This window comes from Stegostoma tigrinum, chromosome 21 (genome assembly GCF_030684315.1).
Source record: "Stegostoma tigrinum isolate sSteTig4 chromosome 21, sSteTig4.hap1, whole genome shotgun sequence".
Taxonomy (NCBI): Eukaryota; Metazoa; Chordata; class Chondrichthyes; order Orectolobiformes; family Stegostomatidae; genus Stegostoma; species Stegostoma tigrinum.
In genome coordinates, this window is record NC_081374.1 from 15,893,835 (window position 1) to 15,965,923 (window position 72,089).

Consider the following 72,089-nt stretch of genomic DNA (forward strand, 5'->3'; position numbering starts at 1 on the left):
GTTCAGCACCATTTCTCCAGTGATTGTAATTTCATCAATTTCTCTCTCTTCTAACTTTGGATTTCCAGACATTACTGTCAATTTTTGTCTAACATCTATGGAAAACTATATTAGTAAAGTCTAACTGCTGTTAACTATTCACTCAGCAGAGAATTGATGCTTAATTTACTTACTCTCTTCATTTTCAACTACCTGTAAAAACAGTTACTTTTTCACCTGATTAATCTTTTACTTATTCACTGACATTCTTTAGATTCTCTACAATCATCATACCTCCCAGTCATCTTTGTGCAGTTATATGCTTTTCCTTTAAGTTTGATTCATTTCTTAATTCCTTTAGTTTTCTCAGTATGCTGGGTCCTTCACTTAGAAATTTCTTTACTGTGGGAATATTCTTACTCTGAATATTCTGAAAATTACCCCTAAATATCTACCACTGCTTCTCAATTGATTTATCCCCCACTCTAGTATCTCAGTTCATTCTAGTTAACTCAGCTAAGTTCAACTTGGTTCATGCCAACATAACTGCTCTTACTGAGGTTTAAAATTACAATCTTACCTCCAGCTTCAACCTTTGAAAATGAATGTAAAATTCACTCATTTTATAATCACTGGTGGTAAGAAGTGTCTTTATCCTGGGGTGATTAATTAATTCAGTCATTTTATATGATACTAAGTCTTGTATAACTTACTGTCTGGTTGATTCCTGAACATGCTGATTCTGGCAAATAACTTGCAAACAGGCTACAAACTCTCATCCAGGCTTCTTTCACCAATCTGATTTTTCCAGTTTACATGTAAAGTAAATCCTCCATGATTATTGCTGTACCTTTTATGTACCTAATATTTCTTCTTGTATATTTCTACCTGCTTAATGATTACTCTTAAGGGGTCTATAAAACACTCCTACCAGAGTCTTCTTTCTCCTACTGTTCTTCATCATCAAATTGATTATACATCCTGATCTCCTGAACCAAGGTCATCTCTAGTTCTTGCACAAATGCCATCCTTGATTAATAAAGGTATGCATCCACCTTTGCTTAGTCTCCTCTACTACTTGAACTTCTTCATGGACAGGATATTTAATATTGAAGACTCAACCCTTGTTATCATGTCTTTGTAATGGCTGCCAGGCTGTATTTATTTATTTTGCCGTATACTATCAATTTGTTTACTCAGCTATAAATGCAATGCATCTTAAGATGTGCTAACTTTATACTGAATTCTTATTGTCTTTGTATTTTCCTGTCTTTTGGTGTATTCTTGTGTTTAATCTCCCTCCTGCCATTGTTTGAGTTTCTTTTCCAATATTATGTTAAACAAGGCATCTGGTTTCCACACAACAAGCAACAGAGAAGTGATTAGTTAAGTTGATTTTGGTTGCATTGGGCGACAGATTTTGGGAGGACTTCATCACTCTTCTTTTAAGTAGTGTGGTGAGGTCTCTTACATGCCCCCCTTACATGATTTTGCCTTCTCCCAGGCTCTTGGAAGGCAAATTGGATGAAATTGCTCTGTTTTATGAATCTAGCAAGTCTTAATATTCCACAGAAGGATGATATGAGTGAAGAAGAATTTTGTATTAATAATCCAATTGGTAATAGCTAGAATCTTTCCTGCAGACGTGTTTAAATGTTTTACAAGCCAAGAAGAATTCTTCATTCAATATTCATTTTGGATTCTTTATGATTTACTATATGGGCTCTGATAGACTTTGTGTGATATATCTGCTTAAGGATAGTTGATCCAATGTTTAAGATTTTATTAATAACTTGCGTAGAGCTATTTGGAACCAAAACTGCCGTCTATAAATACTACCAGTAAATATTTTAGAAATATTCTTTGCACTAGCCTTTTGATTTCATCTCAGCTTTGGGGTTTTAATATAACTATTGTAGTAAAGTCTGTTTATCATGGAGAATTCATTTTTGAGAAACTGTTTTCCAATGTTTCTATCCTGCATATTTAAAAGACTCCATAAAATTCAATGTTTGATCTTTTATTAAATCAACACAAAAAATGCTTTAAAGATCATTTATTGCATTTAAAAAAATCTCTCAGTGTCCTTTTTGCTGAAGAACTGTAATTCCATTTATTTATTTTGTATGAAATGTGAAGTAAGCAATGCTGACAATATTTGCTTTTTTGCAAGAAATGCATTAAACTGCACTGCAGTAAATTACAGATCTCTGCAAGTAAAAGGATAAAACAAAGCAAATGAAAACAATTTGCATATCAGATTCTATGGGGGGGCTTAAAGCTGCAATTTGTTATAGTAAAATATGTTGGCTATAATTAATGTTCAAAATTTTGCTTAATAAAATACGCATGCAAGAAATGTGATTGGCTTACAAAAGTTATTATATAATTAATATTTGACAGAGAAATTTTAAAATAACCAAGCTTTAAAAAGATAATAGCAGCAATTTATCACTGTATAAAGCGAAGTTCTGAAAATGGATATATGTGAACAGAAGACTTATTAGGAATTTAACAATATTTTGCTAGCACTTATTAGTTTTGAAAACATTTTTGTTTTTTTTTAGGATTAATATTCTATATATTTGTTAATTGATTTAAAGGCAAGACAGAAATGTGTGCCACCATTAAAATAAACCCTTATCTGCTATAAAATATTGCAGCTTTAAAGACCTTTGTAATATGTTGATCTGGGATGAATGGATTTCCATGTGAATTCCTTAGAGTTAACATCACTGAACTGCTCGCCATCAACTTTCTTAGGGTCATCATTGACTAGAAATTAAACTTGACAACCTCATAAATACCGTGGGTACTGCATTATGTCAAAAGCTGCATAGTTTGCCAAAAATGATTCATCTCCTGATTCCCTAAACCTTCTCTACCATACGTAGGGTAGAATCAGGATTGATGCAAAAGAATTCTTCTTACCAGTCTTAATGGCTGCAGAAACAATACCATCACCCAAGGTGCCCAACAGCATCCAGGACAAAGCAGAACTGACTGGCACACCAACTCCCAATTTAAAGCTCATTTCCACCAGTGGCATTTTTTCTTGATTCTTCCATTGAATGTGGGAGTCACTGGCGAAGCTATCATTTATTGCCTGTCCCTATCTGGCCTTCCCCTGAGTGGCTTGCCAGGTAATTTCAAAAGGCAGTCAAGTGTCAACCACTTTCTGTGTGTCGGGATTCACTTGTAAGGCAGACCACATAAGCACAACAGATTTCCTTCCCTAAATATCATAAGTGAACCAGACTGCTTTTTAATGGCAATATTTTCATCACATCATTACTGAGATTTATATTCCAGATTTGTTAATTGAATAAAAATGCCATCAACTGGTGATTTGGAGTTTTCATTGTATCCTCATTGTATTATTCTAGGCTTCTGGGTTGCTAGCCTCATGACATAATCATTGTGCCACCCTCTGCATTCTGCAAGGGCACTAGTGCAACAATTCACTGAGGCTGCTTTGGAAGCACTTCCCAAATGCTTAACATTGTCAGCTAGAATCATCGAGCCTCTACTCTGTGGAAGCAGGCCATTCACAGCATTAGGCTCGTGCTGCCCCTCCAAAGAGCATCCGTCCCAATTCCCCCTAGCCCTGAATTTTCCGTGACCAATCCTCCTAGCCTGCACATCTTCGGACTGTTGGATGATCCCACACAGAAACAAACACAATGTTCAAGCTCCACACAGGGATGAACCCAGGCCCCTGGTGCTGTGAGGTAGCAGTGGTAACCACTGAGCTACCATAATGTCCAGAAGGATAGGACACTACTTCATCAGGAATATTGCAGCATTTAAGATCTACTTCAAATCAGATGTCATCTCAACATGGATATAAATTGCCGATCCTTCATCAATATTGATGTTAAATCTTGGAACTCGTTGTCTAAAAGCATTTTGGACATCTCTCCAACTAATCAACAGCTAAGGTTCAATAAGATTGCACACCACAACCTACTCTAGGGCAATCATCTTAGCCAATAAATAGTGACCTTGCTACCAAAACTGATCTCTCAAGAATGACTCTTTTTTAGCAAACTGAATCGGAACGAGTTATAGAGCAAGCAGAATTCATCAAGTGTGGTTGTGGATATAAACTTTAAGACAACTGAAATTAAAGTTAATTTATTTAAGAAACATATTACTCTTAATGGAAGGTGTGCATTTTCTACTTTAAAGAAGACATGTTTGCAAGCTGAAACAAACATAAATTCTGTATTCTAGGCACAGAGCTCATATCCTGATATTTCCTGATGCACATGTTGATATCCCTTAGTCCAGGATAAATGCAGGATTGTTCATTCTTGGATATGAATACTTGAAAAGATAGATCCAAATACAAAGCTATTTTCTGTTCCATCTTTTAGGATACATTTTAGTATGTATTTTGGTATATTTCTTGTCCTGAATCTAAAGATGTTTGAGTTTATGAAAAACATATAAGGCACAAGCTAAGAGAGTAGTGAAACAACCTTATTAATAGCCAGGTGATACACTCTACAGAATCTAAGCCTCTCAATGTGAAGACTGCAATGTATTTGTGATGATCATGTTAAAGCTAGAGAACATTGCTCACTCTAATGCTTATGGCATCTCTGTTTTTCCTCTAGAAGCTGACAGAAGAAGCCACATGAGGACAGACAGACTTTAAATAAATTGGTGCAATCGAGTGGAATGCAAAATAGATCCAATTTAACATGTTTGAATTACTACAAACACTAATTTCCTCCTTCCTCTCTGGATCTCATACTAATGAATTTTGGAAGTGATAATTACATCTGCTATTATCTTGTCTGTTAGTTCTACATCAATGGCACCAGCTGCTGGAAAGGGACAAAATGATTATTTAATCATTTCAAAGTCAGCTCAAATTCAACTGCAAGTAGTCTGACGGACATTAAGTGACTGTGCATGAAATGATAAGATAGTGTGTAGGACAAAGCTACACTGTGTAAACAATTAACAATGAGAGAAAGGCTATAGGAGGATGAAAGAATTACCAAGAGCAATTGCTAATGATGCATATAGATGCTGCCTTTGTTATCTTTCCTTGCATTAATGTGTAGTTGATGATAGATTTACAGGAGAGATAGCTCACATTGGTATTGCACAGATCTTGTTTGGTTGAAATCACATGGAAGTCCATTGATCCCTGAATGTCTTAAATTGAGAAGGATATATAGCAACAAATTAGAAAGAGAAAGGGAGTATATCTTAAGATTTCCAGCAGATATTACCAAACCATGCTACAGTGACTTCACATAACAAGTGGCATATTAGCTTTCACTAGTTTGGACAAAAAGGTGATTCTGCATTCTTCTGATCTGCACCACAACTGGGGCAAATATCAATGTCATTGTTTGCTCATTGTCTTAATACCACAAATGGAGTATTTGAGAATCAGAGAGGGATTCACAAGATGTGTTCTGTGGGTACAAGGCTCACTACAGTTTCAAGTTTATTTCTTTCTAAATATTTACTAACATTTTTAAAATCTGTTTTTTGTCCCTTGTTCCTTCCAGGATAGGTTGACTTGCATGGAGGCTAAACCATATTTATATGCGACATACTGAACTTATCAGCTGGTCTTGTCTTTCCTCTTCATATGATACTTCTTCTGTGAAGCAAAAGTTTGCACATACTATTGAGGGTTTAATACAAATGTAGTGGCCCCATTTATTAGATTACTTTTGTGTCCAAATTGAAACAATAATAATCTGAAAGGGAAGAAACCGTGTCTGCAGTATTTTGTGCCTGATCATTTAACACAACCATAGCAATAATCTGACAGAAAGAAAGTTGGACTAATAGCCCTGTGAGAAAATTGGCTCTGTTTCAAGAGTGGAAAGGGGACTTGCAGGGGACTAGCTTTCAAACCACTATTGCCTGCAGGAGTCTGAAACACATCCTTATTTCCATTGGTATCGGGGGCGCCAGCGCATTCCCATCCAATCGTAGATATCGAAGGCGTGGTATCACATCCAGATCATGGGCATGTAAAGCAATGTTATCGATGGGACATGGGCAGATTTCAGTTCCATTGATTTCTGTGAGGAAGAGAAAAGTAACTATAAGTTGGTAGATGTTCAGGAACCAAAACGTCCTGCATTAACCTTTTCCACAAATCCCTATATCCGATTTGACAGTGGCAAATGCCTATGGACATGAGCACACTGTCATTACATCCACTTGGCAATAGTGAGTTATGTACCTCCCAGCTCCTTTTCCTGTACTGCAGTGAAAAGTTACAGCTAACTGTACTTTGCTGCTTCAAAAATTGCTTTAAATTTTGTGAAATTATCACATCAAAATAAGGGAGAATCCAAGGCATTAAAATGCTTGAATTACCTCTGACCTTTCATATTTAGAGACTAACCTTGGCATTCATTCGTTGTGCAAAGTGATTATAAGGGTGACCATCTCTCGAGGCCTCAAATATAAAATGCCTGGGGGAATGAAGCCATCATGTATTAAGATGGCATCATTGTGTGCATGATGACATTGTCACTTATTTGGATGGCATCATCGCCTGTGGGGAACCATGACAAGAATCATGGTGGAGGGAGATGGAAAAAATATATATGTCAATTTGACGTGCATCCAATCTCTTTGACGGTGCTGTAGATGGGGAAAGGTCCCTATTAGTTTTACATGCAGATAGTTATGGCATTGTGAGAGTGCCCTTATCTCTACACCAGAAGGCCTAGTTTTAAGTCACACCTCATCCAGAGGTATTTCTAAACAGGTTGAGTTTTGGCTGATCTCTGTGTAAATAAGGGTTTGCTCTTTTTCACATGGCTCTCGTGACACAGTGGCAGGGTCTCTGCCTCTGATCCAGGAGACCCCAGTTCATGACCCACCTGCTCCAGAGCTGTGTAAAAATATCTCTGAGCAGGTTGACTAGGAACATACTTACATGTGCACCTAGTGAATATTGGGCAGTGGCTAGATTTTCAAAGAAACTGAGCCGTCCGGTATAAAACTGAACGGATGGTGAGCATAGTAATGCAGGAGATTTGCATATTTATTATTTTGCATTGTATACATAATTTACAAATAATTCAGATTCAAATTTTCAAATATGAATTGATTATTTTATACAGATCCCTGGCTTCTTAAACAATATTTTAGGGGATCAATGCAGAAGAGTTTTAGATTAAAGTTAAGTACAAGATTTGAGTAATCCATTAGCAGGATATTGTAATTAGTGGTGTCACTAATCAACACTGTAGGTATGAATGATAATGTCAAACTTTATAACACTTGTTCAATAATGAATCAATATCTACTCTTAACTAAAGTAGACAACATTATTGATTTTTTTCTGTCTAGCCAATTACTAATAGATCCATTAACTTGTATTAAAATAATTGTCTTTTAAGTGTAAATCAGACAGTAGTTTAGTGGTAAAACATCTCTACTGATCCAACAATTTGAATGAAAAGCTAAAAGAGAGTCTCACTGATAATCTAAATAATTAAAAGATCGTCAATAGTTTACAGGTACTTCAAAGTAAATTACTTATAATTCTGAATAGTTTACCATATTGTGTAGAATTGGAACAATCAGATTGGAACACAAAACACACAAAAACTTACTTCCAATATTGTTGTGGCTGAGATGCAGGTGTTCCAGCTTTGTATTAAAGGTTGGTATTGAATTGAGTTTGTTGTTGGACAGGTGGAGATCTAGGAGAGTTGATAGATTAAAAAGACCATTGGGAATACCTTGGTCTGTCAACTGGTTAAAATTCAGCCTTAAAAATGCCAAATGGTGTAAATTCTTGAAATAGTCGCCAGGTATTTCCTTGATTTGATTTTTATCCAAGAAGAGTTGGAAGACATCCTGAGGTATGGTTGGAGGCATCTTCTTCAAGGAATTGTGAGCCAAGTTGAGCTGCATTAGGCTTTTGAGACCTTTGAACGTATTCTTATTGAACATACTATCAGATAGCTTATTGTGGTGGAGGTCAAGTAAAGTGAGATTTTCCATCTTGCTGAAGCTGCCAGCTGGGATTTTGGAGATTTGATTCCTAGATAGTCGAAGTTGCTCCAGACTGGATGGAAGATTTGCGGGAACTACACTTAATTTATTTCTATCCATGTACAAGAAAAGAAGTTTATTCAGAATGTTGAAAACCTCCTTATCAACCTTTTGGCTCGAAATCCTGTTGTTGTCCAAATTGATCCATTTGAGTTCTGTTGCATTCCTGAAAGCCCGTTCTGGAAGACCATCAATGAAATTATTTTGGAGATAGAGATAATGGATCCTAGGTGGAATGATGGGGACCATTCTTAGATTGCGGCTGTCACAATAAAGTGCATTAGGATAGTCAGGGGGGCAGTTACATTCTCTTGGGCAGTCGGGGTACACAGATGCTGGACCTGGGGGTAGAGGTGGTGGAAGTGTTGTAACATGACTTGGCTCTGTAGGCTCAATGACAATCACTTTTCCAGGCTTTGGAGTTTTTGGAGCCTTGGGAAGCTTGGGAGGCTTTGGAGGCTTTGGAGGCTTGGGAGGTTTGGTTTTCGGTTGACGACGTTGGCAATGGACCACTGTGGTCAGAATAAGACAAATGGAGAGTATGTATCCAAAATGGGTCATGATCCAGATGAACCTTTACTTGAAAAAAAAAGTTGCCAAAATTTTTTATTAATATGCAATGAATAAATAAATGAAAAGAAGTAACTGAAACTGAAGCTTGGTTAATTATATCTCATAAAACAAACTTGTATACTAACAGCAGATAATTTTAGGAGAGGGTTCAGATAGCAATTTAGCTTCTGAGCTTGAAGGCCATGGGTTCAAGTCTCACTCTAAGACCTGATGACCATGGATTGATTCAGCACAGTATAGCCTAGGAGGTTATTAGTCAGCCAACAAACCCTTCCATGTGGCTGTCCAAAGAGAAGCAAGTATACAATATGATAGACAAGCTTATGAAGTTTCTCCTACATAAAGCTTTGCGTGATGCAGCCTAATTTGTTGTGATATGTACAGTATTATTTTAATATTAGCATTAGCCCATTACTTTTAATGCAAAAGTTAATCAACACAGAAAAATTGCCACACATGCCTTTTTATAGGAGCAGCTGGTCACACTACAGTGGTGGAAGTATGACATCAAAGCAGGTATTGTACAATATAAAATTTTGTTTTACTTTTGCAGGAAACAATTCCTGGAAATGTGTTGAGCTTTGTTGAGGCAGCACCTGGAGTATTATGCACAGTTTGGTCTCCTTACCTAAAGAAGGATAAACTTGCCAAAGAAAGAGTTCAACAGATAGATTCCTGGGATGGTGGGATTGACCTATAAGAAGCGTTTGGGAGTCTGGGCCTGTATTCTGTGGAGTTTAGAAGAATGAGAGGCAATCTTATGGAAATATACAAAATTCTGACATAGCTCAACTGTATTGATGTAGGAACAATGTTTTTTCCGGCTGGGGATTTAGAAATAGGGGAAAGAGTCTCGTAATAAATGATAAGCCATTTAAGTCTGCGAAAAGGCAGAGATTCTTCACTAAGAGAGTGGTGAATGTTAGAATTTTCTGTCCCAGAAAGCTGTGGAGGCTTTAGCTGTTCAACATGTTCAAACCAGAGACTGATACATTGCATAGAATCCCTACAGTGTGGAAGGAGGCCATTGAGCGTGCACTGACCCTGCAAAGAGCATCCCATCCAGACCCAGAATCTCACGGCATCCCATAACCCACATTTACTGTGACTAATCCATTTAGTCCAACATATCTCTGAACACTATGAACAACTTCAGCATGCCAATCCACCTAATCTGCTCCTCATTGGACTGTGGGAGGAAACTGAGCACTGGGAGGAAACCCTTGCAGACACTGGGACAATGTGCAAACTCCATACAAACAGTCACCCAAGGCTGAAATTGAACCTGTGAGGCAGCAATATTAGCCACTGTGCTGCCCAAATTCCTAGATATTGAAAGATATGAAGGGACAGGGGAATTGTGTAGGAAAATAGCATTGCAATCAACCAAGATCTTGTAGAATGTTGAAACAGGATAATTGGACGGAATAATTTACTCTTGCTTCTGTTTCCTGCGTTCTTAAGAATCAATTGCTCCTTGTTCAGTGTACCATAGTTGTAGGTCCTACTACAGGAATCAAAACATCTTGATTCATAATAGAGCACTGCTCAACTAATCAATAGCCTAACTGTAGTATCACAGGATGGGACTCCTTTTAAGCTAAATAATTACTCTGTGATGTTTCAATCAAAAATTAAAAGTTTTTTTCAAATGAAACTTTCCCTCTGGGATTTTAACATAGGTTTTTGGCTCCGTTGAAATGAGTAATTTATTATAAATGGTGGATAGAAGAGCCTAACCAAACATATGGTGCAATCATACAATAATATTATGTGATATATTATATAGGGCAGCATGGAGGCACAATGGTTAGCACTGCTGCCCCACAGCACCAAGGACCTGGGTTCAATTCCACCCTTGGGCAACTGTCTGTGTGGAGTTTGCACATTCTCCCCATGTCAGCGTAGGTTTCCTTCGGATGCTCTGGTTCCCTCTAACAGTCCAAAGATGTGCAGGTTAGGTGGATTGACCATGCTAAATTGCTGATAGTGTTCAGGGATGCGTAGATTAGGTGGGTTATAGGAGGATGGGTTTGGGTAGGTGTTCTGAGCGTTGGTGTAGACTGGTTGGGCCAAAGGGCCTGTTTCCACACTGGAGAGATTCTACGAATGAACTATGAAATGAACAACTCCACATAGGGCGGAATCCTGTCACCTTGTCACCCTTTATTTACAAGTGGAGAGTCTTTGACACAGCTTCAGCTCCCTCAGATCCAACTCTTAGAATGAACAGGATGTCTGACACTTGTGTTCTTATCTGTCAGCCAGGGTTCCCTGATTAGACCAGATTAACAGGCCCAATTAGGAAATTCATTTTCTATGAGGTCCACCTGGCTGATCTTAAAACAATTACTACATTATGCACTATTATATCTAAGCTCTACTTCTAAACAGTTGCAAAAAAATGCAAAAATAAAGATCAGAATCATTGAAAAAATGTGCAGCATGAACATCTCCCATACATAAAACAAATGCAGTCGAAATTTAGATAACAAGGTGTAGAGCTGGATGAACACAGCAAGTCAAGCAGCATCAGAGGAGCAGGAAGGCTGATGTTTCGGGCCTAGACCCTTCTTCATCTCTGCAGTAGAAAGTGTCCCTTTTCCAAATTCAAATTACTGAGCACAGTTCAAAACTTGTAGCATTATGACAGACTACTAAGAAAAATTACTTCCAAATGATCTCACTGTTTTGCTGCGTTAGGCCAATTAATTCCTCCTGGTTACTCTGAAAGTCTTAGTGAGTTCACACTGAAGGATTCTATTTTGAACTGAATCAGTCTTGCTCAAAGAAAAAAAAAGCATATGGTGTATCACTTAGAATCACTTAGAAGCTGCTGAAGTAATTGTATACACAGAATGAAAATGAGAATTATAATAACATGGAGTACTCTCTGTCACCCCTTTGGCAGTGCATTGCTGGCATCATTTGCATTTTACTATTAGTGGAGATAAGGTTACCAAAGGTGGAACAGTGCTACTAAATAATATCTACGAGATATTGTAGGTGCTGGATATCTGAAGCTAAAAACGAAAATACTGTCAACACAGTAAAGCTTCAAACACATTTGGTGGTGCCTCTACCCATTACATAAACAAAGAAGGCAAAATGTCTGTTTCCATTGTCTCCTGTTCATCTCTCAGGAGTGAGTTATGAAGAAAACATTGTATATGTCACTAAGAGAACTAATAGGAGCTGAAATAAAACTCCTTTGTTTATTCTTTTACCATAATTATGTTGGTGGCGCATAAAGGCCAGGCAGTAGAATAGACGCAACAGGAGTGTGTTGATGTCACAGTCCAGTGTGTCTGGTTCAACAGTATGCTTCTTGTTACATTTTTGTTCAATCTTTATAATTTGGTGTTAGGTTAATTAGAGAGGAATGGGCTGCCTAAAGTGTACTGGGCTGTGGCCATTATTGTCATCATTGGAAAATTTCTTAGCATGTTCTACGGAGGGGGAAATAGCAACAGTTGCCTCTCAACCAACACTGTAAAGAGATTAGCTGGCCATTAATTTCCTTACTGTTGGTGGGGGTTGCTGTGCATGCATTGACTACTGCATTCGCAAACACTCAAAAACTGCTTCATTGATTGTAAAGCACTTTGAGACACCTAAAAACCATCAATGACTCCGTCAAAATGCAAATCCTTCTTATTTATTCACTACATCGTTCCAGTTATACTTTTGTGCCTGTACAGTAAATCTTTCAATTACGTTAGACATTTCTATTAACCTCATGTTTTGGAAGGGAAAAACAATCAAGTGTGAGAAAGCCTGGTGTATCCTGATTTTTGTTCCTGATTTGTTGGAGTGAATATTATGAACCTCCAATATAGCACCCAGACATTATTATCACATTACTGTCTGACAGAAACGCATAGGCAGTAATTCTTTATCAATAGTAATCCCATCTTTTATAGGTTACTTATTCTGAAGTTTCTTTTAATGGATATTTTCTTCAGTTGAATTAATGGGCTTGGGTGAAATTAGAACATTCATTTTGTTGCCAAATATGAGTATCTAACATGGAAATGTTATTGACATATATTGAATGTTATTTAATAATCAAAGTTAGAAAGTTGATTTTAACAAGAACAGTGGAAAAATTATATCATGCATATGATAATGTAATGTTTAAGTTGCTAAAACTACATTGGTTTGTGGACAGTAGGGCAAAGTGCTTTGAATGAAAGATCAATCAATCAATTATTTACATATCAATGTACTTCAACATTTGAAGACAGAAGAAAATAATCACATTACAAGCCATCTTTAAATACGTTTCATCTTTTTGAACATTTACATATCAATGCTTAGAGATATTCCTTAATAATTTGAAATGCTTTAACACTCAATTTCACAGAATTACAGAACGATACAGCAAAGAAAGAGACCATTCAACACACCACACACATGCTGCCTCTTTGAAGGAGCTATCCATTTTTATAGCTAATTTCTACTGCCTTGCTAAAGGTATCCCCTTGTGTCTAATTTTTTTTGGATTAAAGTGACTTAGAAGGTTTAGATTTTGTTTACAGAATGTTATTTTTAACCTAAGGCTCAACTGAATCTAAAGGCATTGGGTGGGAGTGACATCAAAGTTAATTTCAGCAATCAGAGTAATTGGAAAACATAAACAAACACTGAATGTGAGTTCACCAACACTTCACCAACACCTTCCACCCCAACCTTCAGTTACACTTCACCAACACCTTCCACCCCAACCTTCAGTTCACCTGGGCCATCTCCAGCACATCCCTCACCTTCCTGGACCTCTCAGTCTCCATCTCAGGCAACCAGCTTGTAACTGATGTCCATTTCAAGCCCACCGACTCCCACAGCTACCTAGAATACACCTCCTCCCACCCACCCTCCTGCAAAAATTCCATCCCCTATTCCCAATTCCTCCGCCTCCGCCGCATCTGCTCCCACGACAAGACATTCCACTCCCGCACATCCCAGATGTCCAAGTTCTTTAAGGACCGCAACTTTCCCCCCACGGTGATCGAGAACGCCCTTGACCGCGTCTCCCGCATTTCCCGCAACACATCCCTCACACCCCGCCCCCGCCACAACCGCCCCAAGAGGATCCCCCTCGTTCTCACACACCACCCTACCAACCTCCGGATACAACGCATTATCCTCCGACACTTCCGCCATTTACAATCCGACCCCACCACCCAAGACATTTTTCCATCCCCTCCCCTGTCTGCTTTCCGGAGAGACCACTCTCTCCGTGACTCCCTTGTTCGCTCCACACTGCCCTCCAACCCCACCACACCCGGCACCTTCCCCTGCAACCGCAGGAAATGCTACACTTGTCCCCACACCTCCTCCCTCACCCCCATCCCAGGCCCCAAGATGACATTCCACATCAAGCAGAGGTTCACCTGCACATCTGCCAATGTGGTATACTGCATCCACTGTACCCGGTGCGGCTTCCTCTACATTGGGGAAACCAAGCGGAGGCTTGGGGACCGCTTTGCAGAACACCTCCGCTCAGTTCGCAAAAAACAACTGCACCTCCCAGTCGCAAACCATTTCCACTCCCCCTCCCATTCTCTTGATGACATGTCCATCATGGGCCTCCTGCACTGCCACAATGATGCCACCCGAAGGTTGCAGGAACAGCAACTCATATTCCGCCTGGGAACCCTGCAGCCATATGGTATCAATGTGGACTTCACCAGTTTCAAAATCTCCCCTTCCCCTACTGCATCCCTCAACCACCCCAGTTCGTCCCCTCCCCCCACTGCACCACACAACCAGCCCAGCTCTTCCCCCCCACCCACTGCATCCCAAAACCAGTCCAACCTGTCTCTGCCTCCCTAACCTGTTCTTCCTCTCATCCATCCCTTCCTCCCACCCCAAGCCGCACCCCCCGCTACCTACTAACCTCATCCCACCTCCTTGACCTGTCCGTCTTCCCTGGACTGACCTATCCCCTCCCTACCTCCCCACCTACACTCTCTCCACCTATCTTCTTTACTCTCCATCTTCGGTCCGCCTCCCCCTCTCTCCCTATTTATTCCAGTTCCCTCCCCCCATCCCCCTCTCTGATGAAGGGTCTAGGCCCGAAACGTCAGTTTTTGTGCTCCTGAGATGCTGCTTGGCCTGCTGTGTTCGTCCAGCCTCACATTTTATTATACTGGATGTGAGTTTGCTCGCTGAGCTGGAAGGATAGTTTCAGACGTTTTGTCACCGTTCGAGGTAACATCATCAGTGAGCCTCCGACGGAGCGCTGGTGTTATGTTCCACTTTCTATTTATCTGGTTAGGTTTCCTTGGGTTGGTGATGTCATTTCCTGCGTTGGTGATGTCATTTCCTGTTCTTTTTCTCAGGGGATGGTAGATTGGCTCCAAATCAATGTGTTTGTTGATGGAGTTCCGGTTGGAATGCCATGCTTCTAGGAATTCTCGTGTGTGTCTCTGTTTGGCTTGTCCTAGGATGGATGTGTTGTCCCAATCAAAGCGGTGTCCTTCCTCATCTGTATGTAAGGATACGAGTGATAGTGGGTCATGTCGTTTTGTGGCTAGTTGATGTTCATGTATCCTGGTGGCTAGCTTTCTGCCAGTTTGTCCAATGTAATGTTTGTCACAGTTCTTGCAAGGTATTTTGTAGATGACGTTCGTTTTGTTTGTTGTCTGTATAGGGTCTTTTAAGTTCATTAGCTACTGTTTTAGTGTGTTGGTGGGTTTGTGGGCTACTCTGATGCCAAGAGGTCCGAGTAGTCTGGCAGTCATTTCGGAAATGTCTTTGGTGTAGGGGAGAGTGGTTATGGTTTCTGAGCCCGTTTTGTCTGTTTGTTTGGGTTGATTGCTGAGAAATCGGCGGACTGTGTTCATAGGGTACCCATTCTTTTTGAATACGCTGTACAGGTGATTTTCCTCTGCTCTGCGTAGTTCCCCTGTGCTGCAGTGTGTGGTGGCTCGTTGGAATAATGTTCTAATGCAGCTTTGTTTGTGGGTGTTGAGATGGTTGCTCCTGTAGTTCAGTATTTGGTCCGTGTGTGTTGTTTTCCTGTAGACGCTGGTTTGAAGTTCCCCATTGGCTGTTCGCTCTACTGTGACATCTAGGAATGGCTGTTTGTTGTTGTTTTCCTCCTCTTTTGTGAACGTTATGCCAGTTAAGGGTATTATTGATGGTCTTGAAGGTTTCCTCTAATTTGTTTTGTTTAGTGATGACAAAGGTGTCATCCACGTAGCGGCCCCAAAGTTTGGGTTGGATGATTGGCAGAGCTGTTTGTTCGAGTCTCTGCATTACTGCCTCTGCTAAGAACCCTGATATCGGAGATCCCATGGGTGTACCGTTGGTTTGTCTGTAGGTTTTGTTATTGAAAGTGAAGTGGGTGGTGAGGCATAGGTCCACTAGCTTGATGATGTTGTCCTTGCTGATGAGGTTGGTGGTGTCTGGTGTATGTGTCTTTGGTTCTTCTATTAGTGTAGTCAGTGTTTCTTTGGCCAGGTTGATGTTGATGGATATGAACAGGGCTGTTACATCAAAGGAGACCATTATTTCATCCTCTTCTATCTTGGTGTCTTTGATGGTGTTCAGGGTAATGCAGAGACTCGAACAAACAGCTCTGCCAATCATCCAACCCAAACTTTGTGTCCGCTATGTGGATGACACCTTTGTCATCACTAAACAAAACAAATTAGAGGAAACCTTCGAGACCACCAATAATACCCTTACTGGCATAACATTCACAAAAGAGGAGGAAAACAACAAACTGCCATTCCTAGATGTCACAGTAGAGCGAACAGCCAATGGGGAACTTCAAACCAGCGTCTACAGGAAAACAACACACACGGACCAAATACTGAACTACAGGAGCAACCATCCCAACACCCACAAACAAAGCTGCATTAGAACATTATTCCAACGAGCCACCACACACTGCAGCACAGAGGAACTACACAGAGCAGAGGAAAATCACCGATACAGCGTATTCAAAAAGAATGGGTACCCTATGAACACAGTCCGCCGATTCCTCAGCAATAAACCCAAACAAACAGACAAAACGGGCCCAGAAACCATAACCACTCTCCCCTACATCAAAGACATTTCCGAAATGACTGCCAGACTACTCGGACCTCTTGGCATCAGAGTAGCCCACAAACCCACCAACACACTATAAAACAGCAGCTAATGAACTTAAAAGACCCTATACAGACAACAAATAAAACAAACGTCATCTACAAAATACCTTGCAAGAACTGTGACAAACACTACATTGGACAAACTGGCAGAAAGCTAGCCACCAGGATACATGAACATCAACTAGCCACAAAACGACATGACCCACTATCACTAGTATCCTTACATACAGATGAGGAAGGACACCGCTTTGATTGAGACAACACATCCATCCTAGGACAAGCCAAACAGAGACACGCACGAGAATTCCTAGAAGCATGGCATTCCAACCGGAACTCCATCAACAAACACATTGATTTGGAGCCAATCTACCATCCCCTGAGAAAAAGAACAGGAAATGACATCACCAACGCAGGAAATGACATCACCAACCCAAGGAAACCTAACCAGATAAATAGAAAGTGGGACATAACACCAGCGCTTCGTCGAAGGCTCACTGATGATGTTACCTAGAACGGTGACAAAACGTCTGAAAATAACCTTCCAGCTCAGCGAGCAAACTCACATCCAGATTCTCAACCTGAGCTACAAATCTTCTCAAAACTCGACAAACAAACACTGCTACAAATAAATTTGTCCCAGAGAATGAAGATTGCCTTCCTCTGTCCTCTTTCCTGTCAATTATGCCCATATTTCTATTTGTTATGTGATATAATTTCCAGATTTCCTATTCCAATTTGGCTATCAAACAGGTCAATTGGATTGTTAATCAAAATCACTGAAACCATTTTCAAACGGGCTGAAATGATAAGTGCACATTATAAAAACACTACTTGAAAATCTTATCAAATCATAATTTTGTTTTCTGTAGCCACCATGCACTCCTGTCACTCTGGAGTCTACTAGCTTCCAAGTTCTCTAAATTTATCTGCTGTGCATTCACCACAGCTGCTATCAGTTCCATTCCACTGTCTCTATTGGTGGCTTTTGCCTCTTGTGCTATGAGAAAGATTTTGTGACAAAGTACCACCCTACCCAACTTGAGTTTGGGAGGGCGGGTGTCTTCCAAAGGTTCAAATACAGTGGCTGGTCAAGGAACATGGCATTGAGAAAGCAGAGGGAATGCGTGTGAGGGCCTGTAGACCCTTACCTTTTATACTTACACCCCTGCTGTCTCACTCCCATGACGTCAGTCCTGTGACCTCCATCCTACCATCTAGTCAGATCTGGAATCTAGCGAGTTGATCCTAAGCTTTTGAGTGGAGAGCTCACCGTCAGCAGCAACTTTCTCCATGGTAGCGTTGTAGCTCCATAGAACTACTGACTTCTGATTGGCCAGTAACTCTCATAAGATCAGACTACTGTCCCCTCAGAGTCTTTTATCCTTGGAAATGTCCATCATTCTTCAGGCGTGCTTAGTTTAGACAGCATTTTCTATTAAAGGGCTCTCGCTGGCTCTCTACTTGGTGGCTGAGACCCCTGTTACTGACCTTTAATCTTGCCTTATCACACAGACAGAAGCCTCAAGGTGGCAGTACATGAATGGCTGCAGTTTGTATTGAGCACAAGATACCACAAAGATATATTATGAGACAGAAAGAACATCTATAAATCAGCTGATGCCTTCAGTTCTGCTTTTAATTGACCATTGTGTATCTCCCAGCAGCTAACTGCAGTGATCAAAGAATACTACATAAACAGAAAATTAGCATCCAAATAACATGTTTTACAACTTAGGGCATTGAAAGCCTTTACCCAAAATAAAGTATTATTGCTAAGATGTGTAGTCAATCCTGTAATATTGGGATATACAAGTGCCAATTTCTGCATAGCAATGTTCCAAAAGACTTGCAAGACTATGATTGAATAATCTCTTTTTGTGATGTTGGGTTGAATGAAAAAAGTATTGACCATGCTGTGTTTTAAATACATCAGTGGGATCGATTACATCGACCTGAAGCAAAACAAAAGTTATCATCTATTTAAAAAGTAACATAATGTTGCTCCATTGCCAAGTTTACCATAGACCAAGTGAAATGAAGATATGGAGATGGCTTGGCATTTCTATGTGTCAAATTCTTATGTCAAGCCATTAGTTATTTTACGTGACAAAATGAGATTTAAACTACATCACAGATCCAAAGCCATCCCAAATTTGTTATCATCGCACCAGCTCCACTTACTGATCAATGCTAAATTATTATACAATGGTTACAGTTCACTTGCTTTCAGACCAGATGCGAAACATGACTGAAACTGTTGGCAATGCTGATCATTTTATGATAACAGAGTGAAGATATTGGGTCTGGAGCCTACCAGTACAGCATGTTTACACTGGGATACTTCCAAATCTTAATACTAAGACATGCTGAGTCATTTTGGATGGCAAGAGTGTTGAACAAAAATGGTAGTGAATCAGGTTTTTGATATGGCAACATTGCCTATTTATTCTTTGAGTCTGATTGACGAAAGCTCGGTTTTGCTTATCATTTCTTGGACTGAAACTCATTCAAGTGACCCTGCAACATAAAAGGTTGTATTTGAATCTAAGATAATGAAATGTGAGGCTGGACGAACACAGCAAGCCCAGCAGCATCTCAGGAGCACAAAAGCTGACGTTTCGGGCCTAGACCCTTCATCTGAGAGGGGGATGGGGTGAGGGTTCTGGAATAAATAGGGAGAGAGGGGGAGGCGGACCAAAGATAGAGAGAAAAGAAGATAGGTGGAGAGGAGAGTATAGGTGGGGAGGTAGGGAGGGGATAGGTCAGTCCAGGGAAGACAGACAGGCCAAGGGGGTGGGATGAGGTTAGTAGGTAGGAGATGGAGGTGCGGCTTGGGGTGGGAGGAAGTGATGGGTGAGAGGGAGAACAGGTTAGGGAGGCAGAGACAGGTTGGACTGGTTTTGGGATGCAGTGGGTGGAGGGGAAGAGCTGGGCTGGTTGTGTGGTGCAGTGGGGGGAGGGGACGAACTGGGCTGGTTTTGGGATGCGGTAGGGGAAGGGGAGATTTTGAAGCTGGTGAAGTCCACATTGATACCATTGGGCTGCAGGGCTCCCAGGTGGAATATGAGTTGCTGTTCCTGCAACCTTCGGGTGGCATCATTGTGGCACTGCAGGAGGCCCATGATGGACATGTCATGGGCCTCCTGCAGTGCCACAATGATGCCACCCGAAGGTTGCAGGAACAGCAACTCATATTCCGCTTGGGAACCCTGCAGCCCAATGGTATCAATGTGGACTTCACCAGCTTCAAAATCTCCCCTTCCCCCACCACATCCCAAAACCAGCCCAGTTTGTCCCCTCCCCCCACTGCACCAGACAACCAGCCCAGCTCTTCCCCTCCACCCACTGCATCCCAAAACCAGTCCAACCTGTCCCTGCTTCCCTAATCTGTTCTTCCTCTCACCCATCCCTTCCTCCCACCCCAAGCCGCACCTCCATCTCCTACCTACTAACCTCATCCCACCTCCTTGACCTGTCCGCTCCCTACCTTCCCACCTACACTCTCCTCTCCACCTATCTTCTTTTCTCTCCATCTTCGGTCCGCCTCCCCCTCTCTCCCTATTTATTCCAGAACCCTCACCCCATCCCCCTCTCTGATGTAGGGTCTAGGCCCGAAATGTCAGCTTTTGTGCTCCTGAGATGCTGCTGGGCCTGCTGTGTTCATCCAGCCTCACATTTCGTTATCTTGGATTCTCCAGCATCTGCAGTTCCCATTATCACCGTATTTGAATGTAACTGGCTTTATTTCATTGTACATTTTCAAGTAATAGAACAATATACTAATATTCAGAAGAAAAATCCATGATTTGTGATTTATGGGAAGACAGACTGCAAGAAAAGTCAGATTAAAGAGGTAGATAAATTTAAGCTTATAGCCATTATGTTTCTCGAATAATGAGGAGTTGGTTAGTTCAGTTGGCTGACTGGCTGATTTACAATGCAGGTGGTACCTACAGCACAGGTTTAATTCCTGAAATGGCTGAGATTACCAGGAGGGTCTCACCTTCACAACCTTACCCCATGCTTTCAGCACAGTGAGCCCCAAGTTGAGAGGCAACCAGTCATCTTACTCTCTGATCAGAAAACAGCCCTCTAGGACTAAAATGACTTTACCTGAACATAAATTCAAATATCACTGCAGCTCCTGAATGATTTAAATTCAGAGAAATATAATTATGTTTTAAGAAATAAACAATGGTTAGTATCAGTTACTGCCAGGAATTCTGCAAAAGCAGTGTCTTAGTGGTTAGCACTGCTGTTTCACAGCACCGGGGACCCACATTTGTTTCCAGCCTCAGGTGACTGTCCTTGCGGAGTTTGCATATTTTCCCTGTGTCTTCATGGATTTCCTCCCACAGTCCAAAGATGTGCAGATTAGGCCGGATTGGCTGTGTTAAATTTCCCATAGTGTCTAGGGTGCGGAATGTAGGGATAGGGTAGGGGGTGGGTCTGGGTGGGATGCTTTTCAGAGGGGCAGCGTGGGCTCGATGGGCCAAAGAGCCTGCTTCCACACTGTAGGGATTCTATAATGCTATAACGTCCTTCGGGAAGGAAAATCTGTCATCCTTAACCAATCTAGCCTTAGAATGATTCCACTACAGTTGCAGCTGTGCTCTGATATGTTTCTCAGGTCATTCAGTTGTACAGTTACAAATTACCTTTCCAATAACATCTGCATTCACTAATTTAAAAAGAAAGGAATAAAAGAAAAACGTAGTTTAGCTTTGATCAGAATGTGTCCTGTTGATCATTTAGACTGCTAGAAAAAATGTGGACTGCACCATGAGTAGAATTTTGTTTTTGCAGATGTGAATGTAAAAGTTTCTTCATCTCCACTTCTCTGGAACATTGGAAAAATGTGAACCTGAACAATTTAAAAGTCGTGGCATAAAGGCACTGGTGCAGAACCATTAACAAGGCTTTCAGGCACACATACTGAAGGCGAAAGATTAGAAGCAGTGTCTTATATTCATAAATAATTGAATAAATGAAGGGATTAAAGGTGCAGTCATGCACATAACACAGCCTGATTAGGAAGTAAATATGCTTTATCCAGCCAGAAGTAATTTGCTGAAGTTTATTGTCAAAAGCATATTAGAACATGATATAACATTTTTCAGTTTTATGTGTGAGATTTTGTTCATGATGAAAAATACACTTCAGTTCCACATAATCCTATCATATTATATTTCAACATAGAGCCCCTACAGTGTTGAAACAGGCCCTTTGGCCCAACAAGTCCACATTGAAACTCAGAGCATCCCACCCAAATCCATCCCCCTATAACCCGCCTAATTTACACATCCCTGAACACTACAGGCAATATAGCATGGCCAATACACCTGACCTACACAATCTCTGGGCCGTGGTAGGAAACCAGAGCACCTAGAGGAAACCCACGCAGACACAGGGAGAATGTGCAAACTTGACACAGACAGTTGCCCGAGGCTGGAATCAAACCTGGGTCCCTGGTGCTGTGAGGCAGCAGTGCTAACCAATGAGCCACCGTGCCACCCTGTATCACTTTACTTCATGCTACTTTGAAAATAAAAACTCCAGATTTCAGAAAGAATTATATTGAAATTAAAAGTGGAAATGTTTTAAGCAGGGGGTGGCTGAGGGATGAATTTCAGCTTCCACACTACAGGTCGGTAGTAACTTGCTCAGAGTTTACTTCTTAGTGACACAGTTGTAAAGTTAGCAATATGAATGCACTTTTGAGAAGAGAGATTTTATGTTTACTCCCAGGGTGTGGACATTACTAGCAAGTCCAATATTTAGTGCCCATTTCTAATTGCCTTTGAGTAGGTGATGAGGAGTTGCTTTCTTGAACCTACGGCAGTCCATGAGATGCAAGTAGTACCATGGTGCAATTAGACAAAGAGTTCCACGTTTTTGACTCAATCACACTGAATGAAGGGTAATATGGCTATAAGTCAAGGAAGTGAGAGGCTTAGGTAGGAGCTTACAGGTGGCAATGTTGGCTTGTGCCTGTTCCTAATGTTCTCCGAGGTGTTAGAGGTGCCAGGTTCAGAAGGTGCTATTGAAGGGGCTTTGCTGAGTTACTGGAATGTGCCTTGTTGATGGTACATGTTGCTGCCACACTATGTTGGTGCTGGAGGGAATGGATGTCAACGATAGCTGATGGGGAGCTGATAAAGCAGGCTGTTTTGTTTTGGATGGTGCAGAGATTCTTGAACATTTTGGAGCTGCACTCATCTATACAAGTGGAGAATTTAAACTCATTATACATGATGGACAGGCTTCAGGAATTAGAAGGTAGGTTACTCAATGCAGAATTTTTCATCTCTGACCTGCTCATGTAGTTCTGCTATTTATATGGCTGGTCCAGCTCAGCTTCTGGTCAATGGGGCATAGATACATTCGCTATTGTTTGACTTAGTCATTGCCTTGCATTGCAGTAGTGTGAATATTATTTTCCAATTATCGGGCCAAGTCTGAATGTTGCCTGGTACATTGAACGTGACCATGGTACAGCTATCTGCTGAGTGATTAATGTGCTGAATATATTGAAATTACCAGTGAACATACCCACTTCTGCCATTATAATGCAAGGAGTTTAATTGATGATGCCTTGGTGGACCTGGGACGCTACGTTGAGGAACTGCTGGAGTGAATCCTTCAAAAATAACAACCTTCACAGTGGAAGTAGTGCATACTATCTGCAAGCAATCATTAATGCTTCTCTGCAAACACCTTCCAAACACACAATCTCTATCACTTATCACCCAATGAACGAGCAACGCTCCAAAAGCTTGTGATTTCAAATAAGCCTTTTGGACTATAACCTGGTGTTGTGTGACATCTGAAATTGTGCACCGCAGGCCAACACCAGCACCTTCACATTAGGCAGTTGACAACACCTTCCACCACCTTGCTAATGATTGAGAATAGTCTGATGAAGTGGTAATTAGCCAAGTTGGATTTGTCCAGATTTTTGTGTTGAGGGCAAATCTGAGCAATTTTCCATTTTTGAGCAAACGCCAATGTTGTAACTGTCCTGGAACAGCTTGACTAGGGGTATGGCATGTTAATCAGTTGAAATAGCACTTGTGATGCTGGGGACTTCTGGGGAAGGCTGAGATGGATCATTCACTTGCACTTCTAGCTGATTATTGTTGTAAATGGTTCAGCCTCATCTTTCACACTGATCTGTTGGGCATCCTCATCATTGAGGATGACAGTATCTATGGAGACGCCTCCTCCTCTGGTGAATGGTTTATTTTTCCATCATCACTCATAAATAGAAGCAGCAAGACTGCAGACTTTATCCTCCTGGACACCACCCCATGGCCTCCTACACTCGCTCTTCATTTCCAACTGCCATCGCGACATTGAACATCTTAACCTCGCCACCCCTCTCACTCACTCAAGCTCACCCTCATGGAATGTGCAGCCCTGCATTCCCTCCGCTCCAGCCCTAACCTCGCCATCAACCCCACAGATGAGAGTGATGCAGTAGTGGTATGGTGCACTGACTGTTACGTTGCCAAGACCAGGCGCCAACTCTCTGATACTTCCTCCTAATGCCCCCTCGATCATGACAACCAAACCGTTGTCTCTCAAACCATTCATTACCTCATCACCTCAGGTGACTTTCCACCCACAGCCTCCACCATCATCATTACCCAGCCCCGCACCTCCCATTTCTATCTGCTTCCCAAAATCCAAAAAACCGACTGCCCTGGCCGACCCATTCCCTCTACCTGTTCCTGCCTCACTGAACACATCTCCACTTACCGTAACTCTGTTTTCTCCCCCCCAGTCCAGGAACTCCCCACTTGCATCCGGGACTCCACCCACATCCTCTACCTGTTCCAAGACTTCCAATTCCCGGGACCCAACACTTCATCTTCACTAAGAATATTTGATCCCTGTACACTTGTATCCCCCACTCAGATGGCCTAAAAACCCTCTGCTTTTTTGTCTCCCGCAGGCCCAGCCAGACCCATCCACCAACAACCTCACCCACTTAACAGAACTTAACTTACCCTTAACAACCCCTCGTTTAACTCCTCCCGCTTGCTATATGGGTAGAACTCAGAAATAGGAAGGATGCAGTCACAATGTTGGAATGGTGCTACAGGCCTCCCAACAGTGAGCGTGAGATAGAGGTACAAATATGTAAACATATAATGGAAAGGTGTAGGAGAAACAGGGTGGTGGTGATGGGAGATTTTAATTTTCCCAACATTGACTGGGATTCACTCAGTGTTAGGGGTCAAGATGGAGCAGAATTTGTAAGGTGTGTCCAGGAGGGTTTTCTCAAGCAGTATGTATGTAGTCGAACTCGGGAAGGGGCCATACTGGACCTGGTGCTGGGGAATGAACCCGGCCAGATGGTTGATATTACAGTAGGGGACTACTTTGGAAATAGCGACCACAATTCCGTAAGTTTTACAATACTCATGGACAAGGATAGGAGTGGTCCTAAAGGAAGCGTACTAAACTGGGGGAAGGCCGACTATACCAAGATTCGGCAGGATCTGAGGAATGTAGATTGGGAGAAACTGTTTGAAGGTAAATCCACATTTGATATGTGGGAGGCTTTTAAGGAGAGGTTGATTAGCATGCAGGAGAGACATGTTCCTGTGAAAATGAGGAATAGAAAAGGCAATAAAAGGGAGCCATGGATGACAAGTGAAATTGTGAGACTAGCCAAGAGAAAAACGGAAGCATACATGAGGTCTAGGCGACTGAAGACAGATGAAGCATTGCAAGAATATCAGGAATGTAGAGCGAATCTGAAACGAGGGATTAAGAGGGCTAAGAGAGGACATGAGATATTGCTGGCAAACATGGTTAAGGAAAATCCCAAAGCCTGTTATTCATATATAAAGAGCAAGAGAAAGGTAACTAGAGAAAGGATTGGCCCACTTAAGGACAAAGAAGGAAAGTTATGCGCTGAGTCAGAGAAAATGGGTGACATTCTTAACGAGTACTTTGCATCGGTATTCACCAAGCAGAGGGGCATGATGGATGTTGAGGTTAGGGATAGATGTTTGCTTACTCTAGGTCAAGTTGACATAAGGAAGGAGGAAGTGTTAGGTACCCTAAAAGACATTAAGGTGGACAAGTCCCCAGGTCCGGATGGGATCTATCCCAGGTTACTGACGGAAGTGAGAGAGGAACTAGACGGGGCCTTAACAGATATCTTTGCAGCGTCCTTAGACATGGGTGAGGTCCCAGAGGACTGGAGGCTTTTTAATGTTGTCCCCTTGTTTAAAAAGGGCAGCAAGGATAATCCAGGTAATTATCCACCGGTGAGCCTGACGTCAGTGGTAGGGAAGCTACTGGAGAAGATGCTGAGGGATAGGATCTATTTCCATTTGGAAGAAAATGGGCTTATCAGTGATAGACAACATGGTTTTGTGCAGGGAAGGTCATGTCTTACCAACTTAATAGAATTCTTTGAGGACGTGACAAAGTTGATCGATGAGGGAAAGGCTGTAGATGTCATATACATGGACTTCAGTAAGGCATTTGATAAGGTTCCCCATGGCAGGCTGATGGAGAAAGTGAAGTCACATGGGGTCCAGGGTGTGCAAGCTAGATGGTTAAAAAACTGGCTGGGCAACAGGAGACAGACAGAGGTTAGTAGTAGAAGGGAGTTTCTCAAATTGGAGACCTGTGACCAGTGGTGTTCCACAGGGATCTGTGCTGGGACCACTGTTGTTTGTGATATATGTAAATGATCTGGAGGAAGGTGTAGGTGGTTTGATCAGCAAGTTTGCTGATGACACTAAGATTGGTGGAGTAGCTGATAGTGAAGGGGACTGTCAGAGATTACAGCAGAATATAGATAGACTGGAGAGTTGGGCAGATAAATGGCAGATGGAGTTCAATCCAGGCAAATGCGAGGTGATGCATTTTGGAAGATCAAATTCAAGGGTGAACTATACAGTAAATGGAAAAGTCCTAGGGAAAATTGATGAACAGAGAGATCTGGGTGTTCAGGTCCATTGTTCCCTGAAGGTGACAACGCAGGTCAATAGGGTGGTCAAGAAGGCATATGGCATGCTTTCCTTCATTGGACGGGGTATTGAGTACAAGAGTTGGCAGGCCATGTTACAGTTGTATAGGACTTTGGTTCGGCCATATTTTCAGTACTGTGTGCAGTTCTGGTCGCCACATTACCAAAAGGATGTGGATGCTTTGGTGAGGGTGCAGAGGAAGTTCACCAGGATGTTGCCTGGTATGGAGGGTGCTAGCTATGAAGAGAGGTTGAGTAGATTAGGATTATTTTCATTAGAAAGACAGAGATTGAGGGGGGACCTGATTAATGTCTACAAAATCATGAGGAGTATAGACAAGGTGGATAGCAAAAGGCTTTTTCCCAGAGTGGGAGACTCAATTAGTAGGGGTCATGAGTTCAAAGTGAGAGGAGGAAAGTTTAAGGGAGATATGCGTGGAAAGTTCTTTACACAGAGGATGGTGGGTGCCTGGAACGTGTTGCCAGCGGAGGTGGTAGACGCAGACACGTTAGCATCTTTTAAGATATATTTGGACAGGTACATGGATGGGTGGGGAGCAAATGGACACAGACTGTTAGAAAATAGATGGCAGGTTAGACAGAGGATCTTGATCGGCGCAGGCTTGTAGGGCCGAAGGGCCTGTTCCTGTGCTGTAGGTTTCTTTGTTTCTTTGTTTTGTTACCGACTGAGAGGGGGGTCTGGCTGTGGGAACCCACCTGGGCCCAAGCTATGCCTGCCTTTTCATAGAATACATGGAACAGTCCCTCTTCTGCAGCTACACTGGCATTATTCCCCAACTCTTCCTCCGTTACATCAATGACTGTATCGCTGCTGCCTCCTGCTCCCACGAGGAGCTTGAACAGTTCATCAATTTTACTGATACCTTTCACCCTAACCTCAAATTCACCTGAACCATCTCCATTAACCTCTAGTCCTTCCTGGACCTCTCCATCTCCATCTCTGGTAACTGCCTTGAAACACCTGTTTATTTCTTGGACACCAATTCCCACAGCTACCTAGGCTACACCTCATCTCACCCACCCTGCAAGAATTCGATCCCATTCCTCTGCTTCAGCCGCGTCTGCTCCTAAGATGGAGCATTCCACTCCCGAACGTCCCAGATATCCACATATTTCAAGGACCGCAACATCCCTCCTCTGGAGATCGAAAATGCACTCAACTGCATCTCTTGTGTGTCCACACTTGTATTGTCAAATCCCCTCCCCTCAACACAAATAAAGACAGAGCACCCCTTATCCTCAAATACCACCTACCAACCTCCGTGTCCAACGTGTCATTCTGCGGTACTTCCACCGTCTACAATCTGACCCACAACCAAAGGGATATTCCCCTCCCCGCCCTATCAGCCTTTCATAAGGACCACTCCCTCTGTGACTCCCTAATCTGCTCCACACTCCCCTCTAACCCCACCACCCCCAGCACCTTTTCCTGCAACTGTGAGAAGTGCTACACCTGCCCCTACACCTCCCCCCTCAGCTCCATTCAAGGCACAAAACAAACTTTCCACATCAGACAGGGGTTCACTATTATTTGTTGCTTATGTTGTCTGACACAGATATAGTCATGTGCAGTAGATTTGCTGCTCCTGGCATACTCTCCTGCACTCTCCATTGAACCGTGGTTCATCCTCTGGCTTGATGGAAATGGAAGAATAGGAGATATAGTCATAAGGTTGCAGACTGCATTGGAGTACAATGCTGCCGTCGTTCAGTCACAGCAACCTGTAGATAGAGTCATCGAGACATACAGCACAGAAACAGAGTCTTCAGTCCAACTTACCCATGCCAACTAGATATCCTAAATAAATAGAGCCCTATTTACCAGCATATTGCCCATATCCCTCTAAACCCTTTCTATTTATATAACCATCCAGATGCCTTTTAGATGTTATAATTGTACCAGCCTCTACCACTTCTTCTCTCAACTCATTCCACACACGCACCCCTCTCTGCATGAAAAAGTTGTTCCAAGGGTTCCTTTCAAATCTTTCTCCTCCTACCTTAATCCTATGCCCTTTAATTTTGGTCTCCCTTGTCCTGTGAAGAGACATTGGCTATTCACCATACCTTTGACCTTCATATGTTATAAACCTCTATAAGGTGACCCATTCAGCCTCTAATGTTCCAGGGAAAATAGCTCTAGCCTTTTCAGGCTCTCCCTGTCGCTCCCACTCTCTCACCCTAGCAACATCCTTGTAAATATTCTCTGAACCCTTTCAAGTTTCACAACATCTTCCTGATAGCGGGGAGGCTAGAATTGAATGCAATATTCCATCAGTGGCCTAATCAATGTCCTATTTAGCTGCAACACGATCTCTTTTTCCTCCTCTCAATGCGCTGGCCATTAAAAGCAAGCATATTAAATGCTTTCTTCACTACCTAGCTATCTGTTATTTGGATGCTAATTTTCAGTTTATAGAGTATAGTCAATTTGGGGTGGCACGGTGGCTCAGTGGTTAGCGCTGCAGCCTCACAGTGCCAGGGACCCAGGTTCAATTCCAGCCTCAGGCAACTGCCTGTGCGGAGTTTGTACAATCTCCCTGTGCCTGAATGGGTTTCCTCCAGGTGCTCCAGTTTCCTCCCACAGTCCAAAGATGTGCAGGCTAGGTGGATTGGCCATGCTAAATTACCCGTTGTGTTCAGGGGTGTGTGGGTTATAGGAGGATGGGTCTGGGTGGGATGCTTCAAGGGGCAGTCTGGACTTGTAGGGCCGAAGGGCCTGTTTCCACACTGTAGGGAATGTAATCTAAAAAACCAGAACAGAAGACATCAGCTGACATTTACACATGTCCTTTCTGTCTCATAATCTATTTTTGTGGTAAAAAAACAAAGTTGCTGGAGAAGTTCAGCAGATCTGGCAGCATCTGTGAAGGAAAAAGCAGAGTTAACACTTCGGGTCCAGTGACTCTTCCTCAGAACTGAGAACCTTTGAGCCAATTTTGTATTCAAATGGCTAGCTCACCCTGTGTCTCACATGATCTAATTTTGCTAAAGAGTCTACTGTGAAGAGCCTTGTCTAAGGCCTGACTGAAGTCCATATAGATCACGTCCATTGCTCTGCCTTCATCCACCTTCTTCTTCACTTCTTCAAAAAATCCAATGAAGTTAGTGGGACACATTTTTCCAAGCACAAAGCTAAGCCACCTTTAGTGTTTCCTCCGAGAGGTGTTCAACACAGAGCAGCAATGATCCACATGACTTCCCAACTGGGGCCTGTACCATCGTCCCTTCACATGCATTGTGTCAAATTCCTGGAACTCACTTCCTAATAACACACCCAATTCCACAAGCAAAATTTTTAAAAAATCTTCCTGTGTGCTGACTGCTGATCCCCATTGACTTTAGTTTTGCAAGGGCCCACTATGCCACACTGGTCAAATGCTATCATAATGCGAGGGGAAGTTCCTCTCACCACAGCTCTAGAATTCAGCTCATTAATCCACACATCTGACACCAGATGCTTTTGATGCCAGAATGGAAATCCAGGCCAGGGCTGCACCAAATTTCAGAAGTACTCAACAATTCACTCAATTTAATGTTCAGACACACATGAAACACTTATTAAACAACTTTCTAATTTCCAATTTCTGGGAGTGTCATATGTAGCTGTAAGAATTCTCTTCTGGATGGCAGTAAATTAAGTCCAGCTGGGGAACTAAAAGCAGAAAACTATTTGGCTGAAGCTCAATTAGCAGCTTCAGACCACAGACCATATAGAAATGGCTCTCCACTGTTGGTTCAAATGATATTGTCAAAGTATATTGTGGAACCGAGCCATGATAAACTAAGAGGAATGATTACTCATTCTGTGCTGAGTTAGCTTCTCTGGGTTAGTATTATCCTGGTGTTCCTCACTTAATGTTGGTTCTGTTAAGTTTGGGAATTGAATCATATTGGCTGCTCCTGGTTGTTATCCCAAAACTCCTGATGAAAAATACCAATGCATGTACAAATAATCAGCATTAGTGTGGATTTGGCTGTGATAACACCATGAGACCTATTAGCCAACATCAATTATTTGTGCTCAACTGCACCGCTGAATCCATATCTGTGGTCATAGATGCGCTATCAAACATGTACTCAGGTCACACATGCTCTAGTGAGCTTTAATCCCAGTCACAAAATTCACTGGTTGTCCTCTGTCAAGCTTTAGTTATGCATCTTGCATTAGGGAGGCTTGCCAAGGGTGGAAGTTTAAAGGCCCCATTGCTTTTCTGTGAGCAAGAAAGCATCAGAGGTTCAAATGACTCTGGCCTTCCAGGAGAGTATCTCATTTTAGAGGCTTGAAGTGGGAGGAACAAAAGATGGAGAGGAAATGAAAAATAAACTTGATGAAATACAAACTGGTAAATGAAGCTGTTTTTCAAAGACCGATAAGAACGATAAAGGAATTCAGTGAGTTCACTAAGCTCTCTAAAACTGACAATAGCAGCAAACTTTAGTTTCCCAGAGGAGCTGTCTAATAAAGAAATAACAATTCTCAGTGATCTCAAGACAACAGGCTTTTTTTTATAGCTGAGACTGCAGCTGTTCACAACACAAAATGAGACTAAAAGACTTGGGACTTTACAAAGATGTTACAGAATATGTTAGAGATTTAGTTACTCCCTTATTTGCAGTCTAATGATATGTCTATTTTGCACATATTTTCCTTCAGTTTTATTAACTTAAACATTTTCAGTTGCCTGAACCACTGTAAAAATCTCTCACAACATACTTTCATCTTTTTTTATGTCATTGGAAGGTTGGCTGATTACCTAAGCTGGCATGTGAAGCCAACATACTTAAAAATCTTAAAACTGGTAACTCACAGCCACAACTTATAAGTTGTAGTGAAGAGACAGTTCAGGAAAAGTAAATAAGGCACACAGTTCAACCCTACATTAGATCCAATTGCCTTGAGCACTAATTTCCAGAGAAAAACAGGAAATCTGCTTGATAATTAATTTACTGCAAGTATTTGGCAAGGGAAAAGTAACAGAGTAATTTGTCGGGTTCTCAATAAATTTTGTCTGCTCAACAAAGTTGTAACCTAGAACCAAAGCTTGATTTAAACAGTCGAAAACATGTAAATTGAACAGGAAATGTAATGTCTGAAAACACTCATATGCCTTATTGTGAAGGGTGATATACCCGAGCTTGGCCCCTACTCAAAATAAATGGCATTCTCATTAGTAACTAATTACAATAAGCCCTGCTACATGAAAAAGTCTCCACTTACAGTGATGGTTTTAAAAATACTTTTTGTAAAACCGAATGCCAAGTTCTTTATCGTTATCGCAGCAAAGTTAAACTTCAGCAAAAGTAACAACACTTACTTGAATTTGAGCAAATGCTTAAACATAATTTGAAAGTTTTGTTGTAATCTATCAAACTAAGTGCAGCAATATGTTTTGAAACAACAATGTATTCACACCAGCAAGAATTCTTTGAGAAAAGTTGTTTTTCTGAATCACTAAAGCTCTGAGGGAGGCAGCTCCAGAAATGTCTAATAGTTTCTTAACTCTTCCATCAAAACCTTCAGTAACTGTCATAAAACCACTAACATTTGATGTTAGAACTGTTTGAAGAGTTTAGATCAACACTGTAGAATGTTAAACTCACAAGCAAAATGCATGCTTACCCTGAACCTCCAGAATCTGTCTGCTTCTTTCTAAATGCAGCCTCGACTGATAGTGCCGTATGTTTTTGTTATGTTTCAGTTTGTTTCTAGTCCCTCAGACTCCATCGGAGCAACAATACATCCTTTATCTCTCAGCCAACTCCTTAAGATTGAATCCACACCCCCAAATCCTCATTCACAAGTTCCCATATTTAATAACATTTACCTCAGTGAAATAAATGCATTCTTTCATCATTACATTCCCCACATTCTTTCCAATATTTATGCATCATTTCTCCCAGAATCATTCTGGCAGTTGCCTATGTCCCCAGCGTATCTGGGTGAAGGATATGCAATTCTGCAGAGACTTGTTAAGGGAAAGTGCAGCTAACCTCCTAAGTTTTCTTTCTGGGCAGGGAGGCATTTCAGAAGTCTGAACTTCTTTATTTTACAATGTGGATGGTTTATATGCATTCCAAGTGAATGCTGGAGAGTCATAAACTGCAGAATGCCTCAGTTTCTGGACAATTCTTGATAAGTGCTTATCAACAGAACTTATCTATAGACATAGTTTAACGTTTTCTAACTGGGAACAAAACAAAGACTTGTACTTCAGCTGTTTTGACATTTTGATAATTGGCAGCAAGTTTTTTTTCTGGATTTTGTACATTGGGTTCTGCCAAGATTCAGTAAGATTCAGTTCTCCCTACATCTGGAGACAACCAATTTTAGAGTGCAAAGATCTTTGGAGCAATATACAGCGTGAAAACGATAAGGCTTTATAATTTAGTGTCAATATTTCTAAAGAAATCTATTTTCTGACTTCACTAAAAAGGCATGATCTTTAATAATAAACTGTATTTCTCCACCTTCCACATGACAATCTCTCCGGAATGAAGCCATGTTGTATCACTATTACTTAAATAATTTGGCACACAATAGTATTAAAAATAGATTTCCTATTATCTATGTATCTGTCTTCAGAAGAAAGCCAGTGACTAAAACAAACATCGTGGTATACTGCATCCACTGTACCCGGTGCGGCTTCCTCTACATTGGGGAAACCAAGCGGAGGCTTGGGGACCGCTTTGCAGAACACCTCCGCTCAGTTCGCAACAAACAACTGCACCTCCCAGTCGCAAACCATTTCCACTCCCCCTCCCATTCTCTTGATGACATGTCCATCATGGGCCTCCTGCACTGCCACAATGATGCCACCCGAAGGTTGCAGGAACAGCAACTCATATTCCGCCTGGGAACCCTGCAGCCATATGGTATCAATGTGGACTTCACCAGTTTCAAAATCTCCCCTTCCCCTACTGCATCCCAAAACCAGCCCAGTGCATCCCCTCCCCCCACTGCACCACACAACCAGCCCAGCTCTTGCCCCCCACCCACTGCATCCCAAAACCAGTCCAGCCTGTCTCTGCCTCCCTAACCGGTTCTTCCTCTCACCCATCCCTTCCTCCCACCCCAAGCCGCACCCCCCGCTACCTACTAACCTCATCCCACCTCCTTGACCTGTCCGTCTTCCCTGGATTGACCTATCCCCTCCCTACCTCCCCACCTACACCCTCTCCACCTATCTTCTTTACTCTCCATCTTCGGTCCGCCTCCCCCTCTCTCCCTATTTATTCCAGTTCCCTCCCCCCATCCCCCTCTCTGATGAAGGGTCTAGGCCCGAAACGTCAGCTTTTGTGCTCCTGAGATGCTGCTTGGCCTGCTGTGTTCATCCAGCCTCACATTTTATTATCCCAGTATGTAAACATTGCTTTCAGCATATGACTACACAGTGTCTCCAGCCTATTGCACCCTGCTCCTTTCCCACACACCTCACTGTATTGCCAATTTCAAAATGACGATGCAAATACCGACAAAAGGTGCAAACTCGATTTGAAGCTTGTTGCAACTCCAAAGATCAGTGAGTGTTTAGAAATGGTCTTAGAGACTGATTTCGCCTTTTTTTCAAGGAAAGAACAAACATTTATGCCATTAAACAGGCTCTGCTTTCTTTGGAAAATTAGGAATGGCTGGAATTTTTGATACATCAGTGTATAATGGGTAAATCCAGTCATTTTAATTAACAACAGAGCAATACATCTTTTCCCAACTGCTAAGAAACATTGTCATTGATCTAGTCCAGCAAAGTAACACATTTTCAGAGTGGATCAGTTTTCTCTGCAAGCGAAAAGTGATCCTGGCAAAGTAGGTCTATTGGGACTTATTGTGTGAGATGTGGTGATTGTGTCTCTATCTTTTGGTTAGGAGAACCCTGCTTCATAATTCTGCCTGCCTTGAAGAGGTCCCAACCCAAAATGTCAACTTTCCTATTCCTCCGATGCTGCCTGACCTGTTATATTCCTCCAGCTCCACACTGTGTTATCTCTGACTCCAGCATCTGCAGTTTTTATTATCTCTGCTCTGAAGGTGTGTTATGGCAAGTCTGAACAATTTGGTTAAGAATAATAGTAAAAAGCCTGTCAAATTTTCCGTGATGCTGTTGTGCTGCAGATGTAAACCCTTTTCACTCCCAATAACTTAATCAGGCATGTTACATTTCCATACTTTGCGCCAAATAGCCAAACAGAAAAGTTAGGCAAACCTCCAGAGCTGAATGTAACATTGTCTATATTATGGAAATAGATTTGTTGTTTCACTAACGTTACATCAGCTCGCTTGAGTTGGCTGTTCTTTTGCCTCTGAGTCAGAGAGCTGTAGATTTAAGCCTTAATTGAGGATGTGATTCTGACATTCCAGTTCCATTTGAATGCCATACTGTTGGAAGTATTTGTATTTGGATGAGAATTTAGACTTAGGATATATCTTCCTGTTCCAATGGTTCTATTTAAAAGAAAGCACTATTTTTCCTCAATTAGTCTTTCCAAAACAGTTCAACTGTTGAAAACTATTGAATTACTGAGTTCCTTCTAAATTTTTTTTTAGTTGTTTCTGAGATCTTGCTTTATGCAAAATGGCTGCTAGGATTGTCTTAACTCTATATTTCAAAATGATGTAAATAATCAAAGACCAATTAAACAGTTTGGTACATAATAAATGTTCACGTAAATATGTGTCTTCTTTCATCTGTTAGAGTCACTCTTATCTCAAAGTCCTTGTGGGCTCAAGATCCCTTCATGACTTTCCAATAAATCCAAGCAATTATCTTTCTGCAGTACTTTTGATCTTCGTTCATTCTCAGAATGGGGACATCACGAGCAAGGTCAGAACTTGTTGCTCATCCTATCTGCTCTTCAGGAAGTAGTGGTGAGTTTGTTGCTTGAACTGCTGCAGTTCTTGTGATGTAAGTGCACTCATGAAGGCATTAGAGCAAGAGCTCCAGGAATTTAACCAGCAATGGTGAAGGCACACAGTCATAGGCTCAGGTCAGATGACTGGGATGGTAACATTTCGGGTGGTGGCGCTATCACATATCTGCTGCCCTTTTTCTTCCAACTTTGAGGATTTGGGTGATTCCTATTGAAGAAGGAATGGATTAGTACAAGTTAGTCAGCCTTGTAACTGAGGATTTTATCATGGCATTACCAGAATCATCAGAGATAAGAAACTGAGAAAGAAGCAGTACATACACTCTATGTAATAATGTTGGATAATTGTTAATATGTCCAACTTCCACCATTTAAAATTATTTTCTGAGGATGCAATGGACTAATGCCGCGATTAAAAGAATAATTACTCATGTACAATGGCTACTGTGATCCCATGACCACAGATTGAGCTAAACACAGTGAGCCAGTGTGAAATATACAAAACCTGTTCACAGTGAAATTATCAATTCATCTGAAGACAACTAAGTCAACATCATGTCCTTTGCCTCCTGTTTTATTCATATTTCGTTCAATATCTGTGTCTTGGTAGATGTCTGCCAGTTAGCCAGTTTGGAAACACAATGAACACACTTGGGAATGTACAAATCGAACTGTATCAACAGCTGCTTGGGGCAGCAAAGCAGAGACAAGGCAAAATGAATGTGTAAACAAGAACTGGAAGACACTCTTTCCCTTTCTCTCTGCTGTTGTCTCTGTTTCACATCAAAAGTCAGTGTAAAAGCAACTTGAATCAGCAACAATTTGCTAAGAACTAAGGGATATCTGCAAACTTTGCCACTGTTGAAGAACTAAAACTACAAGTAAATACTTGGAATTCAAGTCATTCTCAGAACTGAAGAACTCAAAGGACTTACTGTCTGCACTAGGCATTCTCCAACTTCTTTTTCAGCTTATTACCTGTGTTTGTGTTTGATCTTGTATTAATTATTATTTTTCAATGTAGTAAGTAATAAAACGAATCGTTTTTGCTCAAGAAAACCTTTTAATTTGTCTCCTGCAGTTTGAATCCCGTTCATTATGTTTTAAGTGAAGTATGATAGCTATGTGTTAAACAGATGAAAAATATTTGTTCTAACAGACTGAGAGGAACTGATTGACCCTCCTCACCTCGGTATAACAATGTGTACAGTGTGAATAAAGGATTGGAGTTACTTTATCATATCTACATCGAGATTACTGGTACAGTACAAAAGATAAGTACAAGTAGCCAGTTCAAAACTGAGGGTCTGGGACTAACTAAGCTTTGTATTAGGGACAGACTGGAACATAGTACAGATGTTCCATCTGTGGTCAGCACCCGCCCATACCTGCTGAAGGGGGTCCTGCAACAATGGCTGCTGGCCTATGTGGATGTCAATGTCTCCATGGCACTGTTATGATGAAATTCAGGGGATTAGCCCCACTGTCCTGGTCAACAATGTTCTGTATTGAATATTTCCAATGCACATTCTCTGATGATCATTCCATTACCATTTACGAGAGTTTGTTGTGTGCAAAATTGGCCGCCAAAGTTACAAAGCTTCAATAGTCCTTCATCGGTTTTAAAACAGTTTTAATATGCATAGTTGTTCACTTGCTTATAAATGCAAGTTTTTTTTGACAAACTTTTTGTTTTGTTTCCTTTTCAAAAATAGGATGATGCGTTATGTAACAGATTATGCTTGTCAAAACTGCTAATTATCTTGTGTTGGAATGATTGACAACACCACCTCTCTTGATATTTGAACATTTTGCACATTTCTCCATATGCTCTTCGAAAATGTGCTGAACTACAAGAATTTAATATGGAAACTCTATTTTGAGGGACCTCAATGCTAAAATAAATTCCATGGAGTTATCTGTTACACGACATTTTTTGGGATAAGTTTAATGAATATCCTTCAGTGAGTTTTATATTTTTGCTCAAGATCTTTTTAAAGATACGTTTTCCTTAGTTTATGCTATTTGCACTGTTGGGTCATTGTGTTATAAATGAGTACTTTGGGCAGGATGATATAGTTGGAGGACAAGGTAACAGATACTTCTAAAGCAAGCCTTTAATAAGTAACAGATGAAATAAGCAGCACAAAAAAAATCCAATCTGCCAGAAGAACATGATATCTGACATCAAGCTGAATTATGAACTCAGAGATGTGTATTGTGGTTATAATTATCCTATGGCTTTTTCAGACTTTGAGATCAGTGGTACAGAGTAATAAAGTGTTTGATTCAGGGGTCAGCAGAGCAGTCTGCAGGTGAGGAATTCTAGAGTAAAATCTTATTTTCTGCAATGTCATTGAGTTAACTGGGCTGCAAAATGAATTCTTTGATGACTGCCAATTTTTGTTCTGCCACGAATATGGGTTTTAGTTGCAGACGCCTGATTTTTTCTTGGGAGCCTTCTAGCCCTTTCACATTAGCTCACACACCCTCTGGATGTCCCTTGCCTTCATATAGCATTTTACTGCCAATATCAGTTATACTAGATTGTAAAGCTGGGACTCATCGAACACCAATTATAGCCAACATGTGCTCAAGTTAATGTTCCCTCGTAATGATGGACTGAATCCAATGACAACAATGTTGCTCAAATGTGCAACACTCAGACATGAAAGCAGCAATGCACAGAAAGTGGAAGGATTTTCCTGAAATATCAACAAGGATAATTTAATACTATAGATCATTTAATAGTTATAGATCATTCTGAGATTGTAGGAGGAGAAAAGTCAATCCCTGTGCTAGTAAACAATAAACTTTTGCTACCTATTCACGCTATATATGTAGGTGCATGGGACTATTCTTAGACTCTTACAGGTTCAACATCAGATTCCTACAGCAACTGGTACTCTGTTGATATATATAGCATGGTAACTTGACGGTCAACACTTCTGCCTCACAGCACCAGGGACGCAGGTTTGATTCCAACTTCGGGCGATTGCCTGCATGGGTTTTCATTAGGTGCTCTGGTTTCATCCCACACTCCAAACATGTGCAGGTTAGGTGGAATAGCCACATTAAATTGCCCATAGTGTCCAGGGATGTACAAACTAGGTGGATTAGCCATGGAAAATGCAGGGTTACAAGGACAGGGTAAGGGGTTGGTCTGAGTGGGATGCTGTTTGGAAGGTTGCTATGGGCTGAATGGCCTGCTTCCACACTGTAGGATTCTACGATTCCATAGGACTTACTCATCATCCTACAATTCCCCTCCCAAACCTTTTGTTACGCTTCTTTAAATACTTGTTTTTAAAATAATAATATTTCTCTTAACAGCTCACTTCACATTTAACCATTGGGAAAAGAAAAGATTGTGCTCAATTTCCTGCATAGTTCATTAGAACAATAGCAAATCATGCAGCCAATGTCAACAGGTTGGCAAGACAAATAATGGAAATGTTCCTGGTTTTGTGTTAATTCCCAGGTTCAGAGCTGAGAAGAAAGGTATGAAAACACATGATACTGAGATGTTTCTCCTTATGTTGACCACAGATATTCTGGCCATTTCTCTGGGCAGTACAGCCTGTGTCTCAATTTTCCATTAGTTTCCTGGATCAATGAGCTCCTTTGGAGAACTGTTCAAACAAGCTCTCATGAGGTTTTTGGAACCTTTCTTGCAAAAACAGCAACGTCAGGAAGATGGAGCAACAGGGGGCTTTGACCTGCTCAAAATTTTGGACATTTGCCTGAAGACCTTTCAGTAAATCTCCAGCATTGGGTTTCAGGCATGTGGCCCTCCTTTGTCTTTGGTTTATCAGGCCTAAAACGATGATCTGAGCCTGTATTGACAGCCTGGCCACATTAAGCAGTGTACGGAAATTTATAACTGATGGCAAATATTTCTGGAGAGAGTGAAGGAATACCAAGTCTTGGGATCACTTCATTTGTGAATGTTACAATAATCAATAGAACATCCTGCTGATCATTGTGAGATTTAACCCTTCGTCTGCCCCTATAATTTTAATTTCCATCAGGAGAAAGAAAAGCAGAATATGATGATAACATAGATGTTAAAGACTGATCTATCAAACAAAGCAGACATTGCTCTGAGCCTTTTTCTGATTTACTTATATGGATATCGCTGTCAAGGCCAGTATTTATTAATTATTCACTGCCTATGAGAAAAGATGGTGATTAACCCTCTTGAACTGCTGCAGTCTTGTGGGTACAGTGATGCCACAGTGCAGAAACTAGAGACTCCAATAGTTTTGTCCCAATGAGAATGAGTGAGTAATAATTTGAATGGTCTGCAACTCAAAGTGGCAGCTCACCTCACCACCACCTACTCAAGAGCAATTAAGGAATGGCAATAAAATGCTGGCTAGCCAGCAATGTCCATGCCCAATGAGTGAATACAAAACAAAACTTGAAATGGGACTGACTTGTAAAGATAGCATAGTAGCTATATCAATGGATTTATAATGTAGAATCCAGGGCTAATGATGAGGAAATCTGTTCAAATTCATACATGGCAGCTGAAAATTTTAAACTCAGTCAACTAATTAAAATCTGGAATTCAAAAGAAGTACCTGAAGTATTGAGCATAAAACTGCTGAAATGTCATTAGAAATGAAATTTACTAACATACTTAGGGAAAAAAGATCTGTTGTCCTTATCTAATCTAGCCGATTATGACTCCAGACACATAGCAACGTGGTCGCATTTTAAACTCTTTCTAAACTGGTCCATGTGGTCTTTAATTGTATTAAACTGTGGCAGATGCCTGAAGAATAAAATTGAATAGACCACTCATCTTCTACTTAGGCCACAAAACATGTCAAAGGGCCAATCAATCTCATCACATTCTCCTAACTAAGGACTCATACGAAAGCTATGACAGCTGTCCCACAGATTAATGACACAATAGTGCAAGATAGTTAACGCTCTGAATCAAAAGTACCACCTCCTCCATCTTCAGCCTGGAAGGTTATCTGTCTTAGTCATAGATTAGATGCATACAAAGATGATGCCACAGTGGTATGCATGTGAGAAGGAGTGGCCTTAGGAGTCCTCACTGTTGTCTGGATCTCATGAAGTCTTGTAACATCAGGTCAAATATGGAAAAGAAGTCTCTTACCCATTACCACCGCCATTGATGAGTGATGGATCAGTGCTCTTCCATGTTGAACACAATTTGGAGGGTATTTTGGTAACACCACGATGGACCAAGTGTTTTAAATTCTCAAAGGCATACCTTCAAGTATGGATTGGCCTTATGCTAAGTGGTGAGGAAATCAACACTGGAGAAAAGGGTGCTTCGATGTTATTGTTACCCATTTACTGTTGCAGGTACATCGATCTATAATATTGGTTGGAATGACATCAGCACACTGATACTAGAGGCGTAGTCCCATTTTCACACTGAGGGCACCCTCCATCAATCTGCATGGTACAGTTGTGCCATTGGTTATGTAGTTCAACCACTTTATTAAATGAGATAGAACCAGAAACCATCTTTGCATTCTTTCTTTACTACTCTCCCAGGCAGTGCATTCCAAATCCTCATAACTCTCTGCAATAATTAAGTTTCCCTTCATCTCCCTCCTAGTTCTCCTGCTGACAATGTCGAAATTGTGACCCCTAAGTTACTGGCATATCAGCTGGTGGAAATAGAATATCCTTCTTTACTCTGTCAAAGTGGTGCTTAAGTTTGATTATCTCAATGCGGGCATCTATGAATCTTCTCTGCTCCTAGGCGAATAAGCCAAAGTGCTCCCATTCTGAGGAAAGGTCATCCAACTCAAAACACTGGCTCAGACTTCTCTCCACAGATGTTGCCAGATCTGCTGAGCTTTTCCAGCAATTTCTGTTTTATGTTTCTACCATCTACAAGATGCATTGCAGTACCGCACCGTTAGTTCTCTTAACTTTTGTTTTATCTGAAAGACTTCATTCCTGGTGTCATTCTAGAAAATCTCTTTTGTATTCTCTCCAGAGCTTTAGCATCTCTGAACTGAACACAATACTCCAAACGTGATTTGACCAAAGAGTTGTAAAGGTATAGCATAATTTCCTTGCTTTGATACTCTATGCCCCTATTTATGAACCTGAAGATCCCATAAGGCTGTCTCAACTTGCCTGGTCACCTTCAGAGAACCATGAGCATGAACCCCAAGGTCCCTCTGCTACTGTACACCCTTCAAAGTTGCACCACTGAGCCTGTATTGTTTCTCCATGCTTTTTTTCTACCAAAGCGCTTTTACCTCACAATTGTCTGCATTGAAATTCATCCACCAGGTGCCTGCCCATTTCACCAACTTGTCAATGTTCCTCTGAAGTCACTCAGCATCATCCTCACAATTCACTATTCTCCAAGGTTTAGTACAATCTGCAAAGTTAGAAATTATGCCTTCAACACCCAGCCCAAATTGTTTATAAAAATCAGAAAAAGCAGCAAATCTTGGGGAACACTGCTATGAACTCATTTTCAATCTGAGAAAGGCTCATCTATTAACGATCCTTTGTTTCTTACTTTTAAACCGATTTGTAATCCACGCTGTCAAGGACTCATTAGTCCCAAACATTTCTAATTTGCTAACTAGCCTGCCATGTGGAACTAGACCAAATGTTGTCTGAAATATGTATCGTTCACGGCATTAACCTCATCCACTGCCCGCGTCATTCATCAAAGAACTCAATTAAATTTGCCAACTGTGATGTGCCCTTGACAAGGCCATTTTGATTATCTAGTTTTAACTTATCTTTCTCTAAGCGTATGTTTGTCTTAACCAGTTTAATGGCGTCCCTTAGTTTTTCCGCTATCGGTGTCAAGCTGACAGTTCTGCAGTTTCCTGGCTTTTCCTTTGCCTCTTTCTTAAACAACTGTGTCATATTTGCAATCCTCCAGACTCCCAGGACTAATCCTGTGTTCAGGGACACCTGGAAAATTTCTGTCAATGGCTCCTTAATTTACTCCCTTAACTCTCTCAACAATCTGGGATGCATCCAATGTGGGCTTGGCAACATCGCTACCGAGAGTGCTGCCAGGCTTTTTAGCAGCTCTTTTTTTTATCTATTACTATAGTGGCCAGTTGCTCAACACCCGCTTTACTAACTGGATTATTGTCACAATTTTCTAATTCAGCAAAGACAGAGCAAAGTACTCAGTATTTCTGACATACCCTTTGCTTCAATGAGCAGTTTACCTTGCTTGTTGCTTATGGGCACCACTCTATCTTTCACTGATTTATTATTAATATTTTTGAGGAACATTTCATTATTTGTTTTGATGCAACCTGACATCCAATCCTTATGCTTCCTCTTAGCCTTCTTTATTCTAACTTTAGCACCTCTCCTGCATTTCAGACACTCTTTCTGATATCCTTTGCTATTATTATTCAAGTATGGCTCCTTTTTCTTCCTGAATTTCTTATAAATATACTTAGCTATGTAGGGTACTCTATCTGTGAATACCCAAAATTTAATCCTCATGTGTATAATCCTAGCTTGAATCCTATTTATCTCTGTTCTGAAAGTTTCACTTTTTTTTATTCACTGTTTTATCCACCAAAATATGTTTCCAATCAACATGCTCCAGGATTTGTCACAATCCTTACCCAGAAGGGCAGAGTTTCTCAATTCATCTTGATATCGTCTTGGGGCCTTTAGCTACACACAATCCAGTCATTTACTAATTTGATTTATTCCATGTGTTACCTAGAAAGGGCTGAGTACAATGGATGTGAAATTTATGGGCCCTGACAACATTCAGCTTAGAACTAAATATTTGTGGTCAAGAACTAGCCTTCTCTAGCTGAGCTATTCTAACATAGTCACAACATTGACAACTGTCTAAAGACATGGAGAAATATCCCAGGTATGTTATATCCACAAAAATGGACAGTAACTCCAAACTGGTCAACTATTGCCCCATCAATTTATTCTCAATTATCAGCAAAGTTGTTGTTGGCTGTGTTATCAAGTGTCATATTTGTGGCAATAACCTGCTCACTGATATTGTTCACAGCAGCTCCAGACCTCATTAAAACAGTGGTCATACCATAATCAGCATTCCACAGGTGATACTAGAGTGGTGATATGAGTTGAGCTCATGGCCCAGTGCAGTATCAAGAAGGTAGCACAAAATTGAAACCAATAGGATTCATGAGGAAAGCTCTCCCCTGGTCTAAATTATATCCCATCACAAAAGAAGGTGGTTTGGCTGTTGGAGGCCAATCATCCCAACATAAGGATTTCAATGCAAACGTTTCTCAGACTAGTGTCCAGGCCAAATGTCTTCAGTGCTTCACTGCATCATAATGTTGGAAATGGGGATGCTCACTGAAGATTGCACATTGATCAAAATTCTCAAATGTTACACATTATAGATGTATTGACAAGGCTGCACTTCCATTTAATTTTAAATGTAATATAAGACTATCTTCATAGTCTGCTTCAACAATAACTTCAACTTAACCAGAGCAACATTGGCTTAGAAGGCCTTGAGTAACAGAGATAGCATCATTACCCATGTTTGTAATCTTCAACAGGACAAATCTTATTATTCACCATTTTGGACAGCCCGCTGTAGCTATTTCACTGTCACTGGTGATCAGCTTGAAGGCAGGTGGGGCATTCCTGACACCCATCATCTTCACACCTCCGGGAGAACTAAATCCTGGGCAGAAATGTCCATTGGATACCTCCCCATGCACTGCCAATTGAAGCTGTTAGGAGCAAATTCAAATCAGATTAGGGCCTTGATAGTGCTGCATCTTAAAATGTGAACTGGTAAACACTTCGGGAGTTGGTAGTGAGTGAGGAGGGACAGGTGGTGAGTGGGCGAGATGTGTGGGGAGGAATGGGCTTGTGCATCCATCGAGAAAAGTCAGTGCCTTATTGAAGAACTTGTTGAGAAAGTGAAGATGCAAAGAGTCGCCTTCACATTGTTGTCAACCCCCTTGCACTCCTCTCCATACCTTGTTCAACCATATCCTGTAAACCTCTTTACTTGCCCACAGTCTGGGCCACCTGTGATCCTGAGCCTTCAAATGTCCTTCCTGCAACAGCCATCAGTGGAAAATCTGCCAATGAACTCCGAGCTGCTTGATTCCACTTCCAAAAGTGAATCATTACAGATTTCTATCGGCTCCACTGCCTCCTGGTGCAACAACACCGTCAGCTCTGGATTTTGCTTTAGTTTTCAATAAGGAAAATCAAACATAGAAAATCCATTGCGTGGGAGCAATGTAGAATCCCTACATTGTGGGAGCACGCCATTCAGCCCATCAAGTCTACACTAATCCTCCAATGAGCACCACGCCCAATGCCTGTAATGCTGCACTTCCCATGACTAATCCACCTGGCCTACACAGCATAAGTGGTTTAGCATGGCCAACTCATCCAACCTGCACACCTTTGGACTTTGGGAGGAAACCCCAGGCAGATACAGGGAGAATGTGCAAAATCCTCACAAACAGTTACCCAAGGGTGGAATTGAACACAGGCCACTGACATGATGCAGCATCTGTGCTAACCACTGAGCCACCATGCCAAGAGCCCATATGCAGAGAGGTCGTTATAGAGAGGTAACAGCCCATTTTAACATTATTCAGCTGAAGGTGAGCAGTTAGAGTATTCGGTGGTCTTACTTGCAATGAAGCTGATGCTTTTCCATAGATATCATTGTTAAAATACTTTACATTACAAGAGCGAAGCCCAGCAGAAGGATACAGTTTCCATATAGGGCTCTGATAAAGTTAGCCTCAAGTTCAGTTTAAACTTTGGCTTGCTGAAGTCATTATGGCTTTCCTCCCAGTCCAACCGGGCAGCAAGAAGAGCTGTGATCTGAAGAGACCTGGAAACATGCTTTGTGCATCAAAATAAAGCAAAGATCAGTAGTGCCAGAAATCAGAAACAGAATCAGATATTGCTGGAGATACTGGGGCGTCACAATGGTTCAGGGCTGGTGCTGCACCACATAATGCCAGGGACTTTAGGTTTGATTTTGGGCTCGGTGACTGTGTGGAGTTTGCGCATTCTCCCTGCATCTGGAAGAGTTTCTCCTGTTTCCTCCCATAGTCCAAAGATCTACATGTTAGGTGGATTGGCTGTGGTTAAATGTGGGGTTATGGGATACGATAAGGGTCTGAGTGGGATGGTCTTCAGATGGTCAGTGTGGAGTCAATGGACTGAATGGCCTCTTTCTGTACTGTAGATGGGGGTCTACAATTCTAAGCTCAATAGGTCTGGCAAGATCTGTGGATTAGAAACAGAGTTAATGCACAAGTTCATTGCCCCTTCCTCAGAACATTAACTGTGTTTCTCTCTCCATTGATGCTGCCAGACTTCTGAGCTTCTCCAGAAATTCCTGTGTTATGTACGTTCATCATGAGTCAGGACAATGCGTTGGTCCATCTCCAGGCTCCAATCTAGGGGATCTGGTGCTCACTCACATCGAAATCACTCTCAGGCTGTCTCTGAGCCATTTACTGGATGTTGTCAGTGGCCTCTTGCCCACTGGAAACCCCTTTCTACTCGTCAGCCTTCACTTCCTACGAATTTCAGGGAGACTGACAAGCAATGAGGACGAGGCGGTATAACCTCTCAGATCTTGCATCGTCCAGATCAGCTGGTGTTGCTGTCCTTCTCAGTTCCATCCACATCTACCTTGGTCAATTTTTTCAAAATCAGGCTTTTAGTTCAGCATAATGAAGGAGAATTTATTCCAAAAGCTTTCCGTCCCTTGGTTGCAATTTTGTACAGTAGAAATTAAATGCATCAGAGTTCTGACAGCGAAGGTCATACACATTACATCTGGAAGAATTCATGCAAGTTAAGATTTGCCACTTGGGAATTTGAATAATTTCTGCCTGGTTGATAAATATGTACTGACACACAGAAAATTGGTTTAATTTGGTATCCGATGCATTAACAAAGGATATACTGAGGGAATTTTATTCAGAGATTTGTGTTGCTACCCTGACAGCTGCGACCCTGAAGAGAAATCTGCGTTTTCCCTTTGAATTAACTGACCATTTTCTGAGAATGAAGCCAGGGAACATTCAAAACTCTCTAGAAACTGCCCGAACAGGTCAACGTTGAAAGAGTTCTGTTTCAAATCTCATGACACCTGAAAGTGTTTACAGACTCGTGGTTCTCCACGGAAAACTTTCCACTGTTCAGACGCAATTCTGTACAGCCTCAATTGTTGAGAAACTGAACTCAACCCCAGTGTGATGTAAAGCTATGCGGGCCTGGATTAGCTGCAACTTGAATCCTGTGATTGCCAGTGAGTAAACTGATACCAACCCCAACATAAATGCTGGTGATTTCATAGAATCACATCATAGAATCCCTTACAGTGTGGAAACAGGCCTTTCGGCCCAACCAGTCCACACCAACCTTCAGAGTATCTCACCTAGGCCCATTCCCCTAGAACCCAATGAGAAGTTTTGTAATTCTAGAACACCTCTTAGTCAACAGGACTGAAAGCCGACCTCTAACATATAAAGAAAAACAGGAAATGCTGGAAAAACTCTGGTAGAATTTGTGGAATGATAAACAGCTAACACTTTGAATCCAATATAATAGTTCCTCATTACTTAAAAGAAAAAGAATCAGGTTTGACTGAAAGCATTAAATCTGCCCTCTATGCACAGTTGCTGCAAGACCCGCTGGGTTTCTCCAGCACTTCCTGTTTTTATTTCCGTGCCTGTAAGCTGCATCCCATTTTGTGGGGGAGAAGACAGTCTTGGAAAGATACAAATGGAGAAATCTCAACAATTGAAGAGAATAAAGTCAGATTCCCTACAGGACAGGCAATCATGTTGGATACCAATGCCTTCATCCACTTGAGTTTATATGCAAAATTTGTAATTGGATCTGCATCTCAAGGGCTGGATTTTACACCTCCCCACCACCTAACTCCAACCAGGCATGTTGTTGGCAGTGAAAGCAAGGGATGGACACATGTAATCGAGATAGTAGGAACTGCAGATGCTGGGGAATCTGAGGTAACAAGGTGTAGATCTGGATGAACACTAAAGGCTAAACAACATCAGAGGAGTAGCAAGGCTGATGTGTCGGGCCTAGATCTCTCTGCAGAAGGGTCTAGGCCCGAAACGTCAGCCTTCCTGCTCCTCTGATGCTGCTTGGCCTGCTGTGTTCATCCAGCTCTACACTTTGTAATGGCACATGTAATATGTTGGTTGGGTAGCCCAGTGTCCTTCTGACCCTGCCCCCAATTAGGGCGCAATAAGCAAAATGCCCACCCGTCAGCCCAAACTTCGGACTATTCAAGTTCTTAAGTTGCCAGTTATCACCACTGTCATAAGCACTGGGTATTAGAAGGCAAGGGAAAGTGAGTAGACTGTTTCTCCAGTCAAGTTTGTGACTGGTGTGAAGAAAAGAGGCTGCACGATTTTTGCAAGGGTAGGTGGGTGGTGTGTGCATCAAAGCCCCATTTTGTATAAATCTGTTTGATTTTTGACCAATGTCCCCAACAGGTGTTCAAGCAGCACTTCCACCCCTAACCTGGTAAAAGCAAAGCACAAGATCTAATTTTGCATTACAAATGAGACAACAGGCAAGGTGCATTTAGCTTGCTTGCTCATTACTCATCCATCGAAGCAATGGGAAAATCCATCAAGGATGTGCTGTAAACAAGATGGCTGCCACATTTGCCAACAAAAAAGGAACACGATTTCAGCACAGTTAATTGACCGTGAAATTTGTTGAATGATTTTCAGAATATGAAATAAACACAAGTTGTTTATTTTTCTTCCCCAGCAATCTTTCTTAGAGGATGAGTGAAAATTTGCTTCCACCATTTCTAAACATGATCAGTGATAAAAAGTACCATCAAGTAGAGAAGAGATTTAAAAAATTACAGAACTAAATTGCTAGCAAGGTGGAAAATGAATGTTTCCGATGATATGTGACACACAACTTAAAATATCTAATTTTCTCTCCTCTCATTTCTATTGGAACCTTTAAACAGATAAAGATTTTGCTAAGATAGTAAACACAGGAAAAACATAGGAAATCTTTTACAAGTATTTTATTGTCTGCTAAGACACCATTTCCTGTGTTGAATCTTTTCAGAAGTATATATTTCTTTTTAAAGTCTTCTAAATATTGAACAGGTTGTTCTCACTTGAAGGCATTTAATGTTAATCACAAAATGTTTCTCTAACATGTGTTAATTGACTGCATCTCAAGATTAAGATATGTTGGACTATGTTTTACTGACAACAGAACTTTTCTTGAGAAGGGATTTCAGCGTGAGTAATTTTTAATTTGTGTGATATAATCTATGGAGAGTTCAGCATCACCTTTGTTGAGGAGTTGCTTTATTAATATACACTCAGTGATGCAAGCAAGAGGCCTGTGAAATGAGAAGAGAAAAGCATAGATCATCTACTTGTGGCGGGATGGTGTCAAGCTAAGATTACTTGGTGCTGACAAATAGATAAATCTTTTTGACATTTTGCTTGATAAATTTTGTGGATTCAGGGAACACAACACACAGAGCTTTCTTTCAAAGTGAATAGATGCAGAAGAATTCATGTGAGTGGGGAATGCACATTGTTGGGGGAAAGGTTATATTTCATGGATGATTGATTGTTCTTGGATGTGCATTTTTCTGTCCAGTTTTTGTGCTCATTTGGTGATATAAGAGTCTTTAGAAATAGCAATTTGCAGTTTGAACTGTCTTCACTGATATAAAACTTAGCTGATCAATCCTTATGGATCCACTTGCTATGAACTTGACACTTGGGGTTCTGTCCTGCTCTGGTGAGAGTTTGTTCATTCAGACTGTATTGTCTCTGCTTTGAGTTTGCTGCTTCTGGGTCTCTGCCTTACTGAAGCGAACTACTACCTGACTCTCAGGAATTCCAACTAACTCCTTTATATACACTCAATTGCAAACAATTCTGAGCTCTGTAACACAGCTCTCTATTGCAGATCAATCCATCCTCCCACTTTAGAATATCAATAACATGTAATTGTTGATGCTTGTGTTACATCATTTTATAGAAGCTGATGGCGCACTATTGCTGCAGGATTATTCCAGAAACTTAATTAATGTTCTGGGGACCTGCATTTGAATCCTGAATGGCAGATGGTGGAATTTGAATTCAATAACTATCTGGAATTAAAAATCTAATGATGACTGTAAACTATTGCTCATTGTAGAAAAATCCATTTAGTTCACTGATGTGCTTCAGAAAAAGAAATCTGTTATCCTCACCCGGTCTGGCCTACATGTGATTCCACACCCAAAGCAATGTGGTTGACCCTCAACTGCCCTCTAATTGTCTTAACAAGCCACTCGGTTATGTCAGTCACAAAAATGTTTTAAAAAAAGAAATTAAACCAGATAGACAACATAGAATCAACATAGGCAGCAGAAATGACAATGGCAAAAACAGTCCTATCGACTGTGCAAAGTCCTTCTTAATTACATCTGGGATTGGTACTAACAATGGGAGCGCTATCTCACAGATTGTCAAGCAACAGTCTGACGTGGTCAAACTCACAGAATCATACCTCACAGGCAATGTCCCATCAGAGTTGCTAGGGACTCCTCAATATTGACTCCAGACCCCATGAAGTCTCATGACATCAGGTTAAACATGGGCAATGAAACCTCCTACTGATTATTATATACTGTTCTCCCTCAGCTGATGAATCAGTATTCCTCTATATTGAACAACAATTGGAGGAAGCACTGAGAGAGCAAAATTGCTCAAACGTGGGGCATTTCATTGTCCATCACCAAGGCCGGCTCAGCAGCAGTACTACTGATCAAGCTGGTCAGGTCCTAAACAACATAGCTGCTAACTGGGTCTGTGGCAGGTGGTGAGGGAACCAACAAGAGGGAAAAAACATATTTGACATCATTCTTACCAATCTACCAGCTGCAGAGGCATCTGTCCATGACAGTATCCGTAAGAGTGACCATCGCACAGCCCTTGTTGACACAAAGTCCTACTTCCATTGTGTTGTGTGACAATATCACCATGCTAAATGGGACAGATTTCACGCAGATTTATCAATTAAGGACTGGGCATCTATGAGGCTCTTTGAGCCATCACCAGCAGTAGAATTGAATTTCAACACAATCTGTAACCGTATGGCTTGGCATATCCACCATTCGACCACTACCATCCATCCAATGGAGAGAACAGGAGTGTATTTCAGGAACAGTACCAGGCATACCTAAAAATGAAGTGCCATCCTGGTGATCCTACCATACAGAACTACTACTTGTGCTGCAAACAACATAAGCTGCAAGTGATAGATAGAGCTAAGCAATCCCACAACCAATGGATCAGAGCTGAATTCTGCAATCCTGCCAAATCCAGTCATGAATGGTGGTAGACAATTAAACAACAGCTTGGAGGAAACAGCTCCAAAAATACCACAATCCACAATGACAGCCTAACATATAAGTGCAAAATATGAGTCTGAAATCTGCAAGAATCATTAGTGAATAGTGCTGAGTGGATGATCCATCTCAACTTCCTCCAGTAGTATCCAAGGCCCAACCATGTTCAGCTGCTTCATCAATGACCTTCCCTCCATTATAAGATCAGAAGTAGGGACGCTCGCCATTGATTGCACAAAGTTCAGCACCATTCGCAACTCCTCAGATACTAAAGGAGTCCACGATCAAATGAAAGAAGGCTAGAACCATATGTGGGCTTGTGTGGGCAAGTGGCAAGTGACATTCATGCCACACATAGGGGCGGCACAGCGGCTTGGTGGTTAGCACGGTTGCCTCACAGTGTCAGGGACCTGGGTTCGATTCTACCCTCAGGCCACTGTCTGAATGGCATTTGCATGTTCTCCCCATGTCTGCGCGGGTTTCCCCTGGATGCTCTAGTTTCCTCCCACAATCCAAAGATATGCAGGCTAGGTGGATTGGCCATGCTAAATTGGCGATAGTGTTCAAGGATGTGTAGATTAGGGGTATATGTCTGGGTGGGATGCTCTAAGTGTCGGTGTGGACTTGTTGGGCTGAAGAGCCTGTTTTCACACTGTAGGGATTCTATTCTATAAACACACAAGTACTGTCAATGGTATTGTCATCACTGAATTCCCTTATTATCAATACTTTCAGAGTTAACATTGATCAGAAACTCATGTGGGTTTGCTATATAAATGTAGTAGACTCGACAAGAGTGGGTCAGAGACTAGGGATACTGACTCCCCAAATCCCATCCACCATCTACAAGGCACTAATCAGGAGTATGATAAAACACTCCCCACCTGTCTGGAATAGTGCAGCTCCAGCAAGACCTGGACAATATCCAGGCTTTTTCTGGTAAGTGGCAAATACCATTTGTCCCACATAAATGCCAGGAAATGAGCTTATCCAACCATTGACCCTTGGCATTTAATGGTGGCACCATCACTAATCTCCCACTGTCAACATTCTGGGAGTTACTATCAACCAGAAAATGAACTGGACCTGCCATATCACTACAATGGTTAAAAGAACTGGTCAGAGGCTAGAAATCCTACTGTGAATAAGGTCCTGACTCCTCAAAATCTGTCTATCAACTGAAAGACATGAGTTAGAAGTGTGATGGAATACTACCACTTGCCTGGATGGGTGTAGTTCCAACGACACCTCATACCATCCAGAACAAAGCAGCTCACTTAAATGGCACAAAACATTCACTCCCTCATAAACCAATGGTCAGTTGCAGCAGTGTGTACCATCTTGAAGATGCACTGTAGAATATCACCAAAATGCCCTGGGGAGCACCTTTCAAATGGACAACCACTTTTGTCTAGAAGAACAAGGGAGCAGGTACATGGGAATGCCTACATCTACAAGTTCCCCTCTAAGCCACTAACCATCCTGGCTTGGAAATATGCCATTGTTTCTTCACTGTCACTGGGTCAAAATCTGAGAACTCTCTCCTTAAGGGTTTTGTGGATCTCCCTGCAGCACATTAGCTGCAGCAATTCAAAAGGGCAACTCATAAGCACCTCCTCATGGCGACGAGGGATGAGCAATTAATGCTGCCATGCCAGCGACACCCATGCCCCACAAGTGAACAAAAGCAAGTCAGCATGTCAATAACATGAATTTTCATTATGCTACATTTTACTTCATTCATGAAAGCACTACATCCCATGAGACATGTATCTTTCAAAATTACAAGAATGTTTAAAACAGAAGTGTTATCACTCATTGTGAGGTAAAAAAAGAACACTGCACAGTAGCCTCAGAGGACCACTCCCACATTAGAGAGATAAGCCATGACATTTTAACATGTGGGCCACCATACCTCAGACAAACAGTGGCTGAGAAGGAGAATCCTTTGTGGTAACCTTAGCTGGTGCAGGAAGTGAACTTGTGATTCCTGTATCATTATGCATTAGAAATAAATCAACCAGCCAACTGAGCTAAACCAACCCCAACACTCACTACAGCATTATGCACTCTCAAAGGTGTAAGTAACTGAGTCGGTATAAAAAGTTAAATAAGCCTTCACCAACAGAAAGACTGGGTCATAATAAATCATAAAAATATTACATTCCCTTCTCTTTCCTCAAGAACATTTTTCACAGAAGAGAACATTTAAAGCATAAACATTATGAAGAAATATATAGAAAATGCAGCTCTTTTGGGAATCTGAAAGAAAAACAGAAAATATTGGAAATGAACAGTTGGTTTGTTGGTGGCTAGGAAAGTTTGGGGTGGGATTCTTTGTGTAAATAGTTTAAAGTCTGCAATACACAATATCCTAATTAGACAATTAGAATCGTCCCACAAAAAGGAATAGATTTAGAAGGGTGGATTTATTGCATTAATGGGCTGACATTCCGTATTTGTTTTAGCATAAAACAGATGTGATAGGAAACGATTCAGTGCCACAAATGAAATATCTGTCCAAGTTTAGTGCTACCATCAGCAGTTTCTATCCCTCCAAACTATATAAATGGGCATTTATATTGTGCTAGGGAAAAAGCGAAATTTCTGCTTGTTGAGCACATGAATGTTGAACTGGTACAGTGTTCCAGTTTATACCAGGTCAGGCCTATTATTAGTCAATATAATGAAGGCAGAGAAAGGAGTGAATCAGATGGAGGCCCACCCCCGCATCCCCAAAAGGGTTTGGGTTCATGACAGCCTAATACCTGAGGTGTGACAATGTTGACACTTTAAGAGGTTATTTTGTCCTGGCTTTCTTTTCAGAGAGGCTGTAAGGCAGAGCTACCAAACTGTCTCTAAGAAAGTGACCAATCTGTGAGGCCATAGGTTTTTTTAAAGTTGGAACAATGGAAGCTGCATGGGTGTGGCCCATTCTCACCGACCAAGCTTTCTAGGATTTTCTTTTAGTTTTTAGGTTTAGTTTTATGCAGAATCCTTTGGGGCCGCAAAAGAGTTGGAAGCTTCAGTGAATGTCTTCTAGCTGCTAGTTTCTCTGATTTTCTCTAGATGATTTTCCTCCTGGATTGGAGAACTGCATGTAAGAATCTGTGTCTGAATTTGGCTTTTTGCCAAGGGTTGTGTTTATGGGATGTTACAGTAATGGAGCAGTTAATTAGTAATGGATACTGTTTCTATAATTTAGATAAGTTTTCCAAAAGTTAAGTTATTCTAAGTTCCTCTTTATTTTGTTTGTATTTTAACTACACTGTTTAAATAAATTATGTTTTGTTGAACGATGAGTAGTTTGCATCTGGAACATGGCACTTCAGATCGACCTTTAAAATATTTTGAAGGACATCCAGTCTGATCATTAATAGAGGATCATTAATACGAGATAACAAAGTATGGAGTTGGATGAACACAGCAGGCTAAGCAGCATCTTAGGAGCACAAAAGCTGACGTTTCGGGCCTAGACCCTTCATTATGTGCTGTTACAACTACTGAATCTGCCACAGCATATACCCATCACGATCTCTACATTATTGGAGCACAATATCAATTGCAGGTATGGAACTCTTCTTTAGAAAGTGGTGGCTTGAAACTTGGGACATAGTGTACATTTATTAATCAGTGGTGTAGCAGTTCCATGAAAATGCTGGTTTACACTTGCAAAATGGGTGGTGGTTTAAATTAAAATAAACATGAGGTGTTAGTCCCATTTATCATGACTTGGGTATCTGCATTAAGAGCTTCTCCTGCTCTAGCACCAACACAGGACTAAGTGGATATAATTACCCCAGCCTATGATACTGAAAGAAGTATCAGTTGAACCACAGGCTGCTATTGAGAAGAAGTGTGTTGCTGCAACAGACATGGACGGTAGAAGATCAGGGTAGACTAAGAGTCTGGATGTTTTACATTTGTTATATGTTGAGAAGTTTAAAAATTATACAATTAACATGGCCTTCACTGGTACTTACGAAAAAATCACAATTGCCCTTGAGAAGGCAATAGTAAGTCAAGATCTTGAAGTATTGCACAGATGATGTTACTCCTACACGATAGTACAATAAAGAATCCCAAGGTTCAAACCTTGTAATGGAGAGCAGTGCAGTCTCATCAAGAAAGTGGCACTTTTAAAGTCATTCTTGAGCATGTCCCAGGATCAGCAAAGGCAACTGAGAACAATATATCCCCCAGACCCCAGCCAAAGAACCACCTGATGTCAGAACTAACAGGAATCTCTCAGTTCTGGATTGCAATGAGGAGGCAATTATTGGGCTTTCAAAAGGCATTTGAGAATATGGAAAATAAATGACTTGTTGGCGATATAAGAGCCCATGGAATTTGATGGACTGTGTATGATATAAGATTGGCTCAGTGACAGTAAAACCCATAGTCACTAATGGTGGTTTGGGCTGACAGGAAAAGGTGTGACCTAGTGGCCAGTAATACAACCACTGCATTATTTAGTTTACATTAGTGACTGGATTTGGATCCACTGGACAGAGAGCTGAAATTGATGGAGACTGTTGGAAGTAAGTTAGTAGGAGAACAGGGAAAACTGCACAGTAGTCTGTGTGTCAGACTCACAGAGGGAAAATATAAATTTAAATCAGTGGTGGGAGGTTAAACAAAAGCCGTGGGAAGCTCATTGGTATGCTTAATTGAACTCTTGAGTGTAATTTAAATCCAAATCACCAAGGTTTAATCCTGTTTCCATGATTTTGTAGGATTTCCATATCTCTTGTGCTTTCCAATCTCTTGTCAGTGGGAGCTGCCCGGACTCACTGTGAGAGTCCTTTAGATTACCAGGGGTCACAGGGCATTGAATTGATGTAGGCGACATTCTTCCTGCGTGGAACCTTTCTGAGCTGGCACTCTGAATTGGGGCAGAACACCAAGCAGGAAATTCAAAAGGAGGAGGTCCAAAAATTTAAAGGAGCAGCACAAAACTGAAATGCAGAGGTGTGATTTTTAAAGTGACATCACAGATCTGAGTTTCTAAATGAAGATTGAGCACGAATCTCTGCAGCAACCAAGTTCACACAGCAGCAACATAAGGTAATACAAGAGCAGAAAGGACACAAGTCTTCACTATACCATGGGATGACGGATGATGACAACTCAGACCTGTGTTTTTTTAAATTCTCTTGCAGAATGTAGACATCCCTGCTGGCCAGCATTTATAGCTGTCCTTGAACAGACTGGCTTGCTAGGCCATTTCAGAGGGTGTTTGAGTGTGAACGACATTGCTGTGGGTAGGGAGTCACATGTAGGCAAGACCAGCTGAGGATGGCAGATATTCTTTCCTGAAGGACATTAGTGAACCCAGACAGGTTCTTCCAACAATTGGCAATGGTTTCCTGGTCATCAGTAGATTCTAAATTCCAGGTCTTTTTTTTAAAATTGAATTCAAATTCCACAATCTACTGTAAGATAATAAAGTATGAAGTTGGATGAACACAGCAGGCCAAGCAGCATCTTAGGAGCACAAAAGCTGATGTTTCGGGCCTAGACCCTTCATCAGAGAGGGGGATGGGGAGAGGATTCTGAAATAAATAGGGAGGGAGGGGGAGGCAGACCGAAAATGGATAGAGGAGAAGATAGGTGGAGAGGAGAGTATGGGTGGGGAGGTGGGGAGGGGATAGGTCTGTCCGGGGAAGGTGGACAGGTCAAGGAGGTGGGATCAGGTTAGTAGGTAGGAAATGGAGGTGCAGCTTGAGGTGGGAGGAGGGAATGGTTGAGAGGAAGAACAGGTTAGGGAGGCGGGGGCAAGCTGGGCTGGTTTTGGGATTTAGTGGGGGGAGGGTACGAGCTGGGCTGGTTTTGAGATGCAGTGGGGGAAGGGGAGATTTTGAAGCTGGTGAAGTCCACATTGATACCATTGGGCTGTAGGTTTCCCAAGTGGGATAAGAGTTGCTGTTCCTGCAACGTCCGGGTGGCATCATTATGGCACTGCAGGAGGCCCAGGATGGACATGTCGTCTAAGGGGTGGGATGGGGAGTTGAAATGGTTCACAGCTGGGAGGTGCAGTTGTTTATTGCGAACCGAGCGGACTGTGGCAGGTTTTGAGTCCTGGTCCCTAGATTATTAGCTGAGTGTTTGGATTAGTAGTCTAACGATAATGTCACTAGGCCATCACCTCCCCGTGTCTTGCTGTTATCTAATGATCTGAATGTATGAATATCTTCTATGGCCTTTGCAATGTTTTACTGTGCTGGTGAATCAGAAATTCAGATACTTGATGTTCAAACTGCGGCATGTTCTTCAAAAGCAACCCAATTAGTTTCCAAACTCAGAGGCATGGCCCTTTAACTAAAGCACCTGCTCTTGCACGGCCACCTAATGATACAGATTCCCCAATGTCAGCGTCACCTAGTGCCAAAAGCGTTAGCGACAAGCTTGTATCACCCACACTCATTGGCCGAGCATCCAATGAAGTCCAACCAATCGCCATGGTCCTGAGTTACATCCTTGATGGTTGTTTAGGAACACTGATAGGTGCTACGATGGCAAGACTACATCTAGTCCATAATTTCAAAGATTGTATAAGAATCAAAATCCTTAGAAATTCTATAAATTATGTAGAAAATAGTAGCAGACTTCAGAATGTGGTAAAATGGATACATGCATGGCAGATGAAGTTTAAAGAGGAGGAGGGTGACAGGATTAATTTTGAAAAATGAGTAACAACAAGTACAAAATAGCACAAATTCTAATAAGGCTTAGAAACAAAAAAAAAGTGGAGATTACGTACACCCGTCTTCGAAGTGAGAAATTGAGAAGGCTGCTATAAAACTTTTGGCACCTTGGCTTAATTTTCAGAAGCATAGCATTTGTGATGTGGAATGGGTCACAATTAAGCCCTAGAGTTCAAGTTTCAGTACATTTTGCTGAACTGTCTGGTTAAAACTTTGGTTAAGCCCCAGCTGGAGTATTGCTTTTAGTTCTGGGCACAACCCTTTAGGCAGATTCTCAAGGGCTTGCAGAAGGGACAGAAATTGAATTATTGGAATGCTGCCAGAGATTGGGAATTTCAGTAACATGGAGAGACTGGGGAATCTGAGGCTGTTCCTTTTACTGCAGAGAAGAATGGAAAGAGATTTCCAAATGTGCTTGGGAGAAAATAAAGAGAAGCTGTCTCTTGTGGCAGAAGGCACAGTAACTAGTTGACACAAGTAAAAATATAAACAACGTGAGGCAAAGGAAATTATACAGTGAGGTGTTATAGTCTAGAATACGCTGCCTCAGGGTGCAGATTTAATAATGACTGAGAAGCAAATTGGAGAAAAAAGGAAAACAAAATTAGACAGGGCTATTTGGAAGGAGGCAGAAACTGGGATTAATTGGAAAGTTTGACCAAACAGCAATCACAGGCTAAATGGACGCTTCTGTTGTACCATTCTGTGGATTCTACGTGTATTGAGAGATGACAATGAGAGCAATCTCCACCCACAGTGAATATATCAGAGATTTTAAGCAGAATAGGAGCAGTTTCAAGACCATGTTGCCTGCATTTAGTTTAATTAAAATAAAACTTGGCAGTGATTAGGGAATACTGCCCACTGCTATAAGAGAGGAGCAGAGAAAGAAATAAGAAATGATTAGAGATCAAACTGCTAGCAATTCAGAAAAGTAAGCAACAGCTTCACTCTGGTTAGCTAATGAGGTTCATTTTCTGGAGTATCCAATGTCTGATGCATGCAAGGAAGAACATGAAGGATCAAGCCACTCTCATTTGTGAAACAACTGTAAAGCTATTTATCACTAACTTATTTCAGAGAATCATACAACAGAGAAGGAAGCCATTCAATCCATCATGTCACAGGTGGTTTAGTGGCTAGCACTGCTGCTTCACAGTGCTAGGGACCCGGTTTGATTTGGGTGACTGTCTGCATGGAGTTTGCACGTTCTCCCTGGGTCTGTGTGGGTTTCTGCCACATGCTCTGCTCTTCCTTCACAGTCCAAAGATGTGTAGGTTAGGTAGAATGGCCATGCTAAATTACCCATAGTGTTCAGGGATGTGCGAGTTAGATAGATTGGCCTTGCTAAATTACCAATAGTGTTCAGGGATGTATAGGTTAGGTAGATTGGCCTTGCTAAATTGTCAATTGTGTTCAGGGATTTGTACATTAGGTGGCTTGGCCATGCTAAATTACCCATAGTGCTCAGGTTTTTATTTAGAACATAGAAAAAAGTACAGCACAGTACAGGCCCTTTGCCCCACGATGTTGTGCCGTGGAATATTCCTAATCCAAAAATAAAATAACCTAACCTACATTCCCCTCAATTCACTGCTGTCCATGTGCATGTCCAGCAGTCGCTTAAATGTCACTAATGACTCCGCTTCCACGACTACCACTGGCAAACTATTCCATGCGCTCACAACTGTCTGGGTGAAGAACCTCCCTCTGACGTCTCCTCTATACCTTCCTCCTAACACATTAAAACTATGATCCCTCGTGGCAGTCAATCCTGCCCTGGGGAAAAGCCTCTGGCTATCGACTCTATCCATGCCTCTCATAACGTTGTACACCTCGATCAGGTAACCTCTCTTCCTCCTTCTCTCCAGAGAGAAAAGTCCGAGCTCAGTCAACCTCTCCTCGTAAGACAAGCCCTCCAGTCTAGGCAGCATCCTGGTAAATCTCCTTTGCACCCTCTCCAAAGCCTCCACATCTTTCCTATAATAGGGCGACCAGAACTGGACACAACATTCCAAGTGTAGTCTCAGCAGGGTTTTGTAGAGCTGCAGCATAACCTCGCGGCTCTTAAACTCGATCCCCCTGTTAATGAAAGCCAAAACACCATATGCTTTCTTAACAACGTTATCCACTTGGGTGGCAACTTTGAGGTTGTGTACATCAGGTGGATTAGCAATGGGAAAGGCAGGGATAGGGTGTGGGTTGATTCTGGATTTAATTTGCAGAGCTGGTGTGGACTTGTTGGACCAAATTGCCCTTTTTCACTGTAGGGATTCTATGATTGCCAGCTCTTTTGAATGACTATCCAATTCAGCTCACTTCCATGTTCCTTCCTAATTCCTGCCATTGTTGTTTCTGTTCTAAGTTCACTGTTAAGTCCTATTGCTGATCAGAAAAGCACCAGGGACAGTTGTTTATGCATACTTAGTTTCTAATATGCTGTTGAAGTGAGCATAGCTCATACATCATTCCAGTTGGACTGCAGGGGCATCAGATTGTGACAAATCCCAATCCCTGCACATCCCATCTAGCCTATTTGGGAGATAATGGGACTCCTAATCCCTGAGTTTCTGTCTTGAGGCCAACATTGGGCACTGAATTGTTACTTATTTATGTCAACTTTTTTTATTGAAAACACTAAACAACTGTGGCAAATAAAGTCCCTTTCAGCAGATAGACGAATTATAAAATTTTGAGCAGGGCTTCCTAAGGGACCCAATACTAAAGATGACATAGCACAAGATGGAGTAAACACAAACATTGTGATGCTCCTCAAAGTCTTTCTAATAGAATTTGCAAAATGTCCTATTAAGGAAGCAATACACTTGTGTAATTCTGATGCAAATTTTAATTAGCAATGACTGGTAAATCCTAACATGATTTTGTCTTAATTTGTTCCCCAATAACAAGTTTGAGTTTCCTTCTCAATCATTACTTTATGATGTCTGTCTAATTAGAAATCATAAGATTAGTAATAAGGAAATCTCCATATTGAAAATCAAGCCTGACTTTGACAGAGATAATGTGAACTGCAGATGGTGGAGAATCCAAGATAACAAAGTGTGGGGCTGGACTAACACAGCAGGCCAGGCAGCATCTTAGGAGCACAAAAGCTGACATTTCAGACCAAGACCCTTCATCAGAAAAGGGAGACGGGGAGAGGGTTCTGGAATAAATAGGGAGAGAGGGGGAGGTGGACTGAAGATAGATAGAGGAGAAGATAGGTGCAGAGGAGAGTATGGGTGGGGAGGCAGGGAGGGAATAGGTCAGTCCGGGGAGGACGGACAGGTCAAGGGGGCGGGATGAGTTTAGTAGGTAGGAAATGGAGGTGCGGCTTGAGGTGGGAGGAGGGGACAGGTGAGAGGAAGAACAGGTTAGGGAGGCGGGGATGAGCTGGGCTGGTTTTGGGATGCAGTGGGGGGAGGGGGAGATTTTGAAGCTTGAGAAATCCACATTGATACCATTGGGTTGCAAGGCTCCCAAGTGGAATATGAGTTGCTGTTCCTGCGACCTACGGGTGGCTTCATTGTGGCACTGCAGGAGGCCCAGGATGGACATGTCATCTAAGGAATGGGAGGGGGAGTTGAAATGGTTCGCGACTGGGAGGTGCAGTTGTTTACTGCAAACTGACCGTATGTGTTCTGCAAAGCAGTCCCTAAGCCTTCAGGCAGTGCTTTTGAAATCTTTATAATTCATTGCTTAAATGTATTCCTCCTCCACTACCCTTTGTTTTTTATTTGCCAGATATCTTCAATCTATGTTCTCACGTTGCCAATTCTCTTGCTATTGAGACTCTACACTGCTTACTGCATCAGAAAGTTTCTAAATTTCTAAACTTATTAAATGTCTCTTTAATGTTTTCTCAGGATAATCCTAGACTCTCTAGTTCTCCATCTGACCAGTTTTTCTTTGGCAATTTTCTTCAGAACTTCAGAATTTCTTCAGAAGAAGGATCACTGCATCTGCAATATCCACTCTGAGTTCTCTCTACATATGCTGCTAGACCTGCTGGGATTTTTTCCAACAACTTCTGTTTTTGTCTCTGATTTCCAGCATGTGCAGTTCTTTTGGTTTTTTTTGTTTAAAACTTTCCAATCTCTCAATATTTAAGACTTTTTTTAACAGAATGGTACCTCATACATATTCATACTTCATTCTATCTGCCATACTATTGCCCATTCTCTCAGCCTGTCTAATTTTCATTATAGATTCTTTGCATCCTTCTCCCACTTCAAAATTCTACCAAGTTTCGTATAATCTGTAAACTTGGAAGTTTATAACTGGCCTCCACATCATTAACATTGATTGTAAGCCACCAGGCTCCTAGCTTTGACCCTTGTGATACCCTACTGATATTAACCTTCAACCTGAGAATGAGATATTTACCTATATTGTCTGCTTCCTACCAATCCTCAATCGAAGCTGATATATTACTTCCAACCTCACATGATTTAATTTTGTTTACTATCCTGTGTGGGACTTTATCAAAAGCCTTCTGAAGATCCAAATGCATCATATCCACTGGCTCCCTTTTATTGCCTCTGCTAGTTACATGCTCAAAAAAAATTCCATCAGGGCATTCAAACGTGAATCCCCTTCATAAATCCATGTTGACCTTTGTTCAATTGTGATTCACAGAGTAATACAGCATGGAAACATTCCCTTCAGTCCAACCAGTCTACAATGACTATGTTCCCAAGCTAAACTAGTCCCACCTGCCTGCGCTTGGTCCATATGATTTATGAACTTATCCAAATGATCAGTCATTTATTTCCTAAATAATTCTTCTAATTACATGCTATATGATAGACTCCAGTATTATCTTGGCTATTAACATGCCAACAGGCCTGTAGTTCCTTGTTTTCTCTCTCCCTTCTTTCTTAAACGGTGAGGTTACATTTGTAAACTTCTAATGCAGGCAACATTGCAAAATTAATAGAATTTTAAAAGATGGTCATCAATATTATCTCTGTAGCCATCTCTTTCAATATTCTAGCGTGAAAATAATTAGGCCCCAGGTATTCAGTGACTTTCAATCCCATTAATTTTTCCAAACCTACTTTTCTTTCAATAATAATTTCTTTAAGTTCTAATGTGTCACTAGACCCTTGAATCTTAATTATTTTAGGGAAACTTCTTATGTCTTCCTCTTTGAAAACAAACTCAAAAGGCAGAATCTTATACAGGTCTAAATGGAATGGGCTAAGGCAAGAAATCGGGAAGAATTATGTGAGAAGCTCAGCAAGGTCTTTCTCTAAGTCAGGAGTAGCAAGTTGCATTTTCCAACAGAGTTCCAGATGTCAAGGTGACATTTACGCGAGGGAGTGGCAAGATGTGCATTCATGGAAGTTATTGCTCATTATCACCCTCATTAACATGGAATTTTAGCTTATTAATATGCAGGTTGCTATTTTCCTAAGCGCCACTTAGAAACTAAATGCAAAAGTGTCCTGGCATGAAAGTTAGAGTGGGTACCTGGCAGCTCTGTTTAACTGCCACCTCGAACACTCACTTGCTCATCTGGACTGTCATCCTGAAGTTGCTTGTGGAATAATAAAGAAAACCATTACAATTACCATTTTATTAAAGGACATCTAACACAGGCAACTGAATCAGTTTCAAGAAATAGAGATTTCCTGATATAATTCATATTTGTATGAAAATTTCATGAAAACAAAAAATGAAAGGCTTGCCTGTCAGTTAGTCAACTTGGAAGACAATGCAGCTGGATTGTTTTTTACAAATGAACCATATTTCAGAGGAATTTTTGAGGAGTCAAGCAGACAGAAGGAATCTTGGTCTCATAATAACCAAACCTTGGGCTCGCTCTCTCCCCTTGTTTCCTCCTCATCATTGTGAAAACAGTGCTGGATGAGAAAGTAAATTTGCATTTTAAAAATTCACTGAAAAATCATAAGTATCTTTGCACTTTGCCAATGCTGAGGATACTAGGTAACAACTTCGCGTCTGTAGCTTCAGTGAAAAATCTGACACATCAAGGACTCAAGGAACATATTAATGGTGCAAGCTTTATTCTCCCTGGCTGCATCACATGGTCTTTTCATTTCAAATTTGTTATCTGTGTTTCTGCATATTTTTCATTCATTTGTGGGCTATAGGTGTTGCTTGTTCGACTAGTATTATTGATTGTACAAAGTTGCCCTTGAGAAGGTGACGATGAGCTGCCTTCTTGAGCCACTGCTCTCCATTGATGTAGATGCACACAATCTCATGCATGAGAAAATTCTATGGCTTTGGCCTAATGACATTAAAGAAATTATAATATATTCCCAAATTAGGATGACGAGTGGCTTGGAAGGGAAATTGCAGGTGGTGGTCTTCCCATGTATTGGCTGCCCCTGTCCTTCCAGCTGGATGTGGTTGTGAGTTGGGAAGGTGCTGTCTAAGAAGTTTTGATGATATTCTGCAGCGCATCTTCTAGATTGTACACACTGCTGCTACTGAGTGTTGGTGTTGGAGGAAGTTATACTAGTTGATATTGTGCAAATCAAATGTGCTGTTTTCCCCTAAATGGTCCTATGTTTCTTGAATCTTACTGGATATGTCCTCGTCTAGGCAAGAGAAGAATATTCTATCATACTTCTGTCTTATGTCTTTTAGATGATGGACAGGCTCTGCGGAGTCAGAGGTGAGTTACACACTGCAAGATTCATAGTCTCTGACCTGCTTTTGTATCTATTATAATGATGTGTGTGTGTGTCTGTGTGTGTGTGAGAGAGAGGAAGAGATAAAGAGAAATTGTCTCCTACATGTTTTTTCACTTTACACATGATACAGTTCGATGCTAAAAAAAAAGAATTTGCTTCAACTGATTGAGAGAGGGTTAAATAAAGCTGGCTCACCCCTTTTCAACTAGTCAGCATCATTGTGGTCACTTGTAGACAATGATGACTCTCTAATGCTCTCAGGATGAGTTGATAGGTGGCTGTACAGAGAGATACAGCTACCACAGGCTCTGTTACACATGTGTCAAATGGGCAATTGGGCTGCTCTCATCACCAACACACTCTTTTGCCAAAGGGACAAATACAAGACTACAATGCAGCACCCATGCTCCAAATGTTGCACCTCCTTGACCACATCATCTGTTTATAACAAGCCTAGCTTGGAAGAATTACATTCTATCAAGCAGAAACCTTAGCTTTCTCCCTCTGCTATTCATTGGAAAATATACACTTGATCAAAATTTACCTCTGTACAGCTGCTACATCTGTTGCTGAACTGCTTGTTGGTGCATAAAAGCAATTTCTAGTAATGCTTGCAGAGACAAACTTATGGATATAAAATAGCAAAAAAAAACCAAATGTCCATCATGAGAGTGTACAGCACTTGCATTGCGGCATATTGCTGTATTTTCTGGTTACAATATGAGGCACAACCAACTGTCACAGCACATCTAATTTGTTGCTGGAAAATAATTGGCAGATTTCAAAGAGCTAAGCATCTCAGCAGCATTTCTGCATCCTAATCTGATGTGGTTCAGAATTGAAAAGTGAGGTGCTCTTGAACACATACTGCGATGTGGATTTTTGCGCAATATGCAAAGATGCTTATTTTCCTACTTCAGGGGCCAGCTTAAAAGACTGCAAGGAGAGGAATACGTGCCAAATGCATATTGCCTCGTGCAAATATTTTGTGGATAATTGTAGCCTGCTGTGCATTTACTGTATGGATAACTCAATGGAAAGGATCTGTGACACTGAGGATTTGAGTACCAGGCATAGACTATACTTATGATGAAAAGAAGTATTAATCTATTAAATTATTGTCCCAGCAGCTGATTAGCTTTGTTGGGACTCAATAGTTATTAAATATAGACACCAAAATAGGCTAGTTATATGGGTCTCTGTTTCTTAAGCGTTGTATCAGTCATTGCATTAGCACTCAAAGGTGCCTCAGATTCTTCTTATTTGTTCGTGGGTTGTGAATATCGGCAGCTGAGCCAGCACTTGTTATCAATCCCAGCCATTCATGAGAAGGTAGTGTGGAGCTACCTCCTTGAATCACGACAGACAATTTAGTGCAGAGATATCCACAGTACTATTAGAAAGACAGTTCAGGATTTTGAATTCGTGACAGTGAAGGAACAACTCCAGTATGGTGAGTAGTTTGCATGAATGTGCAGGTTGATGTGTTCCTGTATTGATACGACCAAATATTGACAGTGAGGGATTTAGTTAAATAGAGGCATTGAACCTCGAAGCATATAAATGGATTCTCTATTTTTTGAAAGTACCATTTCCTGGCACTTGTTATCAGCCTAAGTTTGGATGTTGGCCAGACCTTGTTGCCTTTAGCTATGGTCTCAGTATCGGAGGAGTAAGGAATGGTGCTGAACATTGTGTAATCATTAGTGAGCATCTCTTCTTCTGGAATAACACAAAGAACTACGGACATCAAAGATCTGAAACAAAAGCAGAAATTGCTAGAGAAACTCAGTCTGTCTGTGTAAGGAAAACAGAATTATAGCTTCAGTCCAGTGATTCCTCTTCAGAGGTCTATTTCTCTACTTCTCATCCTATGATGAAGGAGAGGTGATTGATGGCACTGCTGAGGATGGTTGTACCTCAGATATTACCATGAGGAATTCCGACATTGGTGCTCTTTGATTGAGATTATTGAGCTCCATCAACCACGACCATCTTACTTTGTACCAGGTATGACTCCAACCAGTGAAGAGTTTTCTACCTGAAGCCCACTACCTTTTGCTAGTGATCCTTGATGTTTGGTCTAATACACCCATGATATCCAGGGCAGTCAGTCTTTTCTCGCCTTTAGAGTTCAAATTTTTTGTCCATGTTTGTGTAATGTTACCATACATCCTCATGGAGAAATTGATCTCATAACAGCTGTTCTTGGCATTAAAAAAAAACTTTTCATATAGCTCCTTTAAAAACCAATTCTAGCTTTTCAAAGCTTAAGAAATTTACAAATAAATCATGATCTTGGAGATTTTACTGAATTAATTTAATGTTAAATATATTATCATAAAGATGGAAGAACACCATAGTACTTATGGACACATTAAAGTTTTAATGGCAATTTGCCTTAGAAAAGGATATGTAAGCAAAACATGACTGTAGATGTAAATTCAGAGGTTGTCTGGAAGGGGGGAGGCAAAGAGACCCGGAATGTGACATCTGATGAGATATCAAGGAAGGAATCATAGGGATGGGCTTAAAATGGAGAACTACATGACAAAACTGAACTGTAATCTTCTAGCTGGAAGTTATCTCAGCGGTTGATATGTTAAAAGAGAGGACAGCAGCCTGGGGGAAAGATACTTATTGTGGCTTCTCCTTTTAAGAACACACATGAACAGGGGCTTAAAGCCAATTCAAACTTGGCTTGAGATAATGGGAACTGCAGATGCTGGAGAATCCGAGATAACACAGTGTGGAGCTGGATGGACACAGCAGGCCAATCAGCATCTCAGGAGCACAAAAGCTGATGTTTCAGGCCTAGACCTTTCATCAGAAAAGGGGGATGGGGAGAGGGTTCTGAAATAAATAGGGAGAGAGGGGGAGGCGGCTCGAAGGTGGATAGAGGAGAAGATAGGTGGAGAGGAGACAGCCAAGTTAAAGGGGCGGGGATGGAGCCTTTAGAGGTGAGTATAGGTGGGGAGGTTGGGAGGGGATAGTTCAGTCCGGGGAGGACGCACAGGTCAAGGAGGCGGGATGACGTTAGGAGGTAGGAAATGGAGGTGCGGCTTGAGGTGGGAGGAGGGGATAGGTGAGAGGAAGAACAGGTTAGGGAGGCGGGGATGAGCCGGGCTGGTTTTGGGGTACAGTAGGGGGAGGGGAGATTTTGAAGCTAGTGAAATCCACATTGATACCATTGGGCTGCAGGGTTCCCAAGCGGAATATGAGTTGCTGTTCCTGCAACCTTCAGGTGGCATCATTGTGGCACTGCAGGAGGCCAATGATGGACATGTCATCTAAAGAATGGGAGGGGGAGTGGAAATGGTTTGCGACTGGGAGGTGCAGTTGTTTGTTGCGAACTGAGCGGAAGTGTTCTGCAAAGCGGTCCCCAAGCCTCCGCTTGGTTTCCCCAATGTAGAGGAAGCCACAATGGGTACAGCAGATGCAGTATATCACATTGGCAGATACAGCGGATGCAGTATACCACATTGGCAGATACAGCAGATGCAGTATATCACATTGGCAGATACAGCGGATGCAGTATACCACATTGGCAGATACAGCAGATGCAGTATATCACATTGGCAGATACAGCGGATGCAGTATACCACATTGGCAGGCACCTGCATATCTCTGCAGAACACCTCCGCTCGGTTCACAACACACAACTGCACCTCCCAGTCGCGAACCATTTCGACTTCCACTCCCATTCCTTAGACAACATGTCCATCCTGGGCCTCCTGTAGTGCCACAATGATGACACCAGAAGGGTCTGGGAACAGTAATTCATATTCCGCTTGGGAACCCTGCAGCCCAATGGTATCAATGTGGATTTCACAAGCTTCAAAATCTCCCCTCCCCACTGCTTCCCAAAACCAGCCCGGCTCATTCCTGCCTCCCTAATCTGTTCTTCCTCTCACTTATCCCCTCCTCCCACCTCAAGCCGCACCTCCATTTCCTACCTCCTAACGTCATCCCGCCCCCTTGACCAGTCCGTCCTCCCCAGACTGACCTATCCCTTCCCTACCTCCCCACCTATACTCATCTCTACAGGCTCCATCCCCGCCCCTTTGACTTGTCTGCCTCCTGTCCACCTATTTTCTCCTCTATCCACCTTTGATCCGCCTCTCCGTCTCTCCCTATTTATTTCAGAACCCTCTCCCCATCCCCCTTTTCTGAAGAAGGGTCTAGGCCTGAAACGTCAGCTTTTGTGCTCCTAAGAGGCTGCTTGGCCTGCTGTGTTCATCCAGCTCCATACTCTGTTATCTCGACCTTGGTCTGTGTGTGCTACTGAATGAAGTTATGTTAGTAGTTAGGTGCTCACATGTGCCAGCAAAGCTGAGGTACCAGTGTAGATTAGCCTGGTTTCGAGTATTAGCGTGCTGTGAATGTTTCAGTCAAAGAACTCCACATTAGTCACCCTTATGCTGCAAACAAAGGGCTCTATAACTGTAAGTGCTAGAAGCTAAATACCTGACATGACAGTCAAAAGGCAAAATGACAAAAGAAGAGCTCTCTCACTCTGAGGCAGCCATCATCAAAAGAAACAGGACAAGAAGATTTCAAAAAATCTGCAAACCCAAGAACACCAAAATTGATTGCCCAATTATCAATGTTCCACTATCTGCACTTTATGAATGATCCATTAGCCTTTTGTATCTTATAACTTTTATTTATTCTTTGTCTGACTTCTCATTTCTAGTCTGTGTGTATGTTTATTACGTTATTATTCCGTCGCAAATTTAGTAACTAAGAAACTTGCTCTTTTTTGAAGTAAGCAGAGTCAAATTGATTCCCTTTGAAACATAAGTTCAGCTAGTTTGAGTGAAAGGGAAGAGGAAATCTGCAGAAAGTGAATCCTTTGTCAATTAACCCCGCTGCGAGCGACTGAGGAGATGGGTGAATAAAGAAAAGGAGCTAGTTCTTCATGCAGGTGCTTGTCAATTCAGAGTATCCTGTGTGGAACTGTAATAATTTGGTGAACCTCTTCTGGGATCTTGTTACAACAGACAAGATGGTAGTGAAAATGCAAACTATTAGGTAAATGTTTAAAAGGTTTTTACTATTAAATTTTATTTATGATTTTAAAATAATTGAGTGATCAGACTACAAATTATAATGAATATGAATTATTTAGTGTTGTTGATTTTGACTTTATTCTACTACTTATTTCGCATTTCACTTGGGCTTAAATCAAGCACCATACAGAGTGTTAAAAACCAATTCCAATGAAATGGTGACCCCATGAGTTTTTGTCCAAATAGGTTGGACTTGAAATTCAGACAATAATCTTTAATTTTATTATCTCCATGTGCTTAATTTTTCAAGCACTCCTTTTGCTACCAGCTTGCTTTGCAATTATGTGCTGCAGTCTTGGGAACGCAGAATAATTAACATGAGCAATCAGCTTTGGGGCTTTAATGAAATAAAAACATTGATAATCATCTTTTACTTGCTGCCATTTCTTGAGCTGCGGTCATATTTTCCATTGCATGACCCAAGCTTCTTATGCTAATGTGAGAGATCAAACATTGACAGAAAGAAATTACTGGCAAAGATGAGACAGTTATAGACTTGACAGTCACGTCTATTTCTTATCAGCCACTATGTTTATATTACTTATAAAAGACCAACAAAGCATAGATTAGAAATGACCATCAGTGATACTAGTGAAGAAATATTGAACACATCCATAAGATTTCATTATTTACAAATGGTGCTAGTCATTGCTCATAAATTTGTTCCATAAATTCAGACCCATTGCGTAGTGCAGTACCAAGGCAGTTCTGCAGTGTCAGAGGTACTATCTTTCACTTGAGACTTTAAAGTATCATTCTGTCACTCCTGTCGGATGACTGCGCTGTCCCTTTATAAAAAGGGAAGGTCCTCGCCAATATTTATCCCTTAGCATCCAAAGCCGATTATCTCACTAAACAAAAAAAATGAAAGAACTGCAGATGCAGGAATTCAGAAGCAAAATCAGAAATTGCTGGAAAAATCCAGCAGGTCTGATTTTGTTACCGAAAGCAGATTAGCCAGTCATTGCTATTTGTGGGATCTTAGCACAAATTAGTTGTTGTGTGCCCTTATAATATGACAGTGGATGGTGATGACAATGCAGGGAATCTGCAACTATATCCGTCCTCTCATTTAAGGGTGGCCAACCCAATTGTGAAACAACATTAGCTAACAACTAACTTAAAAATGTAAACAAGCCTGAACTTGAATGATCAACTTGGCACGATTGTGCAGGGAAAAGTGATGGTAAATGGACAAATCTGCAAATGTATTGTTCATTTACAACAATTATCACCACTCATTTCAGGTTTTTGTTTTGGAGACCTTTGGCATTGGATCATGTAATGGTGATGTAATGGGTTTAGCAATCTGATGCTCAGATGCAAAATTGGTTCAAATCCCCAATGGGGCAATTTAAATTGGCATTGAAGGCTGTAATAGTATCCATGGAAATATGATTGATGTGGCTACAGAAAAGGACTTGTTTCAGCCTGTTGGTAGTCTTTTTGGGAGCAACATCTCGTGTACTTACCTGACCTGGCCTACATGTGACCTCAAACCCAGACCAACACAGTCAACTCTTAACTGCAATGAAATAGGAAATGTTGCAGAAACTCAGCAGATCGAGTCTTTTCCAAAGAAGAGTCATATTAGATTCGAAGTGTTAATTCTATTTCTCTCTCCTCAGATGCTGCCAGGTCTGCTAAGTTTCTCCAGCACTTTTGGTTTAATTCACATTTGCAGCATCTGAAATATTTTATCTTCAATTGCCCTTTCACTGCCTCTGAAACACCCCAGCAAGTCATTCAGTTCAAAGGCAACAGGAATAGGCAAGACATGTTGGCATTATCACCGAGGCCCAGATCCCGTGAAAGGACAGACCAAAATTCAGATCAAAGAATAAAGTTATGTTGAGGGAAGAGTTAAAAAAGGCTGATTTAAAAAGACTGAAGTGGCTGAATGTTTAATGTAATCTCCTGGTGTCCTCAAACACATATTCAATTTTAATTTCAATTTACTTGGCTCCATCTGCACTTCCCTCAGTGCCTTATGCTTCAACATGTTTTTGAAGTAATGTGTAAGTATTAATTAAAATCAGACAATGTTTTATCACCATGTGTAGATTGAAGATAGCGAACAAATTAAGAATGTTGTTTTGAGTGCTGCAGCTACACAACTACAAAGTAATTTGTATCTTGAGTAATCATTAAAAATGGAGCTCAGCTGCAGCAAGACCCAGAAATCTGATAGGAAATAACTTGGCAGCAAACTTCATTTAGTTGTCTTTGGAATGATGGCACAAACAGTTCAGGCTAATTTGATCTTATCACTGACATAAAACTATGTAGAAAATATAAACTTGCAATTAACCAAGACGCAGTGTAAAAATATCAGCTGGGAACAAGTTGGGCAAAGTTTTCATTGCAATCATATAGTGAGGGGTTAGCCTCACCAATTTGGCACCATTCCCATCTCCACCATTTTCAATCACCAGTTTATGACTGTGTAGCAGATGCTTACCCCAAGCAGGCAGGAATTAAGTAAAAAGCTCATGCTGTAGTGAGGTAATTCTGTCACACTGTATTTTAACTCTAAACTGTGTTTTCCAGACTCTTTTTTTTGTTCTTATGTATCGACTGAGCTTTTGAGAGCTTAATCACCTTGATGAGTATCAAATTCATGACTGTTTCTTGTTCTCATTGTACAGTCCACAGGGAA

The 72,089-nt window shown here is 41.4% G+C and overlaps 1 protein-coding gene across 2 annotated transcripts; it reads right to left on the minus strand.

Annotated features, from left to right (window-relative positions):
* Window positions 1-2,020: 2,020 nt before the first annotated feature.
* Window positions 2,021-32,657, minus strand: prelp (proline/arginine-rich end leucine-rich repeat protein). Of its 2 annotated transcripts, none has more exons than XM_048553393.2 (3): window positions 32,348-32,657; window positions 7,590-8,608; window positions 2,021-6,038 (listed from the first exon to the last, which is right to left on the minus strand). In XM_048553393.2, exons 2-3 carry the CDS (start codon window positions 8,593-8,595, stop codon window positions 5,863-5,865), a joined length of 1,182 nt encoding a protein of 393 aa, XP_048409350.1. In that variant the 5' UTR covers window positions 8,596-8,608; window positions 32,348-32,657; the 3' UTR covers window positions 2,021-5,862. The 2 variants fall into 2 exon arrangements, with proteins under 2 accessions (XP_048409350.1, XP_048409349.1); XM_048553392.2 differs by having other exon boundaries at window positions 7,590-8,613.
* Window positions 32,658-72,089: the final 39,432 nt, after the last annotated feature.

Bases quoted from the DNA above. Each gene is read 5' to 3' on its own strand.
- prelp (XM_048553393.2), bottom strand. From the start codon at position 8,595: ATGACCCATTTTGGATACATACTCTCCATTTGTCTTATTCTGACCACA. The intron at 6,039-7,589 runs GTAAGTTTTTGT...TCTTCCTCACAG, and splicing joins CAGCCACAACAATATTGGAA to AAATCAATGGAACTGAAATC.